We start from the raw sequence: 68,603 nt of genomic DNA, 5'->3' as shown, positions 1-68,603 counted from the left end.
GGGACTCGGCACCCCCTGGGGTGGTGTAATTCATCGCGAGCACATCCCTGGCTCTGCTGGGGACCCGATGGGCCGGCGTGGATCTTGGGCTGGCAACAGAGCTGTCTCCGTCTTTTCTGCCCCAGGCAGGGTGGCTCAGGGTGTGAGGAGGGACGGACCTCAGGACTTTCCAGGACTCATGTGCCCTGCGTGCAAGGCCGGACCCCTGCCTTCACCCCTCCCCTTTCCCCAAAGTGTAGGTGTGAAGCCAGGCAGGCAGCCCGTGGCTTCCTTTTTGTGCATGAAAAGTAAATCTGTATTTGATTGCTAAAAGATGATTATTTCCTTTTGTCACGTCCCACGTTAACCTCATAATTTGAGCCAAATAGGATTATTTTACTTCACCTAATCTCCCCACTGGAAGATTAATGCCCGGCTTGATTCCGGTCTCCATCATTTCCGATTTCTTTTTAATGGAAAACTAGAAGATCAAGCGGAGGAGACCTTTGTCCATTCGTGGGGTTGGGGGAGGGCAGCAGGGCTCAGAGACCGGATTGTCCTCTGGTTCTTTAGTTCATCAGTAACTTGCTCCCCCCACCCGCCTTGAAATTCAGTCAGATCTTGAGGTGTAAGTTACATTGTAAATTCAATAGCCTGCCAGAAAAGAATATTTTTTGGCTTTGAGTTCATAGATAATGGAAACAGGTTCTTCTCAGTTCATTGTGCCCTTGTCACCGAGTCTCACCTGGCCTCCCACTTTTAGCTGAGACCTGAGAGGGACATTAAGTAGAGAAGCACGTGAGGGGCTTGGTGGAAGGTGTCTGGGGCTTGGCTGTGTGGAGGTGCTTGCCAGGAACCTTTCCTGGTCTGGACGGCACCAGCCTGGGCCTTCCGTGAGCCGCTGCTGCCCTCTGCTGGCCGAGTCGAGGTTTTGCAGTGTGGGAGAGCAGCCCGCCAGGATGCAGGGAACCCGTGTTCCTCAGCTGCTGCCCGTTGACCTTTGCATAGGCCAGAGCCCGTGGAGAGGTTTTTCTGGTGGACTTCTTTCAGCTGTCATTGCCTGAGAATCAAAAACTGCTGTCTACCTTTACCGTTCCTGGGGCTTCCCTGGTGGCTCAGCTGGTAACGAATCCACCTGCAATGGGAGAGACCTGGGTTTGATCCCTGGGTTGGGAAGATCTGTTGGAGAAAGGAACAGGCTACCCACTCCAGTATTCTGGCCCGGAGAATTCCATGGACTGTATGTATAGTATAGTCCATGGGGTCGCAAAGAGTGAGACACAACTGAGCGACTTTGTCTTTCCCGTTCCTAATAGTTCTATTGTTGGGGGCAGTAAATGCCTAGAAGATTTTTTAAAGCCCAGTGTAACTATAACTTCCCACGTACTTCCTTTCAGGTCCAGGCCATGGGACAGGCGATCTATAGGACACAGAGAAGGTAATGACTTTAGAGAGAGGTGAAGGCTGCAGTCAGTCAGTGCCTCTGGGGAAGGTAGTCAGCCAGTGAACTCTGAAGACATGCTGTCTTGAGGAGTCCTATAGCAGTAAGCGCACACCCGAAGGCCCCTTGAGCAGCCCTGTGGTTGTAGGACCCCTGGGAATAACCGTACTTGGAGGTTTGGGGTGTGAGGCCTTACAGGGGAAGAAGCTGGCTTTTCCTGGGCCCCCAGAGGTCAAGTTTGGGCTGGGCTGGTGCAAGGCCAGGCAGAAGGTGGCCCAGTCCCGTCATCTGGGGCTCAGACTCTCGGCCCAGGGGCCGGCCAAAGGGCCCCCCACCCCCAGGCAAGCCACCTCTTCAGACTAGGGTGCTGGCGGGGCCCTGGTAGCCCCTGCACTGGCCCCCCCTCAGGTCGGCCTCATTTGCCTGCAGACTCCTTTGTGTGCAGTGGCAAGTGGAAAAATCGTTGAGTGAGGCGGCTTCTCCTTGCAGCCCGCGTCAGAGGTGGCCTCGTGGGGTCTCAGGTCCACACGCCCCCAGGGGCCCACACATTTGGCAGAGCCCAAAGCGGGTAGGCCACAATCAGGATCGTTCTGCTTTGTTGAGAAGAGCCAGGGTGGGGAGGGCTGAGGGCGGTGTGAGGCGCAGGCCTGGCTGAGGGTGGGTCTGGCCTTGGAGCTGGTCCCCGAGTCTGGTGTGAGGAGGACTCTCAGCAGTGACTGGCCGTCAGTTAGCCTTTAAATGCCAAAAAGAGCACCTTCTCGGCTTCCCCGTTCACTGGCTCCGGGACGCAGACATGTGTGTCTCCTGCTGGGTGGTGGGTAGGAAACCAAATCTGAAAGGTTCCTGATGGAGCAGCCAGGATCATTAAGAAGCTGTTGTACCGGGAGCCTGGTCTCCAAAGCCCCAGACAATATGTGTTAAATGGAAACACCGCAGTCAGAATGAAGGCTGAGGAGGAGCAGGCAGCTCGCTGCCGCTCAGACTCCCGCCGTCTCTCTCACAAGTGGAGCCAGACCTGCAGGGACTTCCACCGTCTTGCCCTGTGTGACAGGCGAAGGCAGACTTTTTAATGGCCCCAGCCCACCCCACGTCACCGATGCTCACCCCAGATGACATGGTCCCTAATCCCAGCGGGAAACAGAACGCGTGGCGCTTCCTACCCGGGAGCAGGACTTCTCCCAGCTGCTCTGCGGGAGCGCCCCGGCTTCCAGGGGAGAAGGCTGAGTGTTTGGAGCACAGCCACGGGCCCCTGAGTCCGCGGGGCTGACGGGGAGCGTGCAGCTTGGTGGTCGGAAGGGAAAGGCTGCCTGCCGGCACTGGGGGCCCTTCCAAGGAGCTGGCTAGCCACATGTGAGAGCCACTTCTCCGGGCCCAGCCCTGCTCTGTGGAGCTGAGAAGGCGTCTTACTCGCTGGGCCTCCTCGAGGTGTGTGGCTGTGTGTGTGAACGTGTGTGTGTGCTCAGCCATGTCCAATTCTTTGCCACCCCATGGACTGTAGCCTCCAGGGTTCCTCTGTCTGTAGAATTTCCCAGGCAAGAATACTGGAGTGCCATTTCCTCCTCCAGGGGATCTTCCCCACCCATGGATCGAACCTGCATCTCCTGAGTCTCCTACATTTGCCAGGCAGATTCTTTGCCACTGCGCCACCTGGGAATGTAGAACGTTTTCTCCAGTACAGCTCCTGCAAAACTTGGTGTGTTCAAGGTTAATCAGAATCTTGTATTTTTTTGAGTGGTTTTCTTTGTAAAAATGAAGGATTTTTAAAGCACTCTGTTTCGCTAGGACCGTGGGGAGGCCAGCCTGTTCCTCTGTCCTCCCCCAGGCACTCCCGGTCCTGGTCTCTAAGGAATGATTTGCTGCTCTTGGTGGGGCTGCGGGTTGGGGAGGGGGGATCAGAGGTGGAGGGGCCTGCGGCTGCTGTGCCAGAGCCACTGCCTCGTCTCACTGGGCTCTTGAAGAGTTCAGAAGTGGATGGAAAACAGAAATCACTGGATGCTTCTTTAGAAATAAAGACAAAAGCTGCTGAATCTGAACCACTGTCTGTGTTTGTGTTCCATGGCTTTGCAGAGGCAGGGGTCGTGCGTCCCTAGGCCCAGTTCTGCCAACGTGGCTCGGCTCTCTAGGCCAGAGGTGGGTGCAGAACGTGGAGGGGTGATGGGCAGGAGCGAGGGCTCTGGGGGCCCAGTTCCTGCCTCTGTCTCTGTGGGGCTGCACCCCACAGGCCCACGAGCCTTGAGACCATCGCCCAGAGGCAGCAGCAGAGACACCGATGGTTTGCTGTGTATGTGGGTCGCTCAGTCGTGTCCGATTCTTTGTGATCCCATGGCCTGTAGCCCACCAGGCTCCTCTGTCCATGGGATTCTCCAGGCAAGAACACTGGAGTGGGTTGCCCATCCCTTCTCCAGAAGATCTTCTCAACCCAGGGATCAAACCCGGGTCTCCCACACTGCAGGCGGATTCTTTACCGTCTGAGCCACCAGGGAAGGTGTAATGGTTTGGCAGATGGAGGGATCTTACACAAGGGGTCGATACACAAGGTGGATCGATAACCCACCAGGTATACAGCAGCTGGTGGGCAGAATACAGCAGCGGCCTTCAGTACCCCAGGGAGGAGGCGGCTTTTATAGGTTGGGGGGGAGGGATTGATGTCAGGTGGGCTCAGTTACCAGGATCTGATTAAGCCCTGTAACTAAGAGAACTGGACAGTCATGTGAGGGAAACAGGGGCTGGTTGAACAGGAGATGTACCCAGAGCAAGAGAGCAACCATCTTGAGTAGCCTAAGAGTAGAGTCTCTATGTGGGAAGGGCTCAGGCCGCGCCCAGCCTCCAGCCAGCCCATGAGTGCTTTTGCATGGATGCAAGGGACACATCCTCACTGGGGCCCCCCGGGGTTGCAGGCCAGCCCCTGGTGGGCCTTTGCCTGGCTGAAACCAGGCTCTGAGCCCACACGGCTGCAAGACTTGGGTGGATGGTGGAAGCAACGTTTGCTCAGTGGGAAGTCTTGAGGCTCACTTTGCTTTTACCCTCTCATACTTCCAAAAGGCGTCCTAAGCTGCTTATGGTGACAGGCTGTGCGTGTGTGCTGACTCAGCGACGCGATAGACTGTAGCCCGTCAGGCCCCTCCGTCCATGGGATGTTCCAGGCAAGAAGACTAGTGGGTGGCCATCTCCTCCTCCAGGGAATCTTCCCACCCTAGGGATGGAACCTGTGTTTCCTGAGTCTCCTGCACTGGCAGGCAGATTCTTTACCACTGAGCCATCTGGGAAGCCTTTGGTCACAGGCGCAAACAGAAAACACATGTGAGATAAACAAAACCAGGCGAGAGAACCTGTGCTGACCCCAGGACCAGCCTTCCGGCGGGAGGCCAGGACTGGACCTCTCGGGCCCCCTCGACCCTGCAGTGCCTCCCGCTGCTACCCCACCTCTCCCGCCCCTGGCCCCAGAGGAGGCTGCGGGAAAGCATCTATCACATGCTGGCCCCTTCCGGTTCCTGAACCGCCGACCGTGTGGCCGATCAACGCCTGCCAGTGTCAGCGGGGAACTAGGTTGGGAGCGGGGCTGGGCGGAGCGCCCATGGCCCTCAGCTCCCGTCCCCCTGTGACAGAGACTGGGCTCAGAGAAGGGGTTCTCCCGCCTAGTGAAACTGCGGGATGGTGATGCCAGTGGGCCCAGGAGCGGTGGGAACTCTGGCAGATAGGAAGCAGGCTCTTCCAGGCCCCGGTGGCTGGGCGGAGGCTGGGAAGTGGAGTTGGCTGAGCCCAGTCAGCCTGGAACAGAGCCCCAGAGTCGGTGAGGGGAACCAGAGTGGCACCCAGGGAAGCCGGGTGTTGTCATCCACATGTCAACCTTCTCATTGTCCAGAAACAGCACTCGGGGTGACGGGGATGCTTTTGAACTGTGGTGTTGGGGAGGACTCTTGAGAGTCCCTTGGACTGCAAGGAGATCCAACTATGCAATCCTAAAGGAAATCAGTCCTGAATATTCACTGGGAGGACTGATGCTGAAGCTGAAACTCCAATACTTTGGCCACCTGATGCGAAGAGCTGACTCACTGGAAAAGACCCTGATGCTGGGAAAGACTGAAGGCGGGAGGAGAAGGGGACGACAGAGGATGAGATGGTTGGATGGTGTCACCGACTCGATGGACATGAGTTTGAGCACTCTGGGAGTTGGTTATGGACAGGCAGGCCTTGCCTGCTGGAGTCCATGGGGTCGCAAAGAGCTGGACACAACTGAGTGACTGAACTGAACAAGGTGAAGGGGAGCAAGCAAGGGAAGAAGGGTTTTCCTTGAGAGGCCGGAAAGCTGCAGGGGAGGGTCACACACAGAGCTGAAGGCCCCGTGACCAGCACAGGACACCCAGAGGAGCCGAGTGGAGGTAAAGCCGTTCCTGGTCGTTCCGCTGTCTCACCTGAGAAGGCTGAGCAACAGGCCTCTGACCCAGTCCTGGCAGGAGAGGAAAGCAACATCTGAGGGAATTTCCAGCTGTTTCCTCACACTTGAAAACAGTCATTCACAGCAGGGAAGCGCCCTCTTCCCATTGTCTGGCCTTTGTCTCCCATCCCTGCGGATGCTCAGACCTGCGGCGGCAACTCTAACTCGAGGCACGGCCTTGCCAACCTGCTGAGCAGGAAGCCGGGGCCTGGTCCTTAACGCCTCTGTCCGACGAGGGGATTAACCGGTCCTGGAACTGACCTCCCTGCGGAGCTCGCGGCGGGAGACAGTACATGTTCTGATGCTGTTTGGGTTGGGTTTTACGTCATCTCACAGGGAGAGGACCCAGGGCTCTCTGGAGAAACCTTCAGTTCCAGGACCTGGGCAGGAAATGTATAAGGTGAACCTGGAGCCCCCATTATAACAGATGGTGAGGAAGCAAGTGGGATTTCAGGGTTAGGTCAAAAGGACTCGGGAGCCAGCCTGAGGAGGTTCCCACTGAACAAAGATGGGACTTGAAAGTCAATAACATTAATAATGGAGTGAGTTGAAATACTTAAGATATACTGAAATCAGTGAGTTCAGAGTAATACTTTTTAAAAATCAGTCACTGGATTTAGAGGAGAGTGAATACATGTTATATGTTCAGCTGACTCCCTTCAGTGTTCTGAAGCAAAACTATCACAGCATGGTTAATCGGCGATACCCCCAAACAAAACAAGTTTAAAAAGAATCACATTCACCGTTAGGGGAGTCTAAGGCATCAGCTCATTATTCTAAGTAAAAGCAAAGGGAAAGAAGTAAACATCTATCCTGCTTTTCTTTATATCACTAGTAGCAAAATAGTTGATGAGGGAAGTTTCTTTTTTTTAAGTCCTAGATTTATAGGAAGTTGCAAAAACAGTACAGAAAGGTTCCATGTACCCTGCAGCCAGTTTCTCTCAGAGGTAACATCTTGCACAGCTATAGAGGGATATCACAACCGGGAGACTGACTTTGGCACAACTGGTAAAATGCATGGACCTTGCTCCGATTACATCAGCTTTACATGCTCTCCTGTGTGTGCGTGCCCATGTATTCAGTTTTATACAGTTTTGTCCCGGGTAGGGATTCACAGAAAAGTTTCTTTTTTATAGAAGTATTCCAGTTGCCAAACGATTAAGACTACAATTGGAATATCTCCATTTTGCAGTCTCCAGTTAAATAACGGGTCTAAGTACTGAGTAACAGCCTTAAAGGCTATTCATATCCCAAAGGGACAGAACTCGACGCCATGTGCCTCCTGACAAAAAAAGACAACATCTATGAAGTGTTCTTAACAAAACAAAAAACCCAACCCACAAATGAGCCAGCCTCAAAAGTCAACTACTGAAAAGAAAAAAAAAAAAAGTCAGCTACCAGGTGATAGAGCACATAGGATGAAGGACAAGACCACATGGTCATTGCAGTTAATGCATAAGAAGTATGCGGCAAAATTCAACACACCTTCATGGTAAAAAAAAACAAAACAAAACTAGGAATGAAAGGAAACTATCTCAACATAATACAAGCCATACACCAAAACACGTATGCCACAGCTAACTTCATGCTCAGGGGTGAAAGACTGAAAGTTTTTCCTCGAGAAGAGGCCAGGATGCCCTCTCTTCCCTCTTCTATTGAACATTGTGTTGATAATCTTAGCCAGAGCAGTTTGGCAGGAAAAAAATAAAAGGCATTCAAATTGGAAAGAAGTAAAATTATATCCGTTCTCAGATGACATGATCTTACATGTAGAAAACCCTAAAAATTTTACACACACACACACACACACACACACACACCTGTTAGAACTAATATAAGAATTAGCTGCAGGATACAAAATCAACACATTATTCTCTATGGTTCATTATTTTATACCCAAATAATGAGCAATCTGAAGAGGAGATTACAAACACAGTTCCACTTACAATAGCATCAAAAAGAATAAAATATTTAGGAGTAAATCTAACCAAGGCAGTGAAGAACGTGTACACCAAAAAGTACAAAACATTGCTGAAAGAAATGAAAGAAGACACAAATTAAGGACATCCTGTGTTCACAAGTTGGAAGACTATCATTAAAAGTGTCCATACTATCCAAAACAATCTGCTAATTCAATGTAATCCCTATCAAAACCCCAATGGCATTTTTGCACAGATGGGGGAAAAAGTTCCTAAAATTTAAATGGGATCTCAAGGGACCCCGATTAGCCAAAATGATCTTGAAGAACAACAGAAACTCTGGAGGGCTTACACTTCCTGATTTCAAAACACAATACATACAGAGCTACAGTAATCAAAACAGTGTGGCACTGGCGTAGAGACAGACACAGAGACCAACCGAACAGAGAGGCCAGAGCGAAGCCCTTACGCACGCAGTCTGAAGATCTTCCACAAGGATGCCAAGACCACTCAATGGGGGAAGGACCGTCTCCACAAACGGGTACCGGGAAGACTGGACGTCCAAATGCAGACGAATGAAGCTAGACCCTTCCCTTACAGCATACACAAAACCGAAAATGGATTAAAGATCCAAATTTAGTTTTAGTCTGAAACTAAAACACAGTTCCTAGAAGAAAATGGAAGTTTCATGACGCTGGATTTGGCAACAATTTCTTGGATTTAATGCCAAAAGCATAGGTAACAAAGGTAGCAGTAGAAAAGAGGGCCACAGCGGACTTTAAAACTTCTGCACCTTCAAAGGATGCCCCTTCTCTGCCGCTCAGGCAGTCTTACCCACCCCCGCTCTGTCCCTGCCCCAATGTGAGAGTCCTTGAGTCAGTTTCCCATCCTTCCACCTGCGTCAGCCTCCTTTGGGGGCTCCCCAAAGTCAGCGAGCTAAAGGCATTACCCAGGAGTCCTAACCCGGAGTCTCTCCAGGCACCGGGTCTTCTCAGAAACAAAGTTATCTTCTGCAACCGAATCTCAGCCTCTCGTTCGTTCCTGGCACCGGCCGGCTCACCTGGCTGGGCGCCTGGCCTCACCCACTCACCCCTCTGCAGTCCAAGTGGAGATTTCCTATTTCCCTTTGCCTTTTCACTTGACACACATCAGCTGGGCTTGCCCCATGCACCTGGCTGAAAGCAGAGCCCTGGGACCAGACAAGCCGTTGGGATTTAGCCGTGGCTGCAGCTTGGGTCCTGGTGTTGGTGATCGTGAGGCTGGACCTGGCTGGACCTGGCCAGAACAGGCCCTGTCCCCACATCCAAGCCCACCGTGGCGGGGATGGGCTGCCACGGGGGCTGGTTCCCTTCCCTGTTGCCACGGGAGCCGGAGGGTTTCAAGAGAGCCAAGCATGTCTTGGCAGAGTCACTCTTGCTGAAGAACGGGAGCTGCAGCTCTCGCCTCTTCCCTGAGACCCAGGACGTGAGGCGGCTGCAGGTGTGGAGCGCCTTGTGGCCTGGAGGGGGAGCTAGTCCTGATGCTGAAGGTCATGGGGGCCGTGGCCCACTTGTCCCTGGGGGTTATCCAGGACCGGCCGTTGCACAGGCCGCGCCACGTCTGCCCGGAGCTCCAGGCTTGCATCCTGGCTCGGCCCAGGGCGGGACTCCTGCCCCGGGGCCGCCTGCACCACTGGCTGCATCTCCAGGAGGCCCAAGGGGTCCCAAGGCTGCCTCGAGGCCTCTGTCCCTTTCAACCCCTTCAGTCTCCTTATAAGGACCTGAGAGGTGTTGCCAGTGGAGACGTGCACGTCTGGAGACCTGGACCCAACCCTACCCCGTCTGGGACCCTGACCCTCTTTATTCATAAGCCCCAATCCTCCCTTGTGACTTTCTCTCACCCCCTATTGATGGAGCTGCAGAAGAAATGTTTATTTTTCTACTTTCGAACATGTTCAAATAAACAGAAAGGAATTGAAAAAGAAAAGATCCAACTGCCAATTTTCAGGAGGCTGAGAGAACAGAGGAACTTGATAAACAGCAGCAGGGGCTGCCATCAGCAGAATTTAGACTCTGGCAAACTCTAAAGGACAAACAATCCGGTCTCTTCAACAAATACATTCCAAGAGGAATAATTAAAAAAAAGAATGAGAAGTGTCCCTCCGTGGGGACAGCCTTTAGGATAATGGTGATTTAAAGATCTATCCACTGGAGTGTGAGACCTTATTGGGACCCCAGGGCAAGCAGTTTTTAAAGTGTGCAGTTAGGAGACAACTAGGCCTGGGGACACTGACTTGATATCTGTTGCTTAATTAAGGAATTATTATAAAAATTTAAATACGGTCAGGGTATTAAAAGTCCTTGTCTTTTAGATATGCAAACTGAAATGTTCCTAAATGAAACAGATGTCTGGAATCTGCTTCCAAGGAATTTAGGAGTCGGGGAAGTGGATGGACAGGTACAGAAAAAATCAGGCTGGCTGGAAGTTGTTAACCATTCAACGACTGAAGCCCTGGGTTCAGTGTGCATGTGGCATCATTATTCTAGTCTGGCTTTCTTTGTAAATCAAGTTTTCTAAAATGAGCAAATGGAAAAAATAAAAATAAAAATGTGGGTTTAAGCAAGAGAGTAGTTTATTTCTTGCATATAAAATCTGAAGATAGGTGGGGCAGGCCAGGTAAGATGGTGGCTTCCTAAGTGTCAGGAAGCCAGCCCCTTCCAGCCACTTGCCATGCCCCCCATGCCTTGACCTTTGCCTCAGAGTCACACAGAGCTGCTCCATTCCAGCCAGCACAGTCAGGGTGGGAGGCACAAGCTTCTTTCTTTGAAGGACAAGTCTTAGAAGTCACAGCACTTTTCCATCCTATGGACCAGACCTAACCATATGACCATGCTCGGCTGCAGGAGAGGCTGGGAAAGGCAGTCTTTATCCTGCTGGCCAGATGTCTAAACCTCCGGGCTTTTATTAGCAAGGGAGGGTGGGTGAGCAGCTACCAGAGTTTAACTGGCAGTGTCTGCCACGGCTCTATCCCTCTGAGCATGTGGGGTACCACAGGTTGGTGCTCAGAGCTCGCAGCAAGGCTCATGGTAATGCTGTACAGCTGGTGGGCCTGGTGATGCTTAAATATGCTTGTCATTTACATATGCAAATCAAGCAAGCTGCTCAGAGTCTCTGCTCCCCTTCAGATAGATACAGGAGCATCAGGAGCGAGTGTCTGGCTTCCTTAGCTCTCCCAGCCTGGGTGTTCATCTCCAGGAAGCCAGGATGGCAGTGCCATTTCCTATGCTGTCGCTAAAATCAAACCCAGCACCTGGGCCTTCGTCTGGCCCAAGGCCTGGATATTTGTTCAGCCAGTGAGTGAGCTGGAGAGAACTGTTTAGTCTCTTCTTGGACAGCTGAGCAACCTCATGGGGGCCAAGCCCCCAGAGTGGGCAGCATGGTGGCACAGACACCCCACCAGGGGATAAAGCCAGGATGTACCCAAACCACAGCTACTTTTACACTGCCCTGAAGATTTTCACCATGTAGGTTAAGTCAACCTTCATTATTTACTTATTATTTTTATTGAAGTTTAGTTGATTTGGCATGTTATATCAGTTTCTGGAAACTTCATTTTAAAAAGAAATCTTAAATTGATTTTTAAAGTAATCTATCATTGCTATAATGGGTAAGTAGTATGGTCTGCCCTGAATAGAGGGGAACTGAAAACCCAAGATTCTGCTAAAGATTCTTGGCCCTGCTTTCTCTTTCTTAGAGATAAGCTAGCATTACACTGACCAGGATCCTCTTGGGGCATTTAAATGAATCAAGCATTTTTAAATGGGATTGCTTTTTTTTAAACACAACACCCCTCACTGTTACTTAATTCCTGTCTGTCACCACTAACAATCATTTCTCCTGGAATCTGCAGTCCCACTCCTAGGAAGCATGGCTGAACTCTGCACACCTTGGTTTCCCCATCTGTAAGATGGGATTTAGGTTATCTTCCAGGAGGATTGAGACTATTACATGAGATCTCACAAGTCTCAGCATATAAAATGCCTGGCTTGGCTTCCCTGGTGGCTCAATGGTAAAGAATCCACCTGCCAATGCAGGGGACACGGGTTCAATCCCTGGCCCAGGAAGATCCCACGTGCCAGGGGACAACTCAGCTCCTGTGCTGCAAAAACAGTCAACCCACCACAGCTACTGAAGCGTGGGCGCCGAGAGCCTGTGCTTGGCAAGAAGAGGAGCCAGTGCGGAGACCAGCGCACCGCCACTAGAGCAGCCCCGAACCACCACAGCGAGAGGAGGCCACGCAGCAGAGGCCGCCACGCAGCAGAGGCCGCAGCAACCTGAACACATACACAGATCTTTTTGTTTGTTTTTTTAAAGTCTGTCTCACAGAACAAGCACTCAAATGCTGGCTGTTTTCATTTGTGAGTTTCATGGAGGAGAAAATGTGAGTCCTGTCACTAAAGAACAAAACATGGTTTGAGCAAAAAACAAACAAAAACAGCGAAAAAACAAACCCAAGCAACCCAAACTTCAGAGCGGCAGAGGGGAGAGACATAAAAGCCTGAACGCTTCATTAACAATGGAAGACACTTTATTATTATTTTTTAAAGCATCTCTCAACATTTCAACTCTTGGTAGACATCAAATGCAAACATCTGCATTTTTAAATTAGCATCTATTTATCTCAATCACAGCAACCTCATACAACTAAGATACACACCGAGGAGGGGCACGGTCACAGCGTTTCCTATTCCAACCCACGAACACAGTGTTTCCGTGATGAGAACCCACGCTGGACTTTCTCTTCCAGAACAAGTGGGTTATTCCTGCTTCTGTCTGCTGTGTAAGTTACGTGGCATCACGGTTGGTTAAGAGTTAGTGTAGTGCTAGAGCAGTCTGAAAATGGAAAACTGGAAAAGTCGGGACTGGGACAGGCATTGACACCTCTGAGATGTGAAAAGGAAGAAGAACATCAAAGATGGGTGCCCCCAAGGGGGAGGGCCTTAGTAATACAGTTGATTGAAACTCAGCTTTATATACACATGGAATATCTACAAGTGATCTACTAAATATATATATAAAAAAAAAGCCATAGAAGATTTTGAAAACCTTAAAATCTCTCAACTGAGTTGGAAGAACATCAGCAAATTCACAGTGGCCTCAGGATTCAGCCAGATGGAAATGTGCTCAGGAGCTGAATACCTCCTCCCATCACAAAACCCACTGCAGGTCAATCCCCGTAACATTCTGTACATCACCAACACTTATGGCTAAAATATATTATTAGTTCACACGGAAGCAGTTTTATTTTCAGATTCTTGCCCCGCTCCTCCTCTGTAACCCCAAAGGATAATCCGGGGTCAGTTAATTCACATAAGGAGTTTAAGGGGCCTTCGGGTTTGGAAGCGCTGAGGCTCGGCTAAGAATCTCAGGAGGCGCCCATCTGCTGGGCGCACGCCGACTCCTGCCCACTTCTAGTGCAAAAAGGTCATGTAGGTTACAGAGGAGTCCTGGAAACAGGTGAAGAGGAGAGGACTGAGGTGGAGGGGTGGTGGGGATCCAAACCCTCTTCCTTCTGAACTGAGACTCGAGGAGACTACAGCGCAAGGCCCACACCCAGCAAGCGGCGAAGACCAGGCTGGAGGTCCGCAGGGTGAGGTTCCTGACTCGTCACTGGGTGGTCACAGTCTGCAGGCGCAGAGACCTCTCAGCCCGGACGAGCTCCCCGAGGTGCGCACTGGAGGTAGGTGTTGAGATTGGTTGCAGGGAAGACAGCGGCTCTCCACGAGCCCAGGGGACGTCATCTCTGTTCCTTCTCCGCGCCCGCACGCTCCACTCGACCTTCGGGCGGTGGCGAGCAGAGGCAACAAGGTGGAAGGGCATGAGCCCCTCCCCTGGAAGACTAAAGAGCCTGGGGCATCTTTATAAATAGCTACATCGGTAATGTTTTCACCACTTTGAAACACACGGGCAAGTTGAATATTTATTTAAAAATAAATCTCAAAAATATCTATGTACAATACAGGAAGAGAAGGATGTGCAAACAACAGAAGGAGTGGGGGGGTCAGTGCTGCGGTGGAAGGTCCACACTGCAGAGCGTGAGGGCCAAGTTCACAGACCCCACGGCTGCTTGAGCTGTGGAGGCAACAGCATGACATTCAGTGAATCCTGGGCTCGGGTCACCGTTGATGCGTAGAGGCAGGGAAGGCAGGCGGGGGATGCCGGCGGGGGTCCCGGTGTTTGGGGACAGCGGCAGAGGGATGAGCCAGTGGAGGAGGCCCGGTGTGGCAGGAGGGCTCATTTCACAAGCCAACAGGCCTCTAGCTCACCGCTCCAGGTGTGCATTTGGAAGCGACCCGGGGGGGCCCTTCCCAATCCAAGTTGGCTTCGCCATGGGAGTGAGGGGTCGGCAAGAGTCCCAGAGATAGAAACCATCTTGAAGAAACAACCCCCCCAACCCCCCCCAAAAAAGAACAGGGAGTGGAGAGATTAGCAAAAAGGAATCCCAACGGAAGTGCCACCCTCTCTCCTGCCAGACGACAAAGCAGCCATCAGTTGAAATAATCTGAGTCGGTAAGGGAACTCCCACGTGGGGTGGCCGGCCCCAGCATCTCCCAACACCCGCGTGGTCAAGGGCAGGGCTCTGCTTCTGAGATCTATGCCTTAACACTGCTTCCCCGTGACACCAGAAAGGTCGGAGGTGTAGCCCTTGGAGCAGGGAGGCGCGGGGTGGCATCTATCTGTACACGAGATGGGAGAACTGGGTGGACTTGTAGTTCAGCTGGTTGTTGGGCATGAACTTGTGCAGCTCGCTCTTTTTGCAGCAGGGGTCGTAATGGTAGGCGCTGAGGCAGGCGTCACAGGAGACTTTGGAACACTGGGTGCAGGTGTTGGCGGCCCCCGGGCGGTTGCAGAAGCCACAGCGGGAGGTGGCGGCGGCGGAGGCAGGTGGCTTGGACTTGGGGTGGAGGTGCGGCGGCCGCTCGAGGCCCTGAGTCTGGCCCGCGTACTTCTCCCGCAGGGCGGCCCCGTGGGCCAGGCTGTCGTGGCCCGAGGCTTTGCCGGGGAAGGCGCTGGGCTTGGCGGCCGGGGAGCAGGCCAGCAGGCTGTCGCAGCGCGGGCAGAGGGCGGCGCTGCAGGCCAGGCCGCAGTTCTGGCACTTGGAGAGGGCGGACTCTTTGGCGGGGGGCGAGCGCTTGTGGTAGCCGGGGTGGGCATCGTTTCTCAGCAGCCAGACGTCGGGCCGCAGGGCGTCCTGCCTCCGGTAGGCAGCCCGGGGCTCCGCGTCCGTGTACAGATCCACGTCGTCAGGGCCAGGCAGGTAGGGGCCGCGGAGCAGGCCGAGCCCGTTGCTGGGAGCGGGGGCCGGCAGGTCGTCGGCGCCGCCGTGCGGAGAGCCAGCCACCGTCAGGAGCGAGGGCGGCGGGCGGACGATCTCGTCCTTGAGCTCGTCCCCGGGGTCGGCGGCCGCCGGCTCCTTCCGCAGGCTCAGCGAGCTCTTCAGGGGAGGCTTCCGGCTCTCCCAGTAGCTGTCGTAGGTGTCCACTGACCGCGAGGGCTTGGTCACGCGGGGCTTGTAGTAGTCCTTGGCCGCCCGCTCGCTGGCCGACTTCTGCAGCACCACGCGCGCCATCGAGGCCGACAGCGGCTCGCGGGCCTCGGCGCGCCGCCGCAGGGCCTCTGCGCACCCCCGCGTGTCCTCCGAGCTGCTCCGGCGCTCGCTCACCACGTCCAACTCCGTGTAGCCCTTGTCCTTGACCTGCGAGTGGATCTCCAGCATCTGCTCGCACTCCACCTTGGCCAGAAAAAGTTCGAAGGAGACCATCTTCACTTGCAGCGTCTCGACCAGCTCTTTGAGCCTGTAGGCGGTCCCCAGCTCGGGAACGTAGCCCATGTAGCTCAGGATGGCTCGGATGTCCTCCTCCAGTAACGTCGACTTGACGTAGTACACGAAGGGGCCCGTGTAGGTCTAGGGGAAGGGAGGGCAGAGGAGCAGAGGTGGGTTCTTCTCTCCCAGACACACCGCGGAGACTGTACCTGGCCGGGGCGCACCCAGTCTGCACACGGGCACGTGGGGAGTGGGGGTCGGGGCCATCTCAGGGCGGCAAGTGGAGGCTACTGCTCCCCAACAACTCAGCGCAGGGGTCTGAGGGAAATGACCCCGGGGGGGCAGGGAGCAAAGCCACTGGCCTTCCACATGGGCTGCAGGAGGTGCAGGGCAAACACTGATGGAGAAAGGGAATCGGGTCAGAGGCAGAAACACCCAGGAGCAATGCGAGTACCCTTTCTGGTATTTCGGTGAGACTTAGCCTGACCCGGGGGGAAACTCTGCTGAGCCACCACCGCCTGTGGAATGATTCAGAACTCTCAGTCTCTAGTTCCTCCTCCCCCTTGTCCCTGTCTCCCTCGCGCAGCAGCCTCCTCAAGGCCTCCACGCTCTCTACCTCCCATACAACCGCCAGGAGTCGTCTTCTCCATTGGAAACCAGATCCCGGCCCTGCCCGCTTCCCAGCCCCCTTAGAATAAATTTCAGCCCCTGCTCTGGGCTCCAAGGCCCTGTGTAACTGGGTGCTGCCCACCTTTCCAACCTCACAGTTTCAGATGTGAGCTGCCAGGGGTGGGCAACCAGTGAAGAAGGCACTATGCAGGGAGCCCAGGTGGGCAATTCTGGTCCTCATCTCAGAGGCAGCCGGGAAGCCAGGAAGGCCCAAGCAGAAGAAGGAGATTACACGGGCACAAACCCTCTTCCCAAGATGGACATCAAGGCGCAAGAGGGGAGAGCAGCGTGCAGGGCCCGTCCCCAGACCTTACCTTGATGCTTCTGAACTCCTTCTTCCAGGGGCAGAGGAAGAGGTTGATGCCCACCGTCTCAAGCACACTGAAGGCGCAGCACAGGGCCCGCAGGCTGGAGGAGCGGAGCGAGCGCAGGGAGCTCTCCACCACTTCATAGAACTGGATCAGCCGGAATCGATAAAAGGGGTCCACCTTGTGCAGGCTGAGCAGGGTGGAGGCTGCCGCCCGCAGGGACTCATCACTGCTGGAGGTGGTGTCCCCTTGGCCCTCGTGGAACTGCACATACTTCCGGAACAAGTCATCCTTGTATTTTGCATCCATTGAACTGGGCTTCCCCATCCAATCCGATCCAGGGACAGGGGCTACCTTATCTCCTCCATGGCTTCTGGCTTAGAGGCAGGGACATTGCCAGAAGCGTCAACATGCTGCCTGCCTGGACCCGCAGAATGCTCTGGAAGGGGAAGACCGAGAAGCAAGTCATTCCTCGAAATGGTCCACGTCCCATCTGGTGGCTGCCGAGGCCAAACCAGAAGCAGAGCCGGCCTGAGCTACACCAGGGCTTCAACACACTTACCGGACAGGAGTGGAAACAGGACGGGCAAGGTCCTTGATGCTGCTGGAAAGTAGGATTAGGGGCATCGAGCCTGGTTTCACAGGGGTGAGGGAGGGTTAAAAAGCCCCTGAAAAAATGAGGGTTAGACCCAAAGCGGGAGGTGCTGGCAGGGAGGCAGGCCCCGGGCTAACACTATGAGTGCTTGCCACATGCCAGGTGCCCACGCCTCCTAACTCATCCTGTCTTCAACAGCCCTAGGAGGTCAGTGGCATCGTTACCCCCATTTCACATATGGGAAAACTGAGACACAGACACACTAAGAAACGCGCCCAAAGTTATAGGACTATCAGGAAGCAGGACTGAGGTGAGCGCCCAGGCAGGCTGCTACAAAGTCCATGCCCTTCACTGCCACACCCCTTTCCTGAGGCCAGAAAGAAGCTGGCATGTGAACAGCAAGCAGGCTAGTGAGGCTGAAGCAGAGAGAGGAGGAGCGTCACAGGACACAAGGCTGCCCACACCAGCAGGATCCCAGCCCCGGGTCTCAACGAGTCAGACATTTCAGTCAAAGAGCCCCGTGAAGCCCCTGAAGGGTTCAAAGCAAGGAGGATAGGAGCATGATCACACCTGTGATCATTAAAAAAAAAAAAAGGCTACATTGGCTGTTGACTCTTGGAGAGTCCCTTGATCTGCCTGTTTTTCGGGGGGGGGGGGGCGGGGGGTGGTTTTGGCCATGCCCTGTGGCTTCTGGGATATTAGTTCCCCGACGGGGACTGAACCTGTGCCCCCTAAAGTGGAGGCATAAGTCCTAAGCACTGGACCACAAGGGAATCCCACTCCACCTTTGTTTTTTACGGTTCCCTCTTGTGAGAGGACAGAACCTTCTGGGCTGGACGCACAGGGTTCACACACTCTTGCCGTCTTCCTGGCCACTTGTTAGTAGAGTAGGCACAGATCCATCAGTATTCTTGGCGCTACGATGCTGCAGCAAATATGTATTCATCAAGGGATACTGCCAGGGCCAGGGGAGGCAACACAGCCCATAGGGGTTACAGACAGATTTCAAAGCTGGACTGCCTGGGTGTGAACCCTGGATCTGCTTCTCCAGGTTACGTGGGCCAAGTACTCAACTCAGTCTTCTCATCTGAAAAAGGGGGTTAATAATTCTTATAGTCCAGAGCTGGTAGAAGGATTCTCTGCAGTCAGTACAGAAAGCTCTTCAGGGACTTCCCCAGTGTCCAGGGGTAAAGAACCTGCCCTCCAATGCCAGGGGTGAGGGTTCCATCCCTGGTCAGGGAACTGCGACCCCAGACGCCTCGGGGTAACTAGGGCAGCCTGTGCACTGCCACAAAGAGCCCACAAGCTGCAATGAAGCCCCAGTACAGCCAAGGGAAGGAAAGGAAAAGAACGCTCTCCAGAATGCCAGCTCAGAGTAGGCCCACGAGGCACACAAGCAGACGTCCCCAGTGTCGGAAGGTGCAACACCTACCAAGCGTTCTCAGAGGTGAGATCAGAGTGAGGCAAACATCTCCCACTGGGGTGGGCGTGTGCTTTCACACTCACCTGTCCTGCCCACAAGCTCCATGGGTGCAGAGATTGTGACCAAGTGACTGAGGAAAGGTCACAGTGCCAGGGCAGGGCACACGCTTCATAAAAACCTGCCGCTGTCTGAGTGTGTGTGTGTGTGGGGGGGGAGTGGTTCCTGTTGGCTGTGGGAGATGTGGGGGGTGGCGGTTCCTGTTGGCTGTGGGAGATGGTGAGGGACCAAAAACAAGCTGCGGTGGGATGGGATGGACCTGCACAGTCCTCCAGCAGCTCTGAGTCCGACTCAGAAGTCCTAGGTGCCCATCAGCCTGGCGACAATCAGGAAGTCCATAAAATCATGCAGGCGGTAATGGACATTCCTCTGGCTTCTCCAGTTTTGGGGAGATGCCCCAGGGGTAAGACATGCAGGAGAATTAGGGACACAGAGAGGCCACCTTCTCCCACCCATTGCCCTGCCAAGGAAGCCCAAGGCTCAGACCTGAGCCGCACACAGGTGAACAGTGCCACCTGGGATCAGATTCTCCCTCCTGCCCAAGGTCGCTGTGGCCCTCAGAACAGCCCTGCCTGCCCTTTAAGGTGCACCCACACAGGCCCTGCTGCCTGCTCCTCAAACACAGCACGCCCGTTTTGATCACAGGACCTTTGCACATGTTGTTCCTTCTGCAGGTTCCTCCTGTCACAGGCTCGCTCTCATCATTCAGGTCTCAACTCAAGCATCACTCCTCTGAAGCTCTCCCTGACCACCCCAGCTCAGTAAAGCGCACCTGCCTGGCCCTTGTCATCCCATCATCCTGGGGTAATCACCATCTGAAATCATCAACTTTGGGCATCCCGGGCGGGTCCAGTGGTTAAGATTCCACAGTTCACTGCAGGGGGCATGGGTTCGAACCCTAGTGGGGTAAGTTCTACATGTTGCTGGGTGTGGCCAAAAAAAAAATACTCTGGGAAATTTTCAACTTTATTCATTTACTATCTTCCTGTCTGTCTCCCCTCAATATCCAGTAAGCAGTCAACCCTGCAAAGGCAAGGACAATGTCTGTTTTGTTCACCATGATGCCTAACACAGCACCTGGCACACAGTAGGTATTTGATAAAACAGGCAAAACGCATGATGCTAAGCACGTCAGCGTTCACCATGCTCGCGTTTCTCGTTTAGCTCTCCTTATAGTTCTGGAAGGCCAGCAGGAGAGGGAAGAAAGCAAGGCTCCATGACATGATCTGCCACAGGGTTATGTAAGCTCAGGGTTAGGAAAAGGCGGACCCCAGCTTCCAAGCCTGGCCTGAGGACTGGAAAGCTGTGTTCCTCCCGCCATCCCATGATTCCTGAGCTCAGTGATATTCAGGCCTCCATGGTGCCAGGCCCCAGGCTGGTGCAGTTGGGGGGACAGGGCGTAGGCAGGGGACAGGAGGGCACAGCGGTTGAGAAGACAGAGCTCTGCCCTGAATTCTAGCTGAACAGGCTTACCGCTCAGTATCAAAGTATGTGTGTTTGCTTTAAAAATAAAACTGCAAAAAAAAAAAAAATAATAAAAATAAAACTGCATTGCAACCTGAGAGAAGACATCACTGTCCTTGCTAAAAAAAAAAAAAAAAAAAAAAAAAAAAACCCATATGCGTTTACCTTTTTTTTTTTTATTTATCCAAAAGAGGCTTCCATCCGGCCTCTGGCCCCAGGGACTGTTTTTTAGTACATCTGAGAACAATTTAGACAGAGCGACATCAAGCCTCCAAAACACTGCTATGATTTTTCTCCAAAGAAGTCAGGCTTGAGCCAATAGAGACTGACTTTTTTTTTAAAAAACAGAGTCAGCCACCCTCAAGCTCAGCTCAGCGTCTGCTCAGCGCTGTAACCATACCACAGTCCCCACCTTTGTTTGTGGCTGGCAAATAAACAAACAAAAGGACTGCAAACAGCCCAGTCCTAACGTGAAGGGCAGGAAACACATCTAAGGGGAATCTTGAACCAGCCTATACTGGTGAGGAAACAGGTGAAAGAAAATGCTACAAGATCCTTGAGGAAAGGCGAACAATGATCGTGGTCCTACTGCGCGCTAGGCCTCGGGCTTTCCACTTTAACTGCATCATCCAGTTTAATCCTCACAGTTCTACGAGGAGAGAGGCCAAGGCTCTGCCACTAAACAACCTGCTCAACAGAGCCTGAAAAGGTCAGAGCTGGAATTGGAACCTGGGGTGGCCAGCCCATGGCCTGGAATCTCCCTCCTTTACTTCGTCATCTGTGGGTACCATGAGTACCATTCACCAAGGGGTTAGCACAGAAGGGCCCTCTGCTAAGTGCCCCATGAAAATCAACGAAATCCACTCGACAACCCCAAGGTTAAACAAGGAAAAACTGAGGCTCAGAGGGGCTAACTGGAGGAGAGAATGGCAACCCCCTCCAGTATTCCCACGGCCACAGAGAATCCCACGGCCAGAGGAGCCTGGCGGGCCACAGGCCATGGGCTCACAAAGAATCTGACACAACTGAGCGACTCAGCGTGCATGCACAGAGGGGCCGAGTCACTCGCCCTAAGCCATAAGGACAGGAGAAGGGGCTCAGGGATCTGAACCTGTGATGCCAAAACCCTGACTCAAGCTCTGAGCTGCGCTGCTTTCAGGCACAGCCGTCCAGCTGCTGGACAGCTCTACTCAGAAGGGCTTGACTAAGGCAGACGCGCTATGGCAGGGCCAGCAGAGCTGAGTTCTAAAAATTTCGGTGGCAGCAAGACTCCCATCTTCTCACACGGAGCAGGACTGGAAGAGCACAGATCTCTCTATGACGTAAGCTCGAGGGCTGAGAGGGGAGGCTGACCAGCGCCTGGCCAGTGGTAAAGCAGCTGACATCATCCCTCCTGAATTCATTTTCTGAGAATACAGGCTGCATTGTAGCTGGTCATAGCTGATGTCTCTTCTGAGCACAGAGCCAGCAATTTATTCCTAGCACTCTGCAAGAACAACAAAAAACACGCTCTCTGCAAAAACAGCGTGGTTACAGGATACCAAGACAGCGCAGTGACAGAAGCCGTTAATTTCTCCAAGCAACCCAAGGACTGGAATGCCAAGACATGCCAGGCTGGTGGAAGAATAAAAAAAAAAAAGCATGGTACCATGAACATCCCTAACAGAATCGGGTAGGTGTCCAGAGCCAAGAGACCTGGTCAGCACCTTCCTGCACCCACAATCTGGGCCCCCCTTTGAAGAGAGATATTGCAGTCAGGGGCGGGGGGAGGGGTGGTGGTGGTATTCTAATTATTTTTTAAACATCTCAGAGGAAAGCTGGATCTGTTTAAAACCTCACTGAACGGAACTGAAATGATTCTGGATAGGGAAGGATGAGCTTGGCTTTACCTCAGCTGGCCCATTCAAGCAGAAACATTCCCCAAGCAGCATCTGAAGGCTTCCTCCTCCCTGCACAGGCAGAAGCTATTTTGGGCCCGGCACTGCCCCAGTCCACAGGTTTACAGATCCCTGGTCTAGCTTCAGGCCACTCAGAGTTCCCTGGGCCTCCAAACAGCAGCAAGGGGAGTGCCCATCAACCCCCTCCACCTCCACACCCCACTCCTTGGCACTCATCCCCAAGCCCCTGAGACACATCCTAAGCAACCTTCCACTGGCAGTGAAAACACCAAAGGGTCCCCACACCCCAACCCAATCCCAGAGAGATTCAGAGAAAGGGCTTCCCGACCTCTGAAAATAGCCTCAGCCGATGCTGAAATTGGGCTTCCCCAGTGGCAGCTGCCGCTGGCAGAGGGGCTCTGGAGCAAGCAGGATCCCCTCCCTGCAGCACACAGAAGCTGGCAACTGCTACTCCCAGTCTGGTGATTCTTACAGCCTCTAAGCGCCACATCAGTTGTGCAAAACACCCTAGTCCCAATCTCGGGCCCTCCCCAGGGACTGTGGCCGAATTGACAGCAGCTATCGACAGCAGCTATCATTTATTGGCGGGGAGGCGGGGGGCTTCCCTGGTGGCTCAGATGGTAAAGCATCCACCTGATGGCAGGAGACCCGGGTTCCATCCCTGAGCTGGGAAGATCCACTGGAGGAGGGCATGGCAACCCACTCCAGTATCCTTGCCTGGAGAATCCTATAGACAGAGGAGCCTAGCGGGCTACAGTCCTGTGGGGTCGCAGAGAGTCGGACACGACTGAAGCGACTGAGCACGCACGCATCATTTATTGGACGCCTGCTGTATGCCAGAGGCTGTGCTTCGTATGCATCTCCCTTCATCCCCACCCCGGCCCCGAGCAGACAGGTTCACTCCCCATTGAACTAACCAGCCAACTGAGACTCAGACGATGGAGTGACTTGTCCAAGGTCACATAATGAGTACAAACCCCGGTCTGCCACCGGAGCCCAGGCTGAGGACCAACTGCGCGGTAACTGCCTGCGGCTGGAATCGGGGTGTTCTGCTGCCGCGGCCGTCTCCGAACAGGGGGTGCTCCTCCTGAGCTGCCCCGAGCCTCCCACCGCCGGTCTCCAGGAGGTTGCAAGGCAGCCCTCGGGGGGAGCCGGGATCCTGAGGAGCACCCGGGCCCCCGGAGTGCCGGAAAGGCGGGTTCGCCCATCGCCCCCTCGCCGGCCGCGAAGGGACCCCACTCCCGGGCCGGCCGAGCCCCGCCGAATCGGGCGCCCCCTCCGCCCAGGGAAGCCCCAGACGCCGTTTCCGCCCGCGGCCGAACCGCCCTTACCCCGGCACCGCCGCCGAGGACAGCCCCGCCGAGGTGAGCAGGAAGCAGCCGCGGCCGCCGCCGGAGCCGGGCCCGGCTGGGCGCTCGGAGCTCCGGCTGGGCGCTCGGAGCTCCGGCCGGCTGCGGGAGACCGAGACCAGTACCCTGGGGCCGCGGCGACCCGGAAGCACTCAGTCCGGAAGTGACGTCTCGGAGGCGGGCCCAAAGGGAGGCCAGGCCGCGGCTGCGCGCTGGGCCGGGGAGAGGCCGACACTCGCCGGAGGCGGAGAAGAAGCCGGAGGCAGAAAGGTGAGCGAGAAGCGGCGGCGTCCCGCTTCGGAGCCTAAAGGCCCGCCGCCGCGGGGCTGGGGCTGGGACCCGGAAATAAACGGGCCGGAAGTGACGCACGCCCTCGGTCCCAGGATGGCGGCTGGCCGAGTTGTCATGGGAACCTGGCCGGAGCCCGGAGGTGGTAACTTGGAGCTGTGAGCTCAGATGGAGAAATTCGCGGCTTCCACCTCCCGGTCTTCCCCGTTATTCATGCGATCTGACCATGAGCTCCCGACCGCGCCAGAGTAGAAGCTGACAGTTGGATCCTTCACCCCCATTTTACAGGTGGAAATACCAAGGCTTAAAAAAAAGCACACGAGATGCCCAGTGTCACGTGAGACTGAATCCAGCCTTGAGGGGACTTGCGGTGTTACAGGCTGTGTCTAAGAGGGGGTTCCAGTTTTGCCTTTACCACTTACGAACAACATAACCTTGGAATAGTTACTTAACTTCTCTGAGCCTCGGCCTTTTCACCTATAAATGCAAGAATAATATACTGCCTCCTGGGATTCAAGTGAGTATGGAAGCCACTTACTAAAATTATTAAAGTAGTTGCATTCAGTTTAGTTGCTCAGTCGTGTCCCACTGTTTGCGACCCCATGGACTGCAGTACATCAGAGTTCTCTCTCCTTCGCTATCTCCTAGAGTTTGCTCAAATTCATGTCCATTGAGTCGGTGATGTCATCTAACCATCTCATCCTCTGTCCTCTCCTTCTTCAATCCTTTCTTCTCCGCCTTCAATCTTTCTCAGCATCAGGGTCTTTTCCAGTGAGTCGGTTCTTCGCATCAGGTGGCCAAAGTTTGGAGCTTCAGCTTCAGCATCAGTCCTTCCAGTGAATATTCAGGTCTGATCTCCTTTAGGATGGACTGGTTGGATCTCCTTGCCAGTCCAAGGGACTCTCAAGAGTCTTCTCCAACACCACAGTAGTTGCATTAGTGTAATAATCTAAATACACTGTTTTAAAAATCTGGTTAAGTTGGTAATTCCTTGGTGGTCCAGTGTTTAGGTCTCCATGCTTGCACTGCTGAGCGACTGCGTCCAATGCCTGGTAAGGAACTTGAGATCCTGCAAGCTGCATGGCACGGCCAAAAAATACATAAATAAATAAAATATAAAATAAAATCTGGGTAAGTCAAAGGAAATGACTTTCCTTAGCCCTCAACTTCCCTGAATGGAAACCAGCATCGAGGAAGACCAAGCCAAACACTGTCTCCTTGGCTTGTCACTTCACCAGACACCTGCAGTGTAGACTACACTGGCATCAATTCTGGTGGCTTGTCACACTTCACTTCATGGATTTGTCTTCTACCCATCACGTTGATGGTTTTTCCAGAGGTGGCTAGTGGTAAAGAACCCACCTACCAGTGCAGTGAGACTTAGGAGACTCGGGTTTGATCCCTGTGTTGAGAAGATCCCTTGGAAGAGGAAATGGCATCCACTCAGTATTCTTGCCTGGAGAATGCCATGGACGGAGGAGCCTGGTGGGCTACAACCCATGGAGTTGCAAGGAGTCAGACAACTGAAGCTACTTAGCATACACACACACACCTTGTTAACTGTGAACTTTGCTTTTGTGGTTCATGACTCACTGAACCCTTAGGGCTTGCAAAGTGTCCAGCACCTACACAAGACTTTGTTGAACACATTTACCATTGAACCACTCATTCTAACTCACCCCAGATATTTATTGAAGACTCAGGGCTCACAACATGACAAGTTCTCTTTCTCCAGCATGGTCTTGGCTCTCTGTACCTACCATATTCTTCTACCACTTTGGCCTCTGTGCCTGTATATGCTGTTCACTGGGTATGAATGTTCTTCCTTTCCTCCCTTCCTTGTTTTCTTGACTTCCAGCCCCAACTGAGTTGTCATATCCTTTCTGAAGCTTTCTCTGATTTCTTCAGGCAAAGACCCACCTTCCCCTGGTTTCCCACCCCACAACAACATCTTTCATAATTAAAAAAGTTTAAAAAAATTTTTTGGCCATGACGTGTGCCATGTGGGAATCTTAGTTCCCCAACCAGGGATAGAACCCTTGCCCTCTACATTGGAAGTGTAGAGTCTTAGCCACTGGATTGCCAGAGAAGTCCCCTGTGTTTTATAATAGCTGTGTTTCCCATGAGCTCTGCACATGTCTGATCAGGAGCTGTCCAACAGGTGTTGTGTGAGTGCAGGATTCCCTCTCTAGGCCTTGGTGTCCCCAGCTAAAGTCAGTGGGTCTTGTCTCAGGAGTCAGTGACATGGTGCCTGGAGAGCATTTGGAGAACCAACAACCTGCTATTCAGAGTAGCAATTACTGTATTTATCTGTTGCTGCCTGTACCTCTGCTGTTACCAGCTCATGTGTAAGCTCCTGTCTTAATCACTCCTAAGCTGATGGTGTTTATAGGAAGTCCAGCTGAGAAAAACTGTCCCACCCAAACTCCGCCTTTGCAACAACTCAAAACTGTACCTTGGAAACCATTACAAGAGTGCACGAGGCTGTTAATAAGTCCCTTCCAGCTCTGTGGTTTTGTGACAGCCAAAAAGAAAACAAAAGTTTTAAGAAGGCTTTAGTGGTAGGAAACCCTGGTCACTGATTCTCGGTGACATTTTGTATCAGAAAAATACCAAAATCTCTGAAGGGAGACATATTTCTCATCTTGAAAGCAGGGCTGGAGGCCTGAGATTTCTCTGCTTGGTGACGTGTAATCGCAGGAGCATCCTTTGCAGATTTTATTACATAATGGTTAGCGGATTATGTAACAGTCATGGGACAGTGATCAGGCATCTCTACTTTCTAAAAGCCAGCAACATGAACCATCTACCTACTTCTTTCTATTTTTTAGCGTATTTTTTTAAATCACAAAAGTGCTGTATGAATTCTAATGACATAGGCATGTGTAGAACAAAAAATGAAAAAGAAAAGCAAGCCTATGACCCACTACTTTGATTTCCTGGAATCTACCAGAGAAAAAGCAGAAGTGCACAAAAAGACCTGTTGCGTTATTGTTTGTAACGCGAAAACAAAACCCAGAAACTTTCTAAGTGCCCATCATTGGGGAATGGTGTAGCCATACTAATGACTACTATCTATCACTTTAAAAGGGTGATGTAACCCTACATAACTCTGCAAGATATATTTTGGAAGGAAAAAAGAGAGCAATACCCTGAAATGGAAAACAAAACATCAACCAACACTATATATTTTCTAAGGGTGCGTATGTATGAAGCCAACTGGGGACAATAGTGCAAGTAGAGATCATGTTTTTCAAATCAGTCTACAAATACAAATTATGATTTTTATGAATATCTTTCTCCCCTAGAAGTCAGTTAACTCTTTGAGGACAAAACTACTATGTCTGTTTTGCTTACAATTATATTACTACTCCATGCCATGCTACACTACGCTGTACCCATCAAAGAGTTCAACAGCAACTGTTTTTAACTGAAATTTTCATCGAATGCCTACAATGTGCCAGGACTGATGTTAGATTTAAGGACATAGACCCAAGAAAGACAGATACAGTGCTTGCCCTCAAAGAGTGTACCATCTCCTTACCAGAAAGAGAAGATTAATAAGTTAGGAGTAAAGAAAGAAAGAAGGTGAAGTCCCTCAGTCATGTCTGACTCTTTGCGACCCCATGGACTGTAGCCTAGCACGCTCCTCTGTCCATGGGATCTTCCAGGCAAGAGCACTGGAGTGGCATTTCTGAACTGAAAACCAGTGATTCAGGAGAGAAGATGATGAATGTTGTGAGAAGGACAAAGAGCTTAGAGAATGGAGAAGTGACATCAGAGATGGCACACTGGGGACAGCCCCAAGGAGGAGGTGGCATGGGCTTTGGACATATAAGGGTATCCAGCTTTCCTTCCAGCTGGAGGGAAGAAAGCAGTTAAAAGTGAGGACTGCTGAAATTCCACTGCCTACAAGTATATACAGTGGGTGTAACTAGCTACTAGAGTACTATCGTCTCATACTACATAGTGCCAGAAATTAGAAGAACTGTCATACAACCTAGTACCTGGCCCACAGGAGGCATGCAATAAATACTTCAGTGAGAAAACAAATATTGTTGAACCCCTACCGTCTGCCAGCTGATTATTGCCAGTTTCCCAGCTGATCATGATCAGGCATTCAGGTTTCTGAGGAGAAGCTAGAGGTCCAGCTTTCTAAGTGAAATTTCTCAATTATAAACACCATATGTAAACATACTTCCTAGGGACTTCCCTGGTGGGTCAGTGGTTAAGAACAGAATCTGCCTGCCAATGCGGGGAACACGGGTCCGATCCCTGGTATGGGAGGATTCCACATGGCACGGGGCATCTGAGCCCTTTCGCCACAACTACTGAAGCCTGCACACCCTAGGGCCTGTGCTCCACAACAAGAGAAACCACAGCAAGCAGAAGCTTGTGGATCACCATTAGAGAGTAGCCCCCACTTAAAAAAAAAAAAATATATATATATATATATATATACACACACACACACTTCCTAGTTCTGCCAACAAAGGGAGCCTATGAGAAATGACACCACTGTAAAAAAAAAAAAAAAAGGAATTCCCTGGAGTTTGAGTGGTTAGGACTCTGTGCTTCCACTGCAGGAACACAGGTTTGATCCCTGATCAGGGAACGAAGATCCCGCATGCCATGTGGTGCAGCCAAAAAGAAATCAACAACAACAATAAAGTGGAAAGAACCCAAGTGAAAGTATTTAGTCGATAAATGTGTCTGACTCTTTGCAACCCTGTGGACTGTAGCCTGCCAGGCTTCTCTGTCCACGGAATTCTCCAGGCAAGAATACTGGAGTGGGTAGCCATGTCCTTCTCCAGATCTTCCCAACCCAGGGATCGAACCCGGTTTCCCACATTGCAGTCTGAGCCACCAGGGAGGCCCCAAGTGTCTATCAACTTATGAGTGGATATACAAAATGTGGTATTTCCACACAGTGGGATATTCAGCCATTAAAAAGGAATGAAGTTCTGATGAATGCTACACCATGAATTAACCTTGAAAACATTGTGCTAAGTGAAAGAAGCAAGTCACAGAAGGACAAACATTGTCTGATTCCACTTACCAGAAATGCCTATTATAGGCAAATTCAAAGAGACAAAAAGTAGAATAGACATTCCCAGGAGCAACCATAATATCCATTTTTCAGTTATAGTCATTATCAGATCTTGCTGGGTTAATGTTGTTTGTACTTCATTACATGGCTTGATATAATACAAATTGCAAAATGCTGTGCAAAAGTGGTGAGCTGGTGGAGTGACTGATGAACAACAATATTCTGGAAGCAGCCTTTTTATGTGGTCATCCTCCTGTGTCTTTCCTTTTTATAGCTGAATCATTCACTGCCCAAATTCCACCACCTCTCAGGATACTTGACACACAGAAGTTATTGGTTAGATAGACATTTACATGCCAGTGTCACTCATGTTAAAAGCCCCTGCAATCCAAGACTGTGTTCTTTTTTTTTTTCCAGTATTTTTTTCCTTTTTGGTTCTTACTTCCATCCTAAGTTGTTGCTGTTCAGTTGCTCAGTCATGTCTGACTCTCTGCGACCCCATGGACTGCAGTATGTCAGAGTTCTCTGTCCCTCACTGTCTCCTGGAGTTTGCTCAAATGCATGTCCGTTGAGTCGGTGATGCCATCCAACCATCTCATCCTCTGTCATCTCCTGCCTTCAATGTTTCCCAGCATCAGGGTCTTTTTCAATGAATCAGCTCTTTGCATCAGATGGCCAAAGTATTGGAGCTTCAGCTTCAGCATCAGTCCTTCCACTGAATATTCAGGGTCGATTTCCTTTAGGATTGACTGGTTTGATCTCCTTGCTGTCCAAGGGACTCTCAAGAGTCTTCTCCAGCACCACAGTTCAAAAGCATCAATTCTCTGGTGCTCAGCCTTCTCTACGATCCAACTCTCACATCTGTACGTGACTACTGGAAACAGTATAGTTTTGACTAGACAGACCTTTGTAGCAAAGTGATGTCTCTGCTTTTTAATACTCTGTCTAGGTTTGTAATAGCTTTTCTTCCAAGGAGCAAGCATCTTTAATTTCATGGCTGCGGTCACCATCCACAGTGATTTTGGAGCCTAAGAAAATAAAGTCTGTCACTGTTTCCATTTTTTCCCCCATCTATTTGCCATGAGTAAGCTATAAGGGATAGGAGTGGTCAACATTTAAGCAACTGGGAAGATTTAAGAACAAGGGAAGCCTTGTTCCACCTAGTTGGGCCAGGTGTGGCGGGCCTGTAACAGACTCGTTTGCCCCCTAGTGGTGCACGTGGGAACTCCTACAGCTTTCTGTTCGCAATTTGGCAGTCTTGAAGAACTGCTGACATTGAGATGAAATTATCTACCCATAGATTAATAAATGTAGAAATGCATAATGGTGTAAGTTCTACCTACTTTAGATAAGCATAGTAATAAATACATTTTACATGTGACCTGAGGTTGAGAGATAAGACTCTGAGAGTTACTTGATTTGAGGGCTAGGAACCACCTGTGCTAGATTCTCAGCTGCCTCAGTGGTAAAGAAGCCACCTGCCAGCGTAGGAGACATAAGAGACACGGGTTTGCTCTCTGGGTCAGGAAGATCCCCTGGAGTAGGAAAATGACAACCCACTCTAGTACTCTTGCCCGGAAAATCCCATGGACAGAGGAGCCTGGTGGACTGTGGGGTCCCATGAGTCCATGGGGTCCCAAAGAGTCGGACACAAGTGAGCAACAACAGAAACATTGACTGGGGCGGGGGGTGGGGTATAATGTAGGCCGCTGCTGCTGGTGCTGCTGCTGCTGCTACGTCGCTTCAGTCATGTCCGACTTTGTGCGACCCCATAGACGGCAGCCCACCAGGTTCCACCATCCCTGGGATTCTCCAGGCAAGAACACTGGAGTGGGTCGCCATTTCCTTCTCCAATGCATGAAAGTGAAAAGTGAAAGTGAAGCCACTCAGTCGTGTCCAACTCTTAGCGACCCCATGGACTGCAGCCCACCAGGCTCCTCCGTCCATGGGATTTTCCAGGCAAGAGTACTGGAGTGGGCTGCCATTGCCTTCTCCGATAATGTAGGTTAATGGTTCGCAAAGTGCAGCCCCTACCAGCAGCACTTGCACCACCTGGCGAAAATGTTAGAAAGGCAGATCCTTGGGCCACGCTCTAGATTTACTGACCAGCTGAATTCGAAACTCTGGGTGGCTGCCCCCAGCAACTCTTATTTTCAGAATCCCCCCCAGGTGACTGCGATGTATACTAGAGTTTGAGAGCAACTGGCACTCCTTTTTGGTTGTTTTTCACTTTTTAAAAATTTTAGCCCCACCCTGTGGCATATGGGCCTTTAGTTCCCCTTGGTCCCGCTGCATTGGAAGTTTAGCCACTGGATTGCCGGGGGAAATCCTGACTCCTGTGTTCCATCTGTGTTAAAAGGTGATTTAATACCTCTGTGCGTCTATTTGCATGATTGTAAAACGCAAATTGGCTTCCCAGATAGCTCAGTGGTAAAGAATTCCCCTGTTGAGGCAGGAGACACAGGAGACGCTGGTTCTATGTCTGGGTCAGGAAGATTCCCTGGAGGAGGAAATGGCAACCCATTCCAGTGTTCTTGCCTGGGAAATCCCATGGACAGAGGAGCCTGATAGGCTACAGTCCACTGGGTCTCAGAGTTGGACGAGACTAAGCACACACACAAAATGCAAATAGTAGAACCTGTCACAGCTTGTTGTGAGGATTCATGTAATATACTATTATTTCAATCCTGTCCTCTTCTCTGTCACTGTTGTAGTTCAGTCACTTAGTCGTGTCCAGCCCTCTGTGACCCCATGGACTGCAGACACACCAGGCTTCCCTGTCCTTCACTACCTCCCGGAGCTTGCTCAAATTCATGTCCATTGAGTTGGTGATGCCATCCAACCATCTCATCCTTGGTCTCCCCCTTCTCCTGCCTTCAACCTTTCCCAGGATCAGAGGCTTTTCCAGTGAGTCAGCTCTTCACATCAGGTGGCCAAAGTATTGGAGCTTCAGCTTCAGCATCAGTCCTTCCACTGAATATTCAGGGTCGATTTCCTTTAGGATTGACTGGTTTGATCTCCTTACTGTCCAAGGGACTCTCAAGAGTCTTCTGCAGCACCACAGTTCAAAAGCATCAATTCTCTGGTGCTCAGCCTTCTTTATGGTCCAACTCTCACATCCGTACATGACTACTGGAAAAACCATAGCTTTTACTATACAGACCTTTGTCAGCAAAATAATGTCTCTGCTTTTTAATACTCTGTCTAGGTTTGTAATAGCTTTTCTTCCAAGGAGTAAGCATCTTTTAAGTTCATGGCTGCAGTCACTGGCCTCAGTGATCTTGGGGCCCAGGAAAATAAGGTCTGTCACTGTTTCCATTTTTCCCCTTTTTGCCATGAAGTGATGGGACCAGATGCCATGATCTTCATTTTTTGAATGTGGAGTTTTAAGCCAGCTTTTTCACTCTCCTCTTTCACCTTCATCAGGAGATTCTTTAGTTCCTCTTTGCTTTCTGCCATTAGGGTGGTATCATTTGCACATCTGAGGTTATTGATATTTCTCCCGGCAATATTGATTCCAGCTTGTGCTTCATCCAGCCCAGCATTTCACATGATGTACTCTGCAATATGTTAAATAAGCAGAGTAACACTATACAGCCTTGACGTACTCCTTTCCCAATTTTGAACCAGTCCGTTATTCCATACCCAGCTCTAACTGTACAGGTTTCTCAAGAGGCAGGTAAGGTATGTATGAGTTCGTGGAAAGTTCATTTCAAGAGCTCAAACTGGAGGCGCTCAGTGGATTTGAAGCCCGAGTCTGGGACTCGCCTTCCCTCACCACCCTCCCTGCTCACAGCACAGGGTCTGCCGGCAGTTACAAGGCCAAAACAAAAGCTTATAAACACCTACAACACATCTCTGCCACCACAGAAGCACCCCCATTCCTGAAGGGGAGACAGGGCACTTTTGGGCCGGAGAGATGTCAGATGCACAGTGCCTGTCATCGGAACAAGAAAAAGAAATGGTAAAATGGAAACATTGGCTCTCTTGGGCTGCTGCCTACACACCAAGTTACTGGTTAGTGAAAAGATGGCCCACATGGCTAGTTAAAAATTATCCTCCTGCTGCCAGCAGGTCAAGCAGAATCAATCCAGATGACTGGGAACGGCCCAAATGAAGCGCAAATTTGCATTCAGTTAACCTGGTTTAGCAAACTGATTTATTTGTCTTGCGCAGACTCCTTACTGTGAGGCCTCTGTGGCCTTACAGGATAGAGTTTAATTGATCATTGACTTTCCTGGTGAAGAAAACCACATAGACCTGTTGGCAAAGACGGCCTTAAAAAAAAAAGTAGCTTCCGTTATAACAGGCTGTATATGAGAGCCAACTGGGTACAGTGGGAAGTAAAGGAAGATGAGATTCAAAACGTCTGGGTTCTAGGCCTGCTTCTTTCAAGATTGAGGTTTAGTCTCTCTCTTCAAACCCCAGGCTGCCCATCTTCTACAGAGCTGGAGTTGGACCCCATGGCCAGGAGGCACGTGAAGACAATACTAGATAATTTTATTACTTCTGCTTTCACTAGAAGTCTCAATGTGGTGATAGCCTGTCTTCAACACCTCTCTAATCACGCTTACTCTCCCTTTTCTGCGTCAACAGTAGCCGGCACGAATTCATTAAGACGATACTGTTTCTATTGTATTTGTTCCCCGTGCCTTGTGGAAATAAGTGGTGTTGATTTTCTATTTGTAGCTTGGGAGTGATATCAAATCTCCCTGTAAAATTTGTTTGCTGAAACTCGACTGAAGAGAAAGATTAAAGAATAGTGCATACGTAAATATTAAGTAATAGTAACAACCATTTAAATTTTGGGCAAAAGTGGCTGAAGCACAAACCCTCCTCCCCTCAAACCAGTCTCGGGATCCGGGTCTGTCCTTTTCCCTAGCGTCTGAGGGGCCGGGAGGCGTGGCCCGCCCGCTGGCCCCGCCCCCAGCCCGACATACGTTCCATAAGCCCCGCCCCGAGCGGCCCTCACCGCTCTCGCTCCGCCCCTCCGCCTCCTCCTCGGCCGCTGAGGCGCGGCGCTCCGCGGCAGCAAGATGGCGGCGCAGGCGCAGGCCCAGGCCGGTGATGGTGGTGCGCAGCTGGCAGGACCCGCGGCGGAGGCCGACCCCCTGGGCCGCTTCACGTGTCCCGTGTGCCTGGAGGTGTACGAGAAGCCGGTGCAGGTGCCCTGCGGACACGTGTAAGTGGCGGGCTGGGGCCCGATCGGGGTGGTGGTGGGCAGGGGGGAGGGAAAACGGAGCTGAGGAGTGAGGCCCCAGCAGGAAGGGTCTCCGGCGGGAGCGGGAGGCCTGGCCTCGAGGCGCGTCTCCGCGGGGCTCCCGGCGGCCCGTGGACGTCGGCGGGGCGCTCTTCTCTTCCGCCCCGCTTCCTCCCCAGCGTCCGGCTCCTCCGTTGAGCGTCCGCTGTGCCCCGGGCCCCCTCCGACGCGTGATGGCGGAGTGGCGCCCTGCTGGGGGCTTGGTGGAGCCCGAGCCCCGCCGGGTCCCCGCGAACGGGCTGCCCGTGGCCCCTCAGGTATGCCGTGTCCCGTGTCCGGCGCTGCCCGGCAGTTCAGTGTGCTCGGAAGTTGGAGACACGCTCGACTGGACCCAAAGGACAAAGGGGGAGTCCTGAGGGAGACCTGAGCCGTCTGCCCTTCACGGCGGGGAGGTCGGGGGCTGGCAGGTGGCGGTGGTCCGCATTCCCACAGGCGTGCGGGCCGTGTCGCGCTGTGTTAGAGATTCAGAGCCTCCGTGCTGCTCGTGGACTGCTTGTGAGGACGAAAGGAGCTTGTGTGAGAATGTGCAGTAACAGGCTCTGGGGTGGGCTTTGAGGTGGGCCAGATTTGAATGGAAGCCTTGCTCCATCAGACCCGCAAGACGGCTGAGTGGAAAGAATTGTCGCCTCTTGCCGCTGGGGGTTGGAGTTTGCTCTGTGGCCTCCCGCAGCGCTTATCACCGCGGGCATCGCTTGGGGTTGGTGTTAGGACCCCTCGGCTGGGCAGGAGGCACAGGAAGCAGTCCTGTGGGGGCAGAGACGTGGCAGCCATTTTGCAGGTGAGGGCACCGAGGCTCCCTCGGGGCCGGCTCGCCATTGCCTGCCCTTCCCCGAGGGACCGGGTGTCTGCCTGGCAAGGGCTCCTCAGCCACCCGGACGCTCTTTCCAGCTTCAGGCTGTTCCTGCTTGCAGTTCGGTTAGCCTGGAAGTTTTCTTGCCCCTTCAGCCCCTCTCCTGTCACCGCTCCAAATCCTTTCCAGACTTCCAGGCCCAGTTCTAGTAACCTCCCTTGTCAGTCTCCCCATTTCAGTTACCTCCCTGCTTCTCTCCGGGGCACTCCTTCTCCTGCCTTTCAGAGAGCAAAACTTAGGGCTCGTGAGGGCAGTGTTTTGCACCTCTTCCTGTCCCAAGTGCCCAGTGTAGTGTTTGAGCAACCATCTTCCAATCTTATATTCAACCAGCTAACAATACTTGTATACACACTATGTGCCAGGTTGGTGAACATCCTAAGAAACAAGGTGATTCTGCCCTCAAAGTTCACAGTCCACTGAATTGATGATAAATAAGTACTAGCAGTGTTCAGACTCTTGTCAGTCAAACTCATTATCCACTGGGAAAGTATCACAGAGATAAAACCCGTGTGAGTGGGCGATGGGGGAATGATCAGGTAAAGGCCGCACAAACTAAGAAACTGGTGAAGGCGCACTTTGTGAGAGTTGAAGTTGCCCCTAGGTAGCTTTCCAGTTGAATTCTCTTCTCTGTGAATCAGCCCTCATTAGGGTTACCTAATTTTGGATTACTTCACTGGATTTAATTTACATTTAACGCTTATAAAGAGGCTTGACCCAGCCCAGTTTGCCAACTAAAGAGCAGCAAAATTTGAGGTTTCCTTGAGCCAGGTGGACCTTTCCAAGGTCAGAGGTCAAGGGGCAGTACTGATATGCAAACCTTGGCTCTTGTCTATACTCGCCATACTAGCTCCACGTGTTCATCAGTTCGATGCTGATTGAAAACAGATGGCGGGATCTCTGTGAGGGCCCCCACATCTTCCTTAACTCCCACCGAGTGCGTTTTGCTCTGCCTGGTTGCTCTTTGCTAGCTTTTGTGCTTGAAAACAGCATCACTGCAGCTCTGGCCGCACGGGGCATTGGGTTCTTATAAAACTTGTTTCAAGCCCTGACTTTTACATCCCTCTCCACATTAGTGGAACAGGTGGAGGCTGGCAGGTGGTTGGGTGCCCAGGACGACTTGTCTGGGGAAAATTATAACAGGAAGGGTGGGGCATCTAGAAGACTGAAAAAGGCCCATTGGTAGGAAATGGAAACTGAAAGCCAGACCAGCACTGTTCAGACTGTAGCCTTCCAGGCTCCTCATCCATGGGGTTTCCCAGGCAAGAATACTGGAGTGAGTTGCCATTTCCTTCTCTAGGTGATCTTCCCAACCCAGGGATCAAACCTGTGTCTCCTGGATTGGCAGGCAGATTCTTTACCACTGAGCCACCAGGGAAGCCCGTCCAAGATACAGGGGCCATTTAAAAGCAGGCTTGTTTGTTAGGCGTGACAGGCAGAGTGGCTTGTGAACATTGATCTCTGAGTCACAGCTATAAAAAGCAGCACTGACGCCTAGCTAAAGGACAAAAAGGAGAAAAATGTTAGAGACAGTAAAAAACAAAACAAACGTGCCGATTACCTTGGATTACATATCCAGAGCTCTTCCTGGCAGATTTTGCTATCTTGCCTTAGATCTCTGAGGTTGCAAATGCAGCTGGGGTACTTTCATGCCTCATTATTCCTTCTTTCTCTGTACCTTATCTCAGCATCACCACCTGTCTAGGCTTCAGATATACAGAAAGTTGGTCATCTTTAACTTCTTTTCTTTTCTTTTCCAAATTTAGTAAGTTGCCAAGTCCTCCTGAATCCATCCCCAAATTATTTCCTGAATTCTTTATTGCCTCAGTCAGGCCCTCATGATCTCTTGCCTTTGGCCATCTATTTGGTTTCTTTTCTCATCTGAAAAAAAAAATAAATAAAACTGACAACTCTATTGTCCATGCTAATCCCAGAATTATTTTTCTAAAACTTGATTTTGGTTTGGTTGGTACCTTGCTTTAAGTACCTGGGGGTTATGAGGCAGAGTGGTAAACATGCACAATGCATGTAAGGAAATAGAAGTCTAGGGGCCTGGAATATTCTTCCCCTCCTCTGCCACTGAACTCTTCTAAGCTCTTTCGTGTATGCTGTCTGCAGTCTAACCACTGCTGTCTTTCTCGGGTTACAGCTGGCTGCTCTTGACTTTGTGTTTCCATAGTGCTTTGCATTCACCTCTGTTGATGGCTGCTCCTGCTTATGGTGCATTTCATATGTGCTAGATGCTGTCCTCAGAGTCCACTGTACGTAACCCATCCTCCCTAGATTCTCAAGGCAGGCACTGCGGTCTCCACTTCACAGAAGAGAAGCTGAAGTTCAGGAAAGCCCAGCAGGATCCCTTGGTGGCCAGGGCTAAGGACTGAAGACTGTGCCATGGCACCTTCTGCCATGTGTCGTGGTAGTTTGTGTTCACTTCTGTCGTTGGACCTGTGTGTCCTTTGCAAGGAACACTGCCCGCCTCCCCCTGCTCTGAATCGAGAGCAGAGATTGAGTAGTTTTAAATTCATTATCCATTGATGTCATTTTGAAAAGTTTATCCATTTTTGTTGTCTTGTCTCCACGATGCATGACGCAGGTTCTCTGTATGTCTTGTTCTAGCTTTTGCTCTGCATGCCTGCAGGAATGTCTGAAGCCGAAGAAGCCTGTCTGTGGCGTGTGTCGCAGCACTCTGGCGCCTGGCGTCCGAGCTGTGGAGCTCGAGCGGCAGATTGAGAGCACAGAGACTTCCTGCCACGGCTGCCGTAAAAATGTATGTGGGAGTGGGGCGGAGCAGTCGGCCTCCGTAAGATGGGTAACAGAGCTTGCCGCCTTGTTTTGGAACCTAGAGCGTGGCTGAGTGACGAGCAGCACGTGTGCATGCTGGCTGGCTGTGGCCATGCTGTTGCATTTTGGTAACCTGATTGGTTGTGTCGTTTGGTTTTTTTCTTTTAAAGAATTGGTTTAGCATATTACATAGCTTAGCTTTGAAAACCATAGAAATCAGTTAGCCCAGTTTTTTTCTGTAAAAGACCCATTTTTCCCAAAGCAGCATACACAAATTTAATTAGAATATGACAGAGTGATATTTCTCCATTTTTTAAAGTATAAAATGAAGTCAGTGCCTCAAAGTTACCTGCTGCAGTGAGTTTGAGGGGAAATTTTGTGATGTATTTTACTACAGATGTAAAACTTGTTCAGCTTTTGGCATTTGGCAAGGAGGAATTATAGTACAAAGGTCAGTATGAGGACATTCGATAATAGCAGTGTCCAGTATTTGAAATGCATCCGTGTTCTTTTTTTGTATGACCATATTAGAGTCAAAAATATTTATTTTAAAATAATTATAACCGCACAGGAGAATACTATTATTTTCAAAAGTGATATATATACAGAATTACTGGGTTTTAAATAATTGTGATTTCATTAATTCCAGACAGCACAAAAATATAAAATAATGTAGGGTTGTTCCCCACTCCAGAGATTACCTTTTTAAAAATACTTCAGTTTAGAAGGCTGCAAAACATTTTCCTGCTCTCTGACACAGGTGTGGGTTTTATACAAACAGATGTAGGATTTTTACAAAATAGGATCCTACTATAATATATATTTCTACAACTTCTTTGCACTTTTAAAAACTTCTTTCACTCCATGACTTACCAGACACCCTTGTGTGTCAGTCTCTTCAGTTTAAACCTTAGTGAGAGCAGGCATGGACTGGGTGTCCCTTTACCCTTCCTCCTTTCAGAGGATTTGGCTCTCTGGGTACACAGTGGCTGTAGTTCTAAGTAGAGCTAGTTCCCATCCCCTTTAACCTGGAGCTCTTTGACTGGCAGCTTGAAGTCAAGTTCTTTAGCGATAAGACAGAAGCATCATGATAAGCCAGAGGGCAAGTGCTGAAACATATTTTTCCCTCCAGTTTCTTTCGATTTAGAAACTCAAGATATTGAAGTAAAATTTTGTCTTTCTGTCTTGCAAAGACTAGATTTTATTAGGTAGAATTCAGAATTTGAATTTTTTTTTGTAATAAGTTCATTTATCACAATCTGGTGACAGAATATTATTATTTATCTAGGATTACTGGCCTTTATCCCTTTTATGTAAATCATCACTTTTCTCTGCTGCACTTAGAATATGGTTCTTGGCATGCTGAAAGGAGACTAATTTCAAGTGCTGGGGTAGAAAACTTTAGACACTTCACTGGGTTTGGAGTGTCTCTGTGAGCAGAGAGCATATCATGAATAAAACAGACCTCTCCAAGAGTGATTTTAAAGTGGAAGCAGATATCCTGATTTGCTCAAGTAAAACACCAGCCTTGATACTAATAGAAACCCTGCAGAAAGTCAGAGTCTGAGTCCCTTCAGTGGAGCCAGGAGTCTTCGTGAGGCTCCTTGCCTCCCCAGGGCAGTATAGGTCTAGTTTACATCTTGCCTTTGCTTTGGCACTGTGTTGGATTGGGTACAAGATCCCAGCTAACTTGTGGGCTCTGATCCTTCCCACCTAAGTTCTTCCTGTCCAAGATCCGGGCACATGTGGCTACCTGTTCCAAATACCAGAATTACATCATGGAAGGTGTGAAGGCCACCACCAAGGACGCGTCTCGTCAGCCAAGGTAAATGGTTCTGTCACTCTCTCCGGTCAATGTCTGTCTTCATGAGTTTTGGAAAACAGAGGTGTAGTTGTTAGGCTGGCTAAAGCTGGTGTAAGTTTTTGTTTTCGGGTGGTTATGGAGGACTCGCATGTTCACTTCAAATGCGGGCTAGACTGTTACTTTCAAAACATTTGACCTGACTCAGAAGTGATCACCAGAATCCCTGTCCTAACGCATTGAGTGAACTTTGCTACTTTGGGGAGGGGACAGTGGTTGAAATTGTGTGGAAAGGTGCTCACAGAGAAATTTCTTTTTTCCTGCCTTCATCTTCCAGAAGTGTCCCAAACCGGTATACTTTCCCTTGTCCTTACTGTCCTGAGAAGAATTTTGATCAAGAAGGACTTGTGGAACACTGCAAGTTATACCATAGCACGGACACCAAATCTGTGGTAAGAGAAACTTGAGTTTTTTTGTTTTGTGGGTTTTGTTGTTTAAATTCTTATGGGGGAAAAGTTAGACTTTACAAAAAGTTACAGGATTAGTTAATGAACTCTAATGTAGTGTTCACCTGGACTCACAGGTTAAGATTTTACCATATTCGCTTAACCATACTCTGTATACATATTTTGTGCTAGCCATTTGAGAGTAGATTACAGATACCATGATCCTTTGCCCCTAAATACTGCAACACGTATCTCCTAGGAAGAAGTATATCTTCTTAGAAAACCACATTTTTTGTGTGTTTTAATTTTCACACTCAGGAATTGTCACATTGATACAAGCCAATACCCGATCTGCAATTCACATTTAAATTTTAACAGTCGAAATGTCCTTCAAGGCAGTTTTCCCCAGCCCGCAGATCCTGGATCTGTGTTATATTTGAATGTTAAGTCCCTTTAGTCCTCAGTTTTTCTTTCTTTCATGACCTTGACATTTTTTAAAGAGGGTGGGCCACTTGTTTTGTAGCTTGTCCTTCAATTTGGGTTTGTCTGTTTCTTCATGATTACATACGTGAATGCTCTGTCCTCTGCGTACACATCAGGGGAGTCGAGTGACCTCTGTTGCTCCCACTGTTGGTAATGTTAATTTGGATCTCCTGGTGTCTGCCAAGTTTCTACATGAAGTTACTGTTTTCCGTTTGAATAGCTTCTTCATAGTTGTGGAGAAAGAGAATTTAGATGGAAGTATTAGGAAAGTGCTTATCAGTCTTTGACATTTAATTTAAATATCAAGGCTGACGTGGTTTTCTTAAAAAAAAAAAAAGTTCGAATTTGGTCCATCTCAGCAGTGTTACCCTACCCTCTTAATATGATTGACAGACGGCGTCTTAATACAACTTTCTCTCTAGTTTCATTTCTATTTTCCCGTTTATCTTACACCCCAAAGCCAGGTTTTCGGCTGCTGCTTCAAGATGTTTTAGTTACAGTTCTTAATAACTAATTACTGATTAAAAGAGCAAGTGAGCTTAGACACAGAGACAGCCACCCACCACCACCTGCCCCCACTACCCGTTTCCATTTTAAAGTTAGCCAGGGGGTATTCTTTCTGCCCCGCTTCTGATGCCTATGTCAGAAGCTTTCTCTATCTCCTGTATACTTTAATAAAACTTTATTGTGTGTGTAAAACTTTATTACACACACAAAAAAATAAAAAATTAAAAAAAAAAAAGTTAGCCAGGTAAACTTACCTATGTTGCTAATTATGAAAACTAAAATGGATGTTAAATCAAATGACAGAGATACTTTCATTCATTTCCTGCCACCATCTTCCCTGCACTCATTTCTGGAAGCCTACAAATGGTACCCACGCTAAGTAGATGAAGCTGGTTAATGCAAAATCAGTACTGGAACCTGGCAGTATCCTGGCACTTAAACCAGTTCTGCCTTCAAGGCATCAGAGGCACCTCTGTGGGCTGCCCATTGGCCTCTGAGTAGTGCTCACTCTGTGTGTGGAAAGTACAAAATGTGTCACCCAGGGACATTTCTAGCTTTTGATCAGAAATATGATTCACGCAAGTCCTCCTTTTCTTGTCCCCCTTTTGATGCCAGTGACAGCGCATTCTGCACACTGTAACCGGTGTCGTTGACATTGGTTTCATGTCAGTACCTGTGGATCGGATTCTTTTTTCATTGAGCTGCCAGTTTTCCATTACTGGTCTGTACCATGATTTTAACTGGCCCCTTACAGACAAATGTCAGTGTTACTTCTGACAGTATCTAAAAATCTTAAGGACTGGATATTAATTGCTACTAAAAAATGGTTGGTTGATTGGTGAGATAATAAGTAATATTGTAAAGGGAAACACATTTTTAGGACTGTTCTGAAAGAGTTAAGGGTGAATTGTTTTATCTTATTTTTAAATGCTTCATTTATTGCTGAAGAAAGTGTGCCACACTTAAATCTAGGCATTGGGGATAAGGAATAGTTTATTAAATTATTATTTCCTATAGTTGTGAAGTTTTTCATGGTGCATTTGAAAAGACTGCCGTGGATTTTGACATACCTTCACCTGTTTTTTTATGTCTGCGAAGCAAAGTCTTGAACTGACTCCAGTTAAGCCGACTGTGCTCCTTTCTCTGGGGCCTGGCGTGCAGTGACCGCAGACAGCATCCTCCCTGGTAGTGTGTGCAACCTGTTGCCTGGATGGGTTACCCTAAGGGGCCTTAGAGACAGGCTTTTTCCACAGACATTCCTGTCTGGCCTCATGCTGTTCCCAGTCTAGGCTCCAGACAGGTATGTAGGTTGCCTTTGGAAAGCCTCAAGGCACAGTGGCCTGGGCCCACATTGGCCAAGTCATAATGTCCATCTGCACCAAACTGCTGAACAAGGAACGTGTGAGTGAAGCCCTCTTCAAGGCCAAGTTCAAGTTCCCCTGGCCACCAGAAGATCCATATCTTCAAGAAGTAGGGATTTGCTAGATTTAATGCAGATGAATTTGAAAACCTGGGGGCTGAAAAGTAGGCCCATCCCAAATGGCTCTAGGGTCAGCTTCATCCCTAATCATGGCCCCGGGACAAGGCCTTGTCCCTTCCTCAGTCAAGGCCATCAGTAAATTCTACTTCTGACCAAAAGAAAAAAATTATTCTTAGTAAAGTCTTAGATATGGATTAATTTGGTCAAAGGTTAACTATATTCATAATCTTGATAGGTATTGCTAAACTTCTCTGTGGTATCTGATACTACAGCTTAGTTTTCTCTCCTTTTCCCCCTTCCTTTGGCTTCCTGAAATCCCTCTGATTACTTTGTTTCTTTAAAGCCCCTGCCCCTCCCCATTCCACCCTCCTTCTGCAGAACTCCCTAACGGTCAGTGTTTGAGCCCTGCCCTTCGGAAGTCTCCTCCTCAGACTCCTGACCATGCTCTGCTCCATAGCACCAGCTCTTCCACTCAATGAGCTGCCCATCAGGTCACATTCTTCTCATGTCAACCCCCTCTGTCACCGTATCTTCCTTGTAAAGTAAATGGTGATGTGCCATCGCCAGTCCAGCCCACTTAGGCCTTGGTCTCCCTGTTCCCACTCCTCTCGGCCTCTCTCCAGGAATTTTCCACTCTAGCCACACTGATTGGCTGTTTGCCATGTACTCTTTGTCTTTCCAATACCTCCGACTCTTCAAAGCCGGAATCAGCCTCTTGTGTGAAGGCTTTTCCCCCTGAGCCCCTTCATCTGAACATTTACTTTATAAAAATAGCATGTAAGACTGTGTTTCTTCCTTGGGACGTTGCTTGCCTGTCATTTCCTTGGTTTTCTTTGTGCTTTTATTATCATTTTGCCCACTGGGTTGGAAGGCTCCGTCTGAGCCCCTCCTGGTCTGACACACTGACACCCTGTTCTCTCCTCAGTAGGGGATTAGAAATGAGTGGTATCATGGCTTAAGCCTTTACCCACCACCCACACCCTGCCCTGCCTGTCCATTCCTCAGTAGGAGATTGATGTCTTCCGGGATGTGGATGTGCCCTTGAGGGTGTGACCAGGTGCTGGGCTGGGAGTCAGGAAAACTGTCCTGGAGGAAAGGTGGCCGGACACAGTCCCCAGAGGGCTGGGGTCTGCTCAGGCACCGAGTACCTAAGCCATCCCTGACACCCTGCTTCTTTGCCGGAAGGTGTGTCCCATATGCGCCTCAATGCCCTGGGGAGACCCCAACTACCGCAGCGCCAACTTCATCGAGCACCTCCAGCGCCGTCACCAGTTCTCCTACGACACCTTTGTGGTGAGTCTGCAGCCCGGGCGATGATTCCTGGCCGCCCCCTCGCACCCGGCGGGCCACATGGCTCCCTCCCTCCCTCCCCTCACCCGAGAACTGCAGGCCCCCGGGGGGGTTTGTCACTGCCGTGATGTGCTGCCTGAAATGACAGCTCTGTGGCATTTAAGGAAGGGTACTGGCCAGCCATCAAGACTGAGACAGAGTGAGCTTCCTTTTATGTTTTCCAAGATTTTTATCCATTTTCTTTCATATATGACTTCTAGCTGTTACAGAACCTGGTTTGGGATCCTTAAGCCCAGAAGCCCATGGGTCCAGGCAAGTCATGGAAGTGATTGTCCTGGGGAATTGCAAGCTGGACAGTGTATATGACTCATCATGCTGCCAGCGGCTCCAGCTGATGGGGGCGGAGCCGGGCACTGTGTTGCCAGGTTCCTTCCTGCCCCAATACCAAGGAGCTGGAAATGCAGAATTTCATGTGAAGTTCATGGGGTCGCAAAGAGTCAGACACGACTGAGCGACTGAACTGAACTGTTCCATATTTATTTCTTAAAGTAGTTCAGGTCAAATCAAACACTCTGGGACTTCCCTGGGAGTCCAGTGGCTAAGACTCCATGCTCCCAATGCAGGGGGCCTGGGTTTGATCCCTGATCAGGGAACTAGATTTCTCATGCCACAACTGAATACTCCGTGTGCCATAATGAAGACCTGGTGCAGCCAAATTTTTTTTCAATTTAAAAATTAAAAAAAAAACACAGCCAAGCGTGGTCATCAAGGTCGCACCTCCCCTGGAGCTGAGTGGCTTGAAGGGCACTCTTGTCTTGGCATTATGGTGGCAGATCCAGCTAGCTGTCTCAGGTAACCCTTGTATTTACATATGTAGGTGTCAGGTTAGGATTTGAGAATATCATTCTGTCTCAGTGGTGTGTTTCAGGACCTAAGATGGAAGGCATGACTCTTACCTGAGTTGTCCTAAAGAGTAATTTACTCTCGTCCTAATGAGAGTATCTGAAATTCAGACTTCAAAATTAGCATCTTTTTGTTAAAGATGAATACAGTTGCCAAGACAAGCCCAAGTAGATAGATTTGCCTCATTGAACCAGAGAGGCTGTTTTCACCCCGGGCACTCCAGCTCTGAGTACCTGGTCTGTGCCAGGCTTCACGCAGGTGCCCGCCCGTCTGAGGGCGCCGTGGGCATGTTCACGGTCAGGGTGAGGCAGCTGCGGCATGGAAATCAAGCAGCTGCCCAGGGTCAGGCAGCTGGCATCGCAGACCGTGCAGCTGGGCCCTGGCCCTCCTCCAGAGCTCTGCTCAGACGCCCTGCTTCTCCGCCCCACGGTGAGTCCCTCAGCTGCACGCGGTTGCTGAGCGTCGGTGTTGTCCACAGGATTACGACGTGGATGAGGAGGACATGGTAAGCCAGGTGCTGCAGCGCTCCCTCATCGACCAGTGAGCGGGCGCCCGGGCTGCGCCCGGCCTCAGCTCCGCGTGGAGAACGGGACTCGCCCCCCGAGTGTGCAGCGGGCCTGGTGTTAGGGCGGGATCACTCGCACAGGGAACGGGCCCGCCCGCCCTGGGGGCTCCGCTCACCTGCGTGTTTCCCGTCTGCTCTCGTCCTGCTCTTCAGCCGCCCCGAGGAGCCTCTGTCCCGTCTCCGGAAGGGAGCCCAGCTGCCCCCCTGTCCGTGCGTCACGCTCGCGCCTCCTGTCCTGTCCCGTGTTGATCTCTCAGGTCCTCTGAGCCAGCCAGGACCTTTTCTGGGTCATGAATAGCACAGATGAGACCAGCGTCTCCTCTCCTTGCTCCCGGGGTGTGTGGGCTCTGGCGGTAAGGCGTCTCATGGGTGATGGAGCTGCTCCCGTGCTGTGCGAGTTCCTGTTTGTTGGCTGTTGGCAGCAGCCGCCGGAAGCTGTGGTCGCCTCGCGGGAAACGGTTCATGAGTCCCATGGGAGTGGGTGTCCTGAGCTTACCGTGGTCTGATCCTGGAAGTTTTGATGAGCGTTGTTTCCCTCCCATTCCTGCACACCCTTAGGATTAACTGGTTCAACTTTAAATGCCTGCATGGTGCCTTCTTAGGGTAAGGTGTAACCACATATTTTTAGTGAAAAGAAGTGTTTCTGACTTAGGAAACTTAAACTCCATTTATTCCTAAGCAAGGAGAAGGGTCAACTTAAGTGAGGTGGGAGGGCCACAGCTTTGGGTTCTGATTTTTTTCAAACTAGTGAGTTATTTTCCAGTGACTTATTCATGTTTGCCTCTGTTTGGGAACCTGCTTACATTCTTGTCCTCGAAGCACAAAGAGGGGTCCTCAGATGAGTAAGAAGTTCTGGGGCCCCAGTGGGTACTAGTTCTTTCATCTCTTATTTGGCAACTTAGATTAACCTGAGGGTTGCTTTCCTATCACAAATTTTTTCCTTATAAAACTGGTTTCAACACATAAATTGGTGTGCGAAGACCTGCCTTCTGAGGCGGAGGGGTTAGGGGAAGTCCAGCCTCCCCACCTGCTGTCTCTCTGACAAGACCCACAGGTCAGGAGGTACAGCACACCTCTGGGAGCAGTTGGTCGTGGAAACTGTCCGCCAGAAACTTGCTTTGCTAACAGCTCAAGAAGCTTCAAGTTCACCCTGTTTCACCAATGTTAATAAATAAGGCCATGGGCTGTCTCATCTGGAGGAGCAGAACCTCTGGTAGACCAGAAGGCTCCCTATTTAGGTTCATTTTTCCCTGTTAGACCTCCTGTCTGAATAGGGATATTTTTGTTGGTTAGTGGCTGAAGTTGCAGGTGACCCAGGGCTCTGGGCCTGGACACCGCTGCTGGGGGCCTTGCCCTCCCTGCCGCTGAGATCACACGTGCTCAGGAACTGGCAAGGACGGGGTCCTGTGGGGCAAAGTAACTTTCTCTAATGTGCTGTCGCTTGGGAGGGCCCGGGTGTTGTTAACAGCTTCTTCACTGTAATTTCTGGGAAAAGTTCTCTCTGACCCCCCTGAATTGAGATCATCTCAGCCTAGGTTTAGAGGGAAATTTAACAAAACCTTCATTTGAGGGAACCTGATGGTGGTCTCACAGTGGTACCAAGAAACGAATTTCATTGTATTAAGTGCACTTCATGTATTTCTAATAAGATGACTTTCCAGAAAGTGACGTTTGTTATGTTCTGGCTTTTAAAGTGAAATATAAATAAATCTCATGATTTATCCAATGGTACCCTGTAATGCCTGTTTTTATTAACCTCAGTTTGCTGAAGCCTGGGCTTGGGGAGCCTCCAAAAGACTGTTGTGCTTTTTAAGGGGAAGTTCTTGTCTGTCACGAGGGAGTCCCATCTGGCTCTGATATCAGCTCTGACCCTTCACCAGCTGGCCTTACCGGGCCAGTCTTCTCTGGAAAACAGACCCACCTCCCTGCCACCCCTGTCCCCACCGTCCTCCACCACAGACACACACGTTTGGGAGCTCCAGTGAGGTAAGAAGTGACCCTGTTCCATGAAACAAGGCCTCAGGTGCCTTAGCAACAGCCCTGAAACATCGCAGCAGTGGGTTCCACATGCAGAGGTCTGAGGTCATGGGCCTGTCGCGGTTCTGCACTCCACCTCTGGCTGGGGGACATCTGGAAAGTACTTCCCCTTCTGAGGTAGGCTTATGTAGGGTCCTGCCTGTGTGGCTTCGCTGGTGGCTAAGTTGAAGAAGGCGCCTGCGGTGCAGGAGACCTGGGTTCCATCCCTGGATCGGGAAGAGCCCCTGGAGGAGGGCATGGCAGCCCACCCAGTGTTCTTGCCTGGAGAATGCTATGGACGAGGAGCCTGGTGAGTCATGGTCCACGGGGTTGCAAAGAGATTGCAGGCAGATTCTTCACTGCCTGAGCCACCAGGGAAGCCGTCCTTAGGCTAGTGTGGGAAATTCTCTCTTGTAAGACGGGCTAGTCTTACAGCACATCTATTGTATAATAGCTGGGGTAGGGCAGCCACTCCGTTGTTGGTTAGAATTGGGTGGGCAAGCTCAGTTCTTACAGGTTGCAAGACTTTAATGATACCTTTTCTGCTTATAAAAATCATCTAGACTGTTTGGTCTCAAATGATCACCCCTCAAATTATTTACAAAGGAAAAATCACTAACTTTGGGACTTTCCTGGTGCTCCAGTGGTTAAGACTCCATGCTCCCAACGCAGGGGGCGCAGGTTTGACCCCTGATCAGGGAACCAGATCCCACACGCCACAACTAAGAGTTTGAATACCACAACTAAAGATCTTACGTGCCACAACTAAGACAGCACAGCAAAATTAGTAAAGGTAAATACTGAAAATTAGTAACTTTGCAGTGGAGAAACCTAGCAGACTCCTTTACCAAGGGATCAGAATATCACTGATAATGGGACGAGTCACGGGTGACTTGATGGGACACACTGGAGAAGGCAGCACTTCTGAGAGTCCCGACAGAAAAACATTTAACTAGAGTCTAATTGTAAGGAATAGCTTTCCAAGTGGCGCTAGTGGTAAAGAATCTGCCTGCCAATGCAGGAGACCCAGGTTTGATCCCTGGATCAGGAAGATCCCCTGGAGAAGGAAATGGCAACCCACTCCAGTGTTCTTGCCTGGAGAATCCCATGGACAGAGGAGCCGGGCAGATTACGATCCTTGGAGTCACAGAGTCAGACACACTGAGCACACACACACAGACCGTTGTAAGGAAACATCAGGCAACTCATCCAAACTGGGAGGCAGGCTACGAAACAGCTCCACCTCTTCCAAAATGTCAAGGTCGAAGAAGACCAGAGAGGCTACAACCAACTGCAAAGCTGCATGATCCCGGCTTGGATCCTTGACGTTACAGGAGTTGCTCTAAAGGGTGTTCATGGACCAATTGCTAACAATTGAATAAGGATTGTGGAACAAGGAACAGTGTTTTATCAGTGTGAGATTTCCTAATTTTGAGTTACACCACAGTCACATAAGAGAATGTCCTTGTTCTTAGGAGATAGACGTGGAAGAGTTTAAAGGACGTGATGGGACTTCCCTGGTGGTCCAGGGGTCAAGACTCCTTGCTTCCACTGCATGGGACACAGGTTCAGTCCCTGGTCAGGGAACTAGGATCCTGCATGCCATGAGGAGCAGCCACCCCAAAATGATATAAGTAAAGGACATGATGTCTCCAAGTTACTCTCAGATGGCTCAGGAAAAAATAGTGTGCCCCTGTGTATAAATAAATAAAATGATAAAGAGCAAATATGTACGATGTTAAAAACTATAATGCATGCTCAGTTGCTTCAATTGTGTCTGACAGTTTGTGACCTGAGGGACGGTAGCCCGCCAGGCTCCTCTGTCCACGGGATTCTCCAGGCAGGAATACTGGAGAGGGTTGCCATGCCCTCCTCCAGGGGGTCTTCCTGACCCAGGGATTGAACCTGCGTCTCCAGCATCTCCTGCGTTGCAGGCGGATTCTTAACCGCTGAGTCACCAGGGTCCCCTTAAACAACTCTAATGCTTATTGTTTAGAAAATAGCAGAAGACAGGTAAAGCAGAAAAACAGAAAAAAGTGGAAACCACTCCTCATCCCACCCCACAATCAGTGATCATTTAGTAATGAAATGCATGTCCTTGGGTCATATTTTTGGTTGAAACTTAAAACAGGTGAATGCTTTCCTTCTTGTCTATATTATAACCTGCATTTTTCACTCCATGATTTATCTCTCAACATCTTTCCTGTCATTGTGGTGGTATTTTTAATGATTGCCTGACCCTCCTGGTGAGGATGGACCTTACTTTTATTTATCAATGAGTATTTAGGTTTCCAGTTTGACTCTGTTAACCTAAAACAGTAACACAATCGGTGGTTGTTGATTTTAACTAATAAAATGAGTTTATTCAGGAACAGCAAAGAATTTCAATTCGAGACATGCAGAGGTGGCAAACTCAATGCAAGTCCAGTAAAATAAAGGAGAGGAAACTTTTACAGAGGAGAAGGGGAAGTTGGGAGAGGCCGTTATAAACATAAAGGCCCTTGGAGGAAACAGAGTTTGAAGGACAGTGCCTTCTCATTGGCTGCATGGTGACAGTCTCTCAGTGGCCAAGCTGTTGACGAGTAAGGAGGAAATCTTTCTTATTCCTGTTGGCAGTAGTAAAATAGTGTCCCTTCCTACCGCAGATGCGAGGGACATCTGTCAGGGTCTGTGTTGACTTCTAGTGGTCTATTCGTGAGAGCTCCCCTTTCTGGCCTCCCAACTCCATTTTAGTGAGGTTTGGCCAACTTACGTGAAGAGCCAACTCATTGGGGAAAACCTCAATGCTGGGAAAGATTGAAGGCAAAAGGAGAAGAGGGCAGCAGAGGAGGAGATGGTTAGACGGCATCACTGACTCAATGGACATAAACTTGAGCAAACCCCAGGAGACAGCGCAGGACAGAGAAGCCTGGTGTGCTGCAGTCCTTGAAGCTGCAAAGAGACTAATCATTCAGATTTAGCAACTGAACAACAATAACCCTTTATTAATTTTCACAACCATGTTATGGGCCGTGCTACAGCAAACATCCTTCCAAATATATCTTTGCCCACCCATCTAAGTACTTTATATACAGGATTTCCCCGGCTGTCCAGTGGTTAAGAATCTACCTGTTGATGCAGGGGGACATGGGTTGGATCCCTCATCAGGGAACTCAGATCCCACATGCCGTGGAGCAGCTAAACCCTCACACCAAAACGAGAGAGTTCAGGGGCCACAACGAAAAGATCTTGTGTGCAACAAAGATTCCTTGAGCTGCAACTAAGACCCGATGCAGCCAAATTAATTTCTTTTTAATTCAAAGCTTGGCATGAAGCAGGACACCAAAGCCAGTGCTCTGGGACAACCCTGAGGGATAGGGTGAGGAGGGAAGTCGGGGGTGGTTTCAGGATGGGAGGACACGTGTGTACCGGTGACCAATTCATGTTGATGTATGGCAAAAATCATCACAATATTGTCAAGTAATCCTTCAATTAAAACATTAATTTTAAAGTAATGGTTTTAATTCCCTTATAAAAAATTCAAAACATCTAAGTTTTTTATAGAGAGAGGTGCTGTGTCAAATGAGAAGTTGAGAGAGGCAGAAATACAGAGAAAGACTAGGAGAGACTGAGACAGAGTCCAGAGAGACAGAGAGAAACCTACACGAGGTGAGACAGAACAATAGAGTCAGAGACACCCAGAGAGAGAGTGAAAGAGATGGAGAGAAAGCGCAAGGTCGAGGGATACCCTGAGAGAGAGGTGGCTGCTGTCGGGGGAGATAGAGCGGGTCTAAGGCATGGACGCCCTGACATCCTGGCCACAGGAATCCAGGCAGAGTGACTAAGCGACTTTGAGAAACACACCCTAGAGATACAATTGTAGACGAGGTCAATGCCCTTTGTGCAAGGATTTTCCTGGGACTATCATTCCCCGTAAGCAGAAGATGAGAAGTAACCTCACTGCCCATCACCAGTGGGGGACTGGTTAGGGATTGTACTCTGAGTGTTGCAGCGCCAGCCCCTAAGCAGGGCTGCCAGATTTAGCAAATAAAAATGTGAGCCCTTTGTGCTTGTGTATGCTCATGCTCAGCTGTGTCTGACTCTTTGCAACCCCGTGGACCCTAGCCCACAAGGCTCCTCTGTCCATGAGATTTCCCAGGCAAGAATACCGGAGTGGGTAGTCATTCCCTTCTCCAGGGGATCTTCCCGACCCGGGGATCGAACCCAGCTCTTCTGCACCTTCTCCGTTGCAGGTGCATATTACACTGAGCTATCGGGGAAGCCCTAAAATACTAGAGGGCCAGTTAATTTTGAATTTCAGATAAAGAAGTCTGTCCTGTGCAGTCTGATACTAAAAGTTTATTGTGGTTATGTGAGATTTTTTTTTTTTTCACACTTAGAACTTTTTATTTTGATTGGGGTAAAGCTGATTACCAATGTTGTGATAGTTGCAGATGAACATCGAAGGGACTCAGCCATACATGTCCATGTATCCATTCTCCCCCAGACCCTCCTCCCATCCAGCCTGCCATTTAACATTCAGCAGAGTTCCGTCTGGTATACAGTAGGTCCTTGTAATTTATCCATTTTGATTATAGCAGTGTGTGCATAACCATCCTAGACCCCCTAAATTCTGGTTTCAGTGGATATCTGTATTTTGTTTGGCAACCCTATCTCTAGAATCAATGAGAACAGCAACGTGAAGTCGAAACAGAGGGTGTGTGTGTCTCTGTACACATGCCTTCGAGGAGGGCTTCTGAGACGGCTTGTTCAGGTTTTAGCTCCTGGTCTACGTAGTGGGTGTAGTTCTAAAGAAGGGATCTATTCAGGATTATACAATCACAGGTGGTAGGGCTAGGCAGGACCCTAGCTTTGTGCTCTGCAGAGATGTGTGTACATGTCTTTAAAGTGTTAACATATTAAATACAAACATTAAAAACAGACAACAGTTTGTTTTTTAAGTATTTATTTGCCCTGGGTCTTAGTTGCAACACGCAGGATTGTCAGTCTTCACGGCAGCACACAAACTTAGTTGCAGCATGAGGGATCTGGTTCCCTGACCAGGGGTGGAACCTGGGCATTGAGAGCGGAGCATCTCAGCTACTGGACCACTGGGGAAGTCCCCAGACCATAGTTTTCTAAACTCTCATTTGGACATTTCTAATTTTAAAAAAAGACTGGCAATCTCAAGAACTGCCAGGGCTACCTGTGGGGAAGTTATTTACAGAATGGGAATAGCACATGCAAAGCTGCTGAGGCCGGAGTGTGCCTGCTCTGGCCCACGGTGGCTGGAGCCACCTGGGGGAATGGGCCCAAGGGGCCTGGGGCTGTTGCATCCTGGAGCACTCAGCCGCCCCCGGGCTCCTTAGCCACGGCGGTCAGCAGTTGCTGCTGCTGGGAATGTCTCCTCACTTCCCTCTCTTACCTGCCCATCCCTGTGACCTCAGCGTGGGGTCCCTCGGGGTCTCACTCCTCTGACTCAGCCGGGTCCCTCAGACTGGCAGATTCCTCCCTCACCTGTGGGCTCCATGGGCGCAGGAGCTTGTTTGTGTCTGGCTGGTTTATTATAAAATCCTAACCCACTAAGCCAGGGACATTCCATTGCTTGCTCACTGTAACTTGAGCATGTTGGCATGTCACCTCTCTGAGCCTTGGTTTCTTTATCTGTAAAATGGGGTTGATAATCTTGACTGTTTTACAGAAGAGGATGAGATGGTGAGATAGCCTCCCAGACTCAGTGGACATGAATTCGAGCAAACTCCAGGAGATAGTGGAGGACAGAGGAGCCTGGCGGGCTACAGTCTGTGGGGTCGCAAAGAATCAGACATGACTTAGTGACCTGAACAACAACAACCTCGCCTAGCACTCAGGGCTTGCTGGGGCGTCCAGATGGGCCAGTGTGGCAGCAGTGGCAAAGGGCGATGACAGAAGCATTTCTGAGGTGACGGATGAGCTGGGAACGGCTCTAGGAAGAGCCGACAAAGGGCATTCTGGGCAGAGGGAACAGCAAAGGCCAAGGCCTGCTGTGGGACAGAACCTGCGTGAAGAGGGAGCAGGAAGGCCACAGAGGCTGGAGCAGGTGAGCAGTGGGGAGACGGGGAGATGAGCCCCAGGCGAGGTAGCATCTTATGACAACCTTTGACCCAAGGACATGGTTGTTCTCACTTTCCCCTCCTTGGCAGTATCTCCCACACATCTTTGTCCAGAGATGCACAAAGGTCTCTAGGTGGGCGCAGGTGGGGAAAGAGGAGGCCCTGGGGCTTTTCCTGGAAACAGGTTCAGCCTTCTGCCCAGAAGTGGAGATAACGGCGCTATCAGCCGTCCGAGAGGCGAGGCTGCCAAGGCAAATTAGTGCTCCAGATACTCTGTGAGATAATGCGTGGCCACCCCCGTGGCAAATGCACGGAGATTAGCCGGGAAAGAAGCGCACTGCACCTTCGCGAGATCCCAGGGACCCGTGTCGGGTCTGGAGCATCAGTGGACCTCCAGGTACGATGCTGGCCCAGCAGGTGTAGAGATGTCTACCTTCAGGGCCCCATCCAGTCCCCACACATCCGCCTGCCACCCTCAAGGCTTTGGACGACTGCCTTCTAACCATGGAAATCATCTCTTTCTGGTTGCCCAGGAACATCCCAGAACTTCCGCAGTCCTGGGCACGCGGGGCCGGCTGGTCACCCTACTTACTATCCTCATTCACTAGATGAAGAAACCAGGTCTCAGTGGCAGACAGTTAAATTTTGCCTGGGTTTTGTGGTTGGATTTTTTTCATGAAAAAGTATTTTATTTGAAATGGTGACATGCATCTGAAATAGACATTGAATCTACAGCCATACCACCCTGAATCTGCCTGATCTTGTCTGAAATAAAACATTCATACTGTTCAGAAATGGTTTGGAGGGATTGGTCCAGTGGTTAAGACTCCATGCTTCCAACACAGGGGGTCGCAGGTTCAATCCCTGATCAGGAAACTAAGAGTCCACATGTCTCATGGCATGGCCAAAAAAAATAAAGATAAATAAAATAACAAGAATGATAAAATAATTTTTAAAAAACCAAAACAGTTTGGAGAAAAAGAAGTCTCCTTCCTACCCCTGTCTGCTTTCCTCCTCAGAAGTAACCGGATTCTTGGGTCTAATTGTACAGTCTGGGCCTACATGTAGATATTATTTATTAACTTCTGCACAACAGGCAGCCTATGAGATATTCTGATCACCTGAATGTTTTGTTTTCACTTAAAAGGTTATATCGGTTCATTCATTCATTCAGCTAATATTTATCGAGCACCTACTGTAAACCAGGCTTAGGTCACAGCAGTGAACCAGATACTTCCTGCCTGGGTAGAGCTTCCTGTCTTCAAATTGATAAAATGTTTGTCTGTAAAAGCTGTTCGTGGACCTCCCTGGGTGTCCAGTGGTTTCTTTTCTTTTCTTTTTTTAAAGCTATTTCTGGCACAAGGGACATAGAAAAATAAACCACAGGTTGAATCTGGCCTGGGGGCTATTGTTTGCCAACCTCTGATCTGAAGGACAATCAGCAAAATAAATAAAATACACACGGTGTCGGATATGTGTGGAGTACTGGGGGGGGTGGGTGGGTAAGGAGTGTGAGACTGACGGAGGGTAGAGGGGGTGGCACGGTGCCAGAGGAGACGTCCCTGAGGTGAGGTGAGCCGGGTGGCCGTCTCCGGGGCAGATACTCCATAGAAAGGGAGCATCGCGTGCCGAGTGGCTGAGGCTGGCGTGGTCCGCTGTGGCTGCAGCCTTGTCCCGGAAGTGAGCTCAGAGGGGCCACGAGGGACCCAGTTCCACAGAGCCTCGTGGCATCGTGAGCATTTTGGCTTTTTCTATGAGAGAGATGGGAGCCTGGGAGGCTCTATATACTCTTAGACAGGATTTGAGATTTTGCCAGCTGCAAAGTATTCCATTGATTGGACTGATGTATTTAACAGATCATCTGTGATGGATAACTTTTGCTACCCTATTAAAAATTAATGAGGTTAATACTTGCAAGTGATTTAAACATTTTTTAAGACACAGGAAAGGGCATGTAACAGACCATCTTCTCCCGCTCCTGCCTGGTTGCCACTCAGATCCCCTCCTCAGAGATAATCCCGGAGACCAGTTTCCAGTCCTCCTGCCAATGGCTGTTTCTGTGTTTCTAAGAAATACTCACAAAAAAAAAAAAAAAAAAAAAGAAATACTCACATATTTCTCCCTCTTTTATGCAAATGCCATCACATTGTACATGCTGTTCTGCACCTGGCTTTTTATCACTTCATGTCTTGATATGATTCCACTCCATTACATCTAGAGTTTTCTCCTTTCTGACAGATGGCTAATCTGTCTGCATTGTAATGTATTAACTGTTCCCCAAGAGTGTCAAATACCACTTGGGGATGCTAATGGGACACCTACATGGGTGAAGCACAGAACTTGGCACACAGCAGGCGCTCAGCAAATGGGAACAAAAAATGCTCATCCATCTTGGAGTCCCCAGCTCTGGGCCACGCCCAACAGACTTGGACCCAGAAACTTCCCTTGAAACCCTTTCGTATTCTGAGATGGTGACTTTTGATTCTCAGAGGAACTTCTGAGTCAGGCCCAGGGCTGAATCACTGTGTCCAGGCAGGTGGGAGACACTCAAGAGGTTTTGTTTCTTGAAATCAAGGGTAAGGGTGGAGGTTGAGCCTTGATTCATTCATTGAACTTTTCGTGGGTAATGTCTTCTTCCCGGCAGAGATGAACTCTCTGATTGATCCACTCAGTGGTTAATGATCTAATCAACAGGGTCAGCTAGCCTAATATACAAAGAGTTTTTATTGATTAAGAAGTTCATCAAATCAGTGACCAAACGACAGAGATGCAGTTCAGGACACTGAGAAAAGGAAAAGGAAACAGGCTGTGAAAACTGCTCCACCCCAATCACGTAAATGCAGATTGTAACTAGGAGATCGCACTTTCCCTTATCAGATGGGGAAAGGTTGAAAAAAAAAAGCTGACAACACCCTGCCTCCACCAGGTTTTGAAAAGGGCCCCCAACTCCCTGCTGGTGGAAGTATAATTTAGTTTAACCTTGTTAGAGGACATTTGGACAAATGTATCAACAACTTTTTTTGCCATGTCAAATGACTTGCAGGATCTCAGTTTCCTGACCAGGAATTGAACCCAGACCCTCAGGGCAATGAGAGCAGAGTCCTAACCACTGCCAAGGAATTCCCTCAATATTTTTTATAAAATATCTTTGCACTTCAGGTCAAAGATGTGTGTACAAGACATTCACTGAAATTTCCCCCTTGTTTGTAGTAGCAAAAAACCATACTCTAATCTAAATGCCTATCACAAGTCCCCTTGTAAGATAAATTGTGTGATTATGGTATAATCCATACAATGAAAGAGTCTGCAGCCCTGCAAGGGGTTACCGGAGCTACATGTAAAGATATGGAACAACTTTCAAGACAGGCAGTATAGTTACTTGAGAGGTAAAAGCAAGCAGGCTAAAGTATAGGCTCCCATTGGTGTTATATAAAAAGGGGTGTACATATTAACATCCACAAATATATATATCTCCTTGTCTCTATACAGACTATCTCTGGAAGGTCATACAAGACGCTGGTAAAAATAATTGCCTTTGCTGAGGGAAATGGATTCTCCGGGCAAGAATACTAGAGTGGGTTGCCAGGGGATCTTTCTGATGGAATCCGTGTCTCCTGCATTAGCAGAAGAGGTGTTTTTTTTTTTTTTTCTCTTAAAAACCACAAGCACCACTTGGGAAGCCCCAGCTAAAGGCAGGGCATGGAAGCCACAAGCCGACGAGGATGGGATTCGAACCCACGCGTGCAGAGCACAATGGATTAGCAGTCCATCGCCTTAACCACTCGGCCACCTCGTCCTGGTTGTAGAAGGTGTTCCCAAACTGCTCTTCAAGGCAGCTGGACCAGTTTTTATCCCCATCCACGGCGTGCGCGTCCAGCCCCATATGACAGCCAGCAGAGGGCGCCGCAGGGCCGCGGCCCCGGGCTCAGGGCGCGGGGTGGGGCGAGGGGCAGAGCAGGTCCATTTCCGGGAGGACCTGACGCCGCAGCATCTAAAGTCAGCACCCCCGGGAGCTGACCTGCGGCTCCTGGGCCTCGCCTCGCCCAAAGCTCCCTCCCACGTCGCCGTCTCTGGGAGGGAGGGGTGTGTGAGCGAACCGGCAGGATAGACAGTTCAATAGGAAGGGAAGGGACTGCCGGATGGAGAAGGGCCCCGCCACCGGCACTTTACACCTCCTCGAGGGCGCGGGTGTCCGCCCGCAGCGAAAGGGAGAGCAGGATGCCCAGGCAACGGCATTCGAGGGCCAGCCGCCTCCGGCCACTACCCACCCGGCATCGCAGGGAACCAGGACGCTGACCTTGTACAGATGAGGAAACTGAGGCTCAGAGAGGCTGAGTGACTTGCACAGGGTGACTAGGAGAAGGTCCAGCCAGTAATCATTCACCAAACACTTGTTTGAGCCCCTACTAAGTGCTTTGAAGAAATTTGAATGGGGTAAATGGAATAAAAGGGCTTCGCCGGTGACTCTGTGGTCAAGAATCCGCCTGCCAGTGCAGGAGACACAGGCTCCATCCCTGGGTGGGGAAGATCCCCTGGAGGAGGAAACGGCAACCCACTCTACCTGGGAAATCCCATGGACAGAGGAGCCTGGCGGACTACTCCATGGGGTCGCGGAGAATCCGACATGACTGAGCATGCAGGCAATGGAATAAAAAAGATATGTTGTAAGGCAGAATCCTACTTTGGCTAGGATCTTCAGAGACGCTTCCCTTCAGGTGACTTAAAATAAGTGTTAAATGCATCATTCTTAGCAAGCAGAGTGTCTAAATTGGCCATTGTACAGTTTCAAGACTAATAATAACATCTTTCTGTGCTTAAAATAGAACATTATCTGGGATGGATTTGGAGATTGGTGTTGACATCCATATGTATAAAATATCTATGTATAAAATAGATAACCAATAATGAGAACCAAGGAACTCTATTCAATGCTCTGCGGTGACCTCAGTGGGAAGGAAGTCCAAGGAAGAGGGATATCTGTATGTTTCTGGCTGATTACTTTGCTGTTACATGGTAAAGCAACTCCAATTAAAAAAATGTTTTAACCCCCTCAAAAAAAAAAAATCCCAAAACATTATCAAAACCTCTCTAGAAGCACCTCCGCCCCCAACTAACCACCCTCCAGAATTTTGCAGTAAATATTTCCTTGCTTTTCTTTATAGTTTTACCACCTCCATATACATTCCTAGACAATAAATGGTTTCATTTACCTGCTTTTGAACCTGTGTAACTCCAACTAACTGTATTTGAGTTGGTTCTTTTTGCTTAACACCATGTTTTTGATTTATCCCAGTTGTTGCATGGAGTTTTAGTTTGTTTTTCTCACTGTATAGTATCCCATTATAGGATTGTAATTTATTAATTACAGTTTATTAATCCTTTCTGTTGATAAACATTTGGGTTGTTTCCAGTTTGTTTGTTTGTTTCCTATTATGAACGAGGGTGCAAGAAATATTCTCATTTCTTCTGGGTTTAGAGCTGGGCAGCAGTTCTCAACCTTGGCTGCTCACTAGAATCACCTGAGGAGTTTTCAAAAATGCTACTACCAAAGGGTCCCACCCAGAGTAATTGAATCAGAAGGGCTGCAAGGGTGGGGCCCAGGCTTTGGTGTTCCCTGAGGGGATCTGCCTCCAGGGCTAAGAACCTCTGGGAGGCTGCAGGCCTGGGAGTAGAATGCTAGGAGAGTGACCTGTTCTTCGCTGATGCTAAACTTTTCCAAAGTGGCTCATACCCAGGACACTCTCCCCTCATGGAACCAGAGTCCTCCTGCCCTCACATCCTCAACACTTGCTATGACCAAATTTTAACTTTTTATCTTTCTGATGGGTGTGAAATAGTATCTCATTGTGGTTTTAATTTGCATTTCTCTCATTACTAATGAGGCTGAACAGTTGCGAAGTTCCTGCTGAAACAAAGACAGAAAGAGACTCTGGTAAAGATCCTGCGGAAGAGAGATTTCAGGGGGTCAGGGAAGATGAACGGCAGGTGCCAAGGGCTGGGATGTGGAGGAACAGAAAGAAGGCGGTGGATCGTTGTGCAGGGGGAGGGGCAGAGCGGCTCAAGAGAAGTGCAGCAGAGGTCAGGTCAGCAGGTGGAGGGCGGTGGTGAAGAATTCGGCTTCTGCTCTGCGGTGGTGAAGAATTCGGCTTCTGCTCTGCGTGAGATAGGGACACAGGAGGTTTGAAGCAGAGGGACACGGCGTTACTCCTCCCTCTGGATGTAGGTGGAAAATCACGATGGGAAGTAAACAGACATACAGGAGGCTGTATTCTTCGTAGTGAATGTGTGTGGCCTGTCTCCCCCCGCCTCCCCCTCTTCCCAGCTAGAACAGGGAAAGGTTGATTGTTTTGTTCACAGTATCTAAGGATCCAGACAATTGTCCCTGCTCTCATGCAGGGTGGTGAGTGGAGGGACTTAACAAGTTTCCACAGGTGGAAACAAGTTGGAGAGACCTTCGGATTTAGGCCTGTGCCCCATCCCCAGTCCAGGACAGGCGTGGCCCTCACAGTCAGTGGGCTCAGAGGAGAGCTGGGGGTGAAGTCTGTCCCTCCCCTGGGCCCAGCCCACAGCTGAATCAGTCAGTGAACCCCTGGTGGAGCCTAGCCTCAGGTCCTTTAGACACAGTTTCAATGACCCCAGACGAGTGAGGCAACTACCTGAGCTCCGCCCTTCCCCACTTCTTTCTCCCACCTGCCCAGAGTAATCTTTCTCAACCAAACTCCAAACAGGTCCCTCTTCGGCTCTCCAGGGCCCCTGGAGCAAAGTCCAGACTCTTCCAGGCCCTGACTCTGCCGCCCTGCCCACCCCACCCCCATCCTGAGAGAGGCTCTCAATGGCTCTGAGATGGTTACTGCCTCTAACCTCAGGCCTTTCCCCTCGGCATTTTCTTCACTTCCTCTGGGAAGTTGCCCCGACCCTTGGTCAAGTGACCCGCCTCTTGACTGTCACAGTGCCCTGTGGTCCCCCCCCCCGCCAATCGAAATACACTTCCCTCTGCATTGGAATTGCCTGTTGACTTCGCCTGTCTCCCCCACTTGACTGGGCGAGCGACCCTTCAGCAGAGACCCCGAGTGTTTTGTTCAGGGTTGTATCCCCCCAGCGCCGGGAGGGGTGCCTGGTTCGTTAGTGGGCACACAGTCAGTATGTGCGTTTTTCTAGCTGATGCCCGTTTGCTTTGCAAAAAAAACGCCGTGGCATTGCACACTGTCAGCAGCCACGTGGAGGGATCCATTGCTTCTCTCCGCCCCCGAACTGTGTGATGCCCCTGGTCAATCCCACGCTCTCTGCGGGGCACCCTACGGGCGAAGGCACCCCCCGCCCCGTTCCGACACTCGAGGAGGTGGCGGTCTCCGAAAGTCAGGTGCCCAGAGCCACGGCGCGTGGCGCCAGAGGGCGCCAGAGGGCGGGAGAGCCTGCCGCGCCGAGCCGGCCCGGGCGCCCGAGTCCCGAAGAGGGGTCCAGCCTCGTCGAGGGGTTCCCAGCGCCCCGCCCCCGGCAGCCCGCCGCCCGGCGCCCATGCACGCGCCCGAGGCCCGGCGTCCGCGCGGCCCCGCCCGGCTCCCAGCGCCACGCGGCGCGAGCCCCGCCAGCCCCCTGCGCACCTGCTCTGGGCGGGGCCGCTGGCGAAGGCGCGTCTCGATTGGTGCGGAGGTGACAAAGGGGCGTGACCGGGACGGGCCACGCCCACCCGCGGCTGGCGTACTTAAGGGAATCGGCGGCCCGTCTCCACTCACAGCGCAGCTGCACGGCGTTGTGGGTGGAGAGCTTTGCGATCCCGGCGCGACCCGGCGAGACCCCCCCCCCCCACCCCGCCCCGCACCCGCTGCTTCGGCCACCATGCCGCGCTCTTTCCTCGTCAGGAAGTCTGCGGGCTCCCGCCGGAGACCCAATTACAGTGAGCTGCACGACTCTTCTCCAGGTGAGGGGACCGGACCCCTGGGGAGTTTGGGGGAGGCAAGCGAAGGCTGCATGGGGAGAGCACTTGGAGGAGCAGGGGGCTTGGGGACGAAGTCGAGGGGCGAGAGTCGAGTCAAAGAATACAGCCTGAGTACGAATAAGCTCGGGTCAGGTGGATCCGGGAGATGTGGAGAGGGTTTTTGGAGGGCGGTGGTCTTGGGCTGAGGAAACGGAAACTTACCAGCCGCAGAGAAGAGGGGCGCCCGTCCCAAAAGTGAGAAGAGGAGGCTTCTATCTGGACAGACGCCAGGCCGAGGGCTTCGAAAGAGTCCAGGGGATTTGGGGGATGGTGTTGGAGAAGAAATGTGTATGGAAGGGGGCCTGGGACAGGGGTGTGGTGCCTTGGCAGCTGAGGAGATGAGGGGCCAGGATGCTGGGGTCTGGCCTCAAGCCGGGTACTTGGGTACCTCAGGAGGATGGAGACGTGGAAATGACCCCCTTGAGTTGGAGCTAGGGAAGGGGGATTCTTCCCGGAAGAGGGAGAACCAGGTGACCTGGGTGAAGAGGGGCTCAGACTGCCGGTCCTAGTAGTGAATCGTATTCATCTGATAAGCCCTGAGTGCTAGCCCCGTTCAGCTCCTGGCCCACATCAGGCTGATGTCTGCTGGCTGACTGAGCTCACGCCTGACCTTGCCCTCTTCTCTGTCCCCTGCTCAGAGCTCACTTTCCAGCAGCCCTACGACCAGGCCCACCTGCTGGCAGCCATCCCACCGCCCGAGGTCCTCAATCCCACTGCCTCCTTGCCGACGCTCATCTGGGACTCTCTGTTGGCGCCCCAAGCCCAGCCCATCAGCTGGGCTTCTCTCCTGCCCCAGGAGATCCCCAAGGCTGGCGAGCTGACCTCCCTGTCCGACGAGGACAGCGGGAAAGGCTCCCAGCCCCCCAGCCCACCCTCGCCGGCCCCTTCGTCCTTCTCGTCCACTTCAGCCTCCTCCTTGGAGGCTGAGGGCTATGCTGCCTTCCCAGGCTTGGGCCAATTGCCCAAGCAGCTGACCAGGCTCTCCGTGGCCAAGGACCCCCAGTCTCGCAAGGCCTTCAACTGCAAATACTGCAACAAGGAGTACATCAGCCTGGGTGCCCTCAAGATGCACATCCGGAGCCACACGCTGCCCTGCGTCTGTAGCACCTGCGGGAAGGCCTTCTCCAGGCCCTGGCTGCTGCAGGGCCATGTCCGGACCCACACCGGTGAGTCCCACCCCATCCCCAGCCCCCATTCTCTCTGCCTTCCCTGCCAGCGCTTGTAAGATGGGCTTTGCTGTTACTTTCAGATTGTGGGAACCGAGGCCCCCGCCGTCTCCTGACACCTAGCTCGAGAGTTCGGGGAGGCCTGGCTCTGAAGTTTGGCAGAAACATGCCATTCATCAGCTAAGCACCCGGGCTGAGTAGATAACTTTTACATATCCCTCAGCAGGCTCGGTTCCTCTCAGCCAAATGGGTTGGAGCTGGATATGGGAAAGGTATAAACAACACCTTGCTGTTGGGGCCAGGTGTGAAGGGGCCCACCCTGCTCCACCCTCCCCTAGCCCACCCCCACTCCCACCCTAGCCAGACAGGATGTTGTCAGCCTGCCCACCTGCCTCCGCTCTGGATCCTGCTTTGGGATCCTCCCCAGACTTTGGGCTGGTGTTTCACCTCCCTTAGCCTCTGTATCCTCATCTGTGAAATAAGCATAAAAACACCTTATGAGGTTTTTGTGCCGGTTAAATGAGACACCTGGGACAGAAAGAACCTGGGAAAATGCTTGAGACACGACCAGCAGGCACAAAAATCGTCATTGGTATTTGTTCTGCTCTCAAGCTGTGTGTCTTTGAGTATGGGATTTAACTCTCTGAGCCTCTCTGATTATAACTTAATCATACAGAGTGGGTTACGGTAGTATTGTAGAGGGTGCAGTCTAGATTCAGTGGCTGCTTCGTCACTTGATAATGACTTGTTATAGTATCATGATGGTTCTCAGACCTGCTTTCCCCACCCCCACTCACTGCTGAACAGATAAACTTAATCCCATCATGCAGGCCCAGGAACTCCTTTGCCGGCAGAAAACACAATTAGGTCTTGGCATTTCAAAAACTGTAATGCTAAATGTGTAGAAACTTGTGAGATGGAACCCATCCTAGCCTTTAGCTTTCTGAAAGTGCAGAAAAGGTAACCACGCCACCTTTTCAGAGGGCGAATGGGGGAGGCCTCTCTGCTTGGGGCTGCTCTTCAGAGAGAGGGTTCAAGGGTCATGACTGTTGGTTTTGGGGGTCAGCCTGGCCAGGTTGGAGACTCAGTTCTGGCATTTCCTGGCCCAGGGGCTGACCTCTGAGCTGTGAGGGTCAGTGAGGTGGTGTGTGAAGCCTGGCATTTTGCAGGCATTATTGATGTCATTCCTCCTGGGAGCGGGGGCGGGGGGGGGGGGCGGCCAAGGGTGGAGGCAGGCAGCCTCCAGAGCTTGCAGCCCGTGTCTGCAGTTTCTTCCTTGGTACACAAAAGCCCTGATTTTAACATGTAAAGGTCCAACTGCCTGGCCTGTGTGGCTGCCCAGCGACGGGGTCTCTATTTGGGGGCAGCGGAAGCCCTGCGATGCTCCCTTCAGCCCCCCAGCTTCTCTCCCCTCCCGTTTGGACATTATTTTCATGTAAAGGCACGGCCCAGACACACAAAGCCTGTTGAAATGCACCAGCGCCATCCTCCTCGCCTCCCATTGTGCATCTTAATGGTGCGCCCGGGAGGCGGGGGCTGGGGGCTGGAGCAGGTGCGTGGGGCAGCGGTGCCCAGCACCTGTTCTGGGCCGCAGCTGCTGGCCTGCAGCGTGTCAGGCCCCTTTAATCCAGGGAGTATCGCATGTACACTGCCCCCCTCGGCGGCCTTTGTCCCCGCCGGCCTGGTGCCCATTTCACACTCCAGGAGACGTGGAGCACCAGAGTGCCGGGCCAGGGTGGGGGAGTGGGTCTGTGTGGGGTGGAGGCCTGCCGGGCCTCCTGCTTCTGCACACAGACCTCCACCCATCCCATCCCGCCGGCCCCTTTGTCCAGGTTTGTGTCTAATCACACGTAACATAAAGATAACATTTGCGGAGCGCCGTAGGCGGGAAGGCATGCGCTCCGGATGTCTCTCGTCACCTGTGTCGCAGCAGTGTCCTCACCCCATCTCAGCGGTGAGCAAACGGAGGCGCAGAGAGGGCCGCCACTTGCCCAAGTCCCAGCTTTACAGGCCGGAGTCAGGGCTCCTGCGCCTCACCTGATGGGGGCGAGGGGAAGCGGGGAACCCAGGCACCGCATCCGCTTTTACAGGTCTGCAGAGCCCAGGGCCTGAGTTTTCAGAGCATGGTGTGAATGAGGAAGAACTTGTAGGACGCAGTAATCAGAGCCTTCGGGCCTGCTATGCAGAGGCACTCCAGTCATGGCAGAGCAGGTCACACAGGCGTCCCTTCCCCAGTCTTCTGGCCCCGGCCTCGTCCTGCTGGTGGCTCGGTTCCTGGTGTCCCCGCCCCAGGAGACTGAGCCGGTGACCGAGGCTCCCCTGTGGGCTGCAGGCACCTGGCTTCTGGACCCCACCCACCCAGCACTGCGCAGTGCCCCCAGGCACCCAGGAGGGCTGCTGGCATTCATTTATTTCCAGCACCAGGATTTCACTAGGCGGCCTTGGCCTAGGGACACAGGGGAATGGGAGGAGAAGAGAATGTCTTTTCTGGGAAACGAATATTCAGTATTATAGAACAGTGCCTGGGTGGAGTTAGAGGCTTGATTAGTATTTATTTAATGAGTTACTCTTCTGGCTTTATTTGGGAAACGCAGCCCCAAGGAAAAGCGAAGCAGCATTTGCTGGAAGGTTTCTGGAATGTGAGTTACAGTCTCTTGATTGGAGCACGAATTATGAAAAGCTGGTGAATGGTGTTGTCTGGTGGTGACTGAGCAGTCAGGCTCTTCTGAGACCTTTTCTTTTTTATTATTAAAAAAAGATGTGTTGTCCAAGCACTTAAAGCTCCTACTGTGTATCCAACCCTGAGTGCAAAAGTCACAAGGTGAAAAGATTTCTGTAGCCTCTTGGAGGTTCTAGGCCTTGGGTTGGAAGCTTGGAATGGATTCGGGGTGGGGAGGTTCCTGCCTTTGTGGGACTTTCTGATCGGGGGGACAGACAGACACTTTCTTGAGTGTGATCCCAGTAATGGGGAAGCAGTGAAAAGGAGTGACCTGGGGAGGAGGGGAGGGAGGGCTTTTAGGCTGACTCTTAAGCTAAGCTTTGTCCCTGCAGGAAAGCAATACAGGGGTGATAATAAGAAACACCCATTTCAGCCTCCTTAACTAAGAGGCAGTCTCTGTAGTGGTTAAAACCAAGGGTGCTGGAGTCAGGCTGCTTGGCTGAGACCCTGCATATTCCCTGTGCCTCAGTTTCTCCATCCCTAAACTCAGGACAAAGGTGGGGTTCAATGAGATAGCGGGAAGTGCTTCCACCATCCCTGGCACAAAGTGTTTGGCAAACATTGTTAAGCACTTCTGCCGGCAGGGCAGGAAAAGTATTTGATTCAGCCTTCTCTCAATTACCAACCCCTGTGCGTGGGGGCTGAACGGCTCCATTTTACAGATGAGCAAACGGAGGCTCAGAGAAGCCAGGCCTCTGGTTTCTCTGGGTCACAGGAGCCCTTCAAGGTTGGGGTGAGCCGGGTGGCAGAGGCTGGGGGTGGCTGGGGATGTCAGCAGACGTCAGCTGTTCTCCTGAGTGACTGCACCTCCACCAACCCCTCCTGTCATCTCTCCCCAGGCGAGAAGCCCTTCTCCTGCCCCCACTGCAGCCGCGCCTTTGCCGACCGCTCCAACCTTCGGGCCCACCTCCAGACCCACTCGGATGTCAAGAAATACCAGTGCAAGACATGCTCCAGAACCTTCTCCCGAATGTCCCTGCTCCACAAGCACCAAGAGTCGGGCTGCTCGGGGGGGCCGCGCTGACTCTCAAGGCTCCTCCGCCTCTCTGGGCCCTCCCTGCAGCCCGGGGGGCCTCCCCCGGCTCCAGAAGGGAGTACCCTGCCTCCTGGTCACTGCCACAGCATCCCCTCCTGAGCTCCAACGTCCAGGTGGACCCTGGGGACCATTTCCTGGTCTTTTGGATGCCCTGCCAGGCTCGGGGGGGCGGGGGCGCTTCCTTTCGGGGGTGGGGGGGTGGCTTGCCGCAGGGACCCCTCCTGGCAGCCGCTGCTCCCAGCATCCATGGGGCTGGCCTTTCTGCGCGGCTCTGTGACTCCAGAGCTGTTCGGGTGCAGCTGCTTGGAACTCGGGGACAAGAGCCGGCAGACTGAGAAGTTCCTGCCCCACTCAGGGGGCCCCCGGCCTGCCCCCCGGGGACCCCCAGGCCGCCCCTCCAGGAGATGCGCCTCACTATGCAAGCGGCCACCCCCAGGTGCCCCGTGGCAGTGCCCCCTGATGCCAGGACTGCATCTGGACCCCAGGATGCCCCCGGGCCTGGGCAGCTATTTCAGCCTCCTGTGTGTCATGGTGGCACCTGTTTCACGGGCAATTTAACGATGTCTCCAAAGGGACTGTGAATAATTGCCTTCCCTTGTTGGGGGCCCGAGTGGGGCACTCCGATCCCACCACTGTGTCTCCCAGAACTATTTTCGGGGCCCAACAGGTGGGCCTGGGAGGAAGATGTTTACAATTTTTTAAAGGTACACTGGTATTTATATCGCAAGTGACATTTTGTACTAAGGAAACATTTTGTATAGTTATATGTACGGTTTATTGATATTCAATAAAGTGGTTAATTTATATATAAAAAGTCTACCTGGTTTTATCACCGCAGGGGTATTTTCAATGGCCTTCAGGGAGGAAGGACGGGGCAGAGATGCAGGGAGCTCGAGTGCTCCCAATGGCCCGCAGTCTTGGCTTTGGCCCTCTGGGTTTGCCGGGGGACCTTGTTTGTGCAGGTGGGTTTTCCTCGGACAGTGGACGTCCTGTCCGATGCGGAGGTCGGGAAACACCTGCGGGCCGGTGGGCGGTAGAGCTATGCACGCAGGTTCCTTATTCTCTCTGTGGCCCTCCTGTTCTCCAGCCGACCAGGCTCACGGGGAAGGAAGCTGGCTCCCAGGTCTTATCAAGCAGGCCTGTTGTGGGGCCTTCCCCAGCCCGGCAGGTCTTCTGGAGAGGGCGCGGCTGCTGCTGCAGATGAGAGTGGAATGCAGTGAGCCAGGAGGGACAGAGGATGTCCTTCCTGTTTCCAAGGGCTCCGGGCCCTGCTCCGGCCTCCCTGGCAGGCCCACACCTCCGTCTGACTGCTGGGTACCAAATGGCCTTTGATGCGAGGAAATTGGCTGGCTGGAGCCGGGAGGGTGAGAAGCCGGGCCAAAGGGTAGGGGTCATTCTACTTCCTGCTCGAGGACAGGACGGGAAGGCGGTCAGCACTGCGTTCCGGGACTGAGATAATTCACTCCCCACTGGCTCGCATGGTGACCTCACCTCTGGGGCCCTCCTGGGGCTGGGAGAAAATGAGTGTCCTTTTTGAGCACAAAAGGTGCTGAAGGTGCCAGTTTCCTGCGGGGAGCTGAGCGGGGCGGGCGCCCCGGAGCCCCAGAGCCAGGCCGGGGGTGGGGGAGCTTCGTGTTCCAAAGGAGAGATGATTCTTTCTTCTAAACAGGAAATGGTGACCCGCAGGCCGGGAGCAGCCCTTAATGACTTGCAGCTTTCCTCCCAAAAGAAAAAAAAAAGTTCTCTAACAATCGCCAAATTGTAGCTGGCCTCCCTGAAGGGAAGTCAGGGAGTTGGGGGTGGGTGAGGGGTGGGCATTACTGTGTCCCAGGTCCCTGGGGGGCATCCACCTACCCATAGTAGGTGCTGACACGTGGGGGATGAATCGTTCTCACACACTCCCCGAGGGGTGGGCCTCATGGGAACCCTCAGCCGGCATTCAACCAGGGTGTACCAGACTCCCCTTATCCCAGGAGTCAAGAACCAGGCTCACACCCCCTTGGCTCGCAGGCCCTGGAGCAAAGCTCTCCCCATCTCAGACCCCTGGACACTCTAGTTTCTGCCTCTGAAATAGGGTGATGATAGTGCCTTCCTCCCCCGAGAGAAAAGGACATCCATGCAGTCAGTTTGGGTGAGACCCGTGTGTTCGAGGCCCCGGGGTTACAGCCCTGAACAGGGTTACAGCCCTGAACAGATAGACAGTCCTTGGGCTCAGGGAACTCATGTTTTAGTGGGGGAGACAGAAAACAAACAAGTGACTAAATAAACAAGCTGCTTTCCTACAGTGATGGGCCAAGATGGAATTAAAGAGAGCGTGTGCTTTGGAGCGATGGGGTGGGGCGCCCTCTGATAAGGAGGAGGCGAGAGATCCAGCCTCGGGAGCCAGCAGCAAGTGCAGAGGCTCTGAGGCTGGAATGAGCTTGTCCTCCTGCCGAGAGGGGCTGGGGGGACCCGGTGGGGCTGATGAGAGGATCCATGTCCTGCAGCGCTTGTGTGGGTGGCAAGAAGAAATCAGACTCTGGTTGAGCCCCAGGGCAAGCACAGAGCCTTTTAAGCGGAGGAGCCGTGAGGCCTGCTT

General features: G+C 51.2%; 4 protein-coding genes, 1 long non-coding RNA gene, 2 other non-coding genes and 1 pseudogene across 7 annotated transcripts in view; 6 read left to right on the top strand and 2 right to left on the bottom strand.

The window, feature by feature from the left end:
• The window catches only part of SLC9A8 (solute carrier family 9 member A8), a 74,921-nt gene extending 71,468 nt beyond the window's left edge, over positions 1–3,453 (top strand). The window contains exon 16 of the mRNA XM_040248171.1: positions 1–3,453. This exon is cut by the window's left edge and continues 1,379 nt beyond it. The gene's annotated coding sequence lies outside the window, so the exon portion shown is untranslated.
• A 5,466-nt stretch (positions 3,454–8,919) lies between these two features.
• On the top strand, positions 8,920–10,334 carry LOC120869420 (annotated as a pseudogene).
• Positions 10,335–12,323: 1,989 nt separating this feature from the next.
• SPATA2 (spermatogenesis associated 2) lies at positions 12,324–23,464 on the bottom strand. Its single transcript, XM_040248175.1, has 3 exons — positions 23,324–23,464; positions 16,562–16,994; positions 12,324–15,719 (listed from the first exon to the last, which is right to left on the bottom strand). Exons 2-3 carry the CDS (start codon positions 16,880–16,882, stop codon positions 14,487–14,489), a joined length of 1,554 nt encoding a protein of 517 aa, XP_040104109.1. The 5' UTR covers positions 16,883–16,994; positions 23,324–23,464; the 3' UTR covers positions 12,324–14,486.
• A 78-nt stretch (positions 23,465–23,542) lies between these two features.
• Positions 23,543–24,193, top strand: LOC120869108. Its single transcript, XR_005722434.1, has 2 exons — positions 23,543–23,611; positions 23,725–24,193. It is a non-coding gene; the product is annotated as an uncharacterized LOC120869108 (long non-coding RNA).
• Positions 24,194–33,671: 9,478 nt separating this feature from the next.
• Positions 33,672–46,773, top strand: RNF114 (ring finger protein 114). Its single transcript, XM_040248188.1, has 6 exons — positions 33,672–33,861; positions 37,403–37,553; positions 39,286–39,392; positions 39,706–39,820; positions 43,470–43,577; positions 44,956–46,773. The coding sequence occupies exons 1-6, from the start codon at positions 33,716–33,718 to the stop codon at positions 45,019–45,021; spliced, it is 693 nt and encodes a 230-aa protein (XP_040104122.1). The 5' UTR covers positions 33,672–33,715; the 3' UTR covers positions 45,022–46,773.
• LOC120869659 lies at positions 41,915–42,046 on the top strand. The gene has a single exon (XR_005722624.1). It is a non-coding gene; the product is annotated as a small nucleolar RNA SNORA70 (small nucleolar RNA).
• A 10,070-nt stretch (positions 46,774–56,843) lies between the features above and the next one.
• On the bottom strand, positions 56,844–56,925 carry TRNAS-GCU. Its single transcript has one exon. It is a non-coding gene; the product is annotated as a tRNA-Ser (tRNA).
• A 3,949-nt stretch (positions 56,926–60,874) lies between these two features.
• SNAI1 (snail family transcriptional repressor 1) lies at positions 60,875–66,882 on the top strand. Its single transcript, XM_040248186.1, has 3 exons — positions 60,875–61,047; positions 61,743–62,270; positions 65,829–66,882. The coding sequence occupies exons 1-3, from the start codon at positions 60,966–60,968 to the stop codon at positions 66,011–66,013; spliced, it is 795 nt and encodes a 264-aa protein (XP_040104120.1). The 5' UTR covers positions 60,875–60,965; the 3' UTR covers positions 66,014–66,882.
• The last annotated feature ends 1,721 nt before the right edge of the window (positions 66,883–68,603 follow it).

Source organism: Oryx dammah, unplaced genomic scaffold (assembly GCF_014754425.2).
Source record: "Oryx dammah isolate SB20612 unplaced genomic scaffold, SCBI_Odam_1.1 HiC_scaffold_10, whole genome shotgun sequence".
Classification (NCBI taxonomy): domain Eukaryota; kingdom Metazoa; phylum Chordata; class Mammalia; order Artiodactyla; family Bovidae; genus Oryx; species Oryx dammah.
Note: the sequence above shows the minus strand (reverse complement) of the source record. Positions and strands in the feature narration are given on the sequence as shown.

Coding starts and splice junctions, on each gene's coding strand:
- SNAI1 (XM_040248186.1), top strand. CDS start 60,966: ATGCCGCGCTCTTTCCTCGTCAGGAAGTCTGCGGGCTCCCGCCGGAGA. Junction 61,048..61,742: donor GCTGCACGACTCTTCTCCAG/GTGAGGGGACCG, acceptor TCCCCTGCTCAG/AGCTCACTTTCCAGCAGCCC. Junction 62,271..65,828: donor CCATGTCCGGACCCACACCG/GTGAGTCCCACC, acceptor ATCTCTCCCCAG/GCGAGAAGCCCTTCTCCTGC.
- SPATA2 (XM_040248175.1), bottom strand. CDS start 16,882: ATGGGGAAGCCCAGTTCAATGGATGCAAAATACAAGGATGACTTGTTC. Junction 15,720..16,561: donor AGGAGTTCAGAAGCATCAAG/GTAAGGTCTGGG, acceptor CCCTTCCCCTAG/ACCTACACGGGCCCCTTCGT.
- RNF114 (XM_040248188.1), top strand. CDS start 33,716: ATGGCGGCGCAGGCGCAGGCCCAGGCCGGTGATGGTGGTGCGCAGCTG. Junction 37,554..39,285: donor GCCACGGCTGCCGTAAAAAT/GTATGTGGGAGT, acceptor TTCCCACCTAAG/TTCTTCCTGTCCAAGATCCG. Junction 39,393..39,705: donor GACGCGTCTCGTCAGCCAAG/GTAAATGGTTCT, acceptor TTCATCTTCCAG/AAGTGTCCCAAACCGGTATA.